This window comes from Paramisgurnus dabryanus, chromosome 11 (genome assembly GCF_030506205.2).
Source record: "Paramisgurnus dabryanus chromosome 11, PD_genome_1.1, whole genome shotgun sequence".
Taxonomy (NCBI): Eukaryota; Metazoa; Chordata; class Actinopteri; order Cypriniformes; family Cobitidae; genus Paramisgurnus; species Paramisgurnus dabryanus.
The window spans coordinates 14,873,390-14,945,478 of NC_133347.1; the positions used below are offsets into that span (position 1 = coordinate 14,873,390).

General features: G+C 38.5%; 2 protein-coding genes across 3 annotated transcripts in view; one reads left to right on the plus strand and one right to left on the minus strand.

Moving 5' to 3' along the window:
• The first annotated feature begins 3,937 nt into the window (after positions 1–3,937).
• On the plus strand, positions 3,938–36,892 carry slc6a17 (solute carrier family 6 member 17). The gene is made up of 12 exons (XM_065247000.1): positions 3,938–4,265; positions 7,956–8,382; positions 11,783–11,940; positions 16,661–16,787; positions 17,742–17,923; positions 18,448–18,558; positions 19,069–19,310; positions 19,445–19,637; positions 19,826–20,018; positions 20,148–20,307; positions 20,412–20,574; positions 30,544–36,892. Exons 2-12 carry the CDS (start codon positions 8,079–8,081, stop codon positions 30,910–30,912), a joined length of 2,202 nt encoding a protein of 733 aa, XP_065103072.1. The 5' UTR covers positions 3,938–4,265; positions 7,956–8,078; the 3' UTR covers positions 30,913–36,892.
• Positions 36,893–49,440: 12,548 nt separating this feature from the next.
• kcnc4 (potassium voltage-gated channel, Shaw-related subfamily, member 4) overlaps positions 49,441–72,089 on the minus strand; it is a 29,776-nt gene continuing 7,127 nt past the window's right edge. Inside the window, exons 2-4 of one of the 2 annotated variants that reach the window (XM_065247003.2) lie at positions 56,765–57,668; positions 56,483–56,666; positions 49,441–52,857 (exon numbers count right to left, since the gene is read on the minus strand). In XM_065247003.2, the coding sequence (XP_065103075.1) occupies positions 56,527–56,666; positions 56,765–57,668 (1,044 nt within the window). In that variant the 3' untranslated portion in view covers positions 49,441–52,857; positions 56,483–56,526. The other variant, XM_065247004.2, reaches the window with a different exon arrangement.

Here is a 72,089-nt window from a genome sequence, read left to right on the forward strand (position 1 = left end):
GCTTAGTTTGATTTTGAGTACATGTGAAATGGTTTTAAAGGAATTGTTTGATTTTGCTAGAAGAGTTGGGGGTTCTGTGAAATTTGGTTAAATTTGGAATTTGTGTTTAAGGTTTAGAGAAAATGAGTGATGGTTTCAAAAAATGTGTTTTAGCAATTCAGAAAAACTGTAAGTGACAGACATTTGTTACAGTTCTGAGATGGCCTACGAAAGCATGTGCATTATTAGACATTCTTAAAGATTTGTTTAATCTTAGTTTATTTAAATGTTTTTAAATAAATACGAATTTTGCACGGCACGTGTGAGGTGTATTGCATCACACTGGTACACGAGCATTCACACGGATGCACCTCAGTCAAGGTCACAGTGACGCATGCAGTTTCTCAATTATTAAAGCATCTCTGTGGGACCGCCGTAGCTGCCTGGAGACAAAGGTTTGTGATGCAGAAGAGCAGAAGTTATACAAATAGCCAAATTCATATCATTGCTACGGTCTGGTACTCATCTATACAGTTTATATTATTATATGAAGTAAACTGTGTATTTAGATGCAAATTAGTAATAGTGTTTTTTCATGCTGTGATGGTTACATATCTGTGCCAGGAGGGATTTGACAGTTATGGGTGAATAAATTAGTGGTGTTGTAGATAATGATCTACAGTTCAGTGTTTATGGAAAAACTACTTGTATGTTAGGTGATGCTATTTACTTAGCAGCTGCGGATTCACTGTGTGTTTAAATGCCAAGCAGACAGGCTTCCCTGTTTTACAATAATCAGTTGTGTGATCTGACATGTGTGTGCCACCATGGTTCATTCATGGCACCAGCACATAATCCCGAGCAGCATACACACGCTCGCTCGGCGAATGAGTCAGAATCATATGATCTGCTGTTGCCATAGCAACAGATCCCAGCAGTGAGCCCTGGCGAGGTGAGTCACATGAGATGGGTGAAGAACACCATCAGAAAGAGCTGAAGCCTCGTGATTCACGGACACAAACACATACACGCTTCAGGGCAGAGGATGCTCCTGTGTGCCTAGGGCTACAGGCTTGAACGCAGGGAGGGAATAGGTACTTCAGACCTATTTTTAGCTGCATTTGTGCACGACTACATGCAGCACCCCAGTTTTTTAGATATATGTGAGTAGGAAGTTGATAATGTACAGTATCATCGTTGTGCTGTTACACAAGTTTATCTTTAGATATTTCTTAAGAAATATGGCTTTGACCTTCAATCAAGATCAAGAAAAAAAACTTTAAAACAATATTAAAATTACATTTTCTCCACAAATATTATTTGCCCAGATTTTTTCTTATCTTTATAATTTTTTGCCAAATCAGCTGAAAAAATACAGTATTGTTCAAAAGACTTAGGCCATCACCACCATCAGACTTGTTTTAGAAGTTTTAATGTCCATCCATATTTATTTTTCAATCTATTTTATTAAGATATAAACAGAAAAAAACTGAAAATATGTAGAAAGAAAAATTCTTTTCAGGACTAAATGTCTTCTTTAGGCATCGTCGGTGTTTAGTGTGACCTTGGCACTAAACACATCTTGAGCGTTTTTGAGCAGAATTAAGTAAAAAGACAAATTTCTTTCAAATTAGAAATTAGGATTTAATTTGATTTAGGTTTAAAGGAACAGTGTGTAGGATTGTGGCCAAAACTGGTACTGCAATCACACAACTGGTGGCCAATACACAAAATGACAACATAAACATCAGTTGAGGGCTGCAACTCCACTTTTTAAATGACAATATCCTGGCTGGACCACTGTTGTCATTGATATAAGTATTTGAAATTAAAATAATTTCTTAATGTCTAGTGACATATCAGGGCCATTTTATGATTAATTGATATACATTTCTTACATACTGTTTCTTTAAGAGATCCTGCAGTTTCCTGCTATTGCTCAAAAGTGGAATGGGAGTTTAAACTTTACACATCAGTTTACATTTTTATACAGTTTTTAATATACAGATTTGCTGTATATTTTCTGGATGTATTTTATTAAAGAGACTGAGAAACAATTATATATGATCACTATAACATTGCAAAAACAACAAATAATTGTGGCATGGTACGTGGCCTAAGACTTTTGCACAGTAATGTATGTTAAAAGTATTTTAATGCAAAAAACATAATACCACAAGTTTGAATAATGCAAACAATTCATTTTAATTCATACACACTACAAAACTTACGAAACGCATTTGTAAGTCGCTTTGGATAAAACTGAACAAATTTTTTTCAGATAGCATACGACTCCAGGTCGTACGACTGCAGATCCGACACGGAGTCGTCTGCTGTCTGCACACTACATTATTCATGTCACTATATTCAATTTTATAACTGTAATAGTTTGCACACAATGAGAATAGGTTCAGGAAGTTTTCCTCATTATCTTATTTTAATAACAAAGAGGCAAAAGGTTATTTTTAATGTTTAACGTTATATATCATCACGGGCATCCAGTCGCTTCCAAACACAAGCTTGCCCTTAAAAATGACACACTTTTGTATTTGGCATCCACATAACTGGGCCACATCTGTTGATGTGAGCCAAGCGCACGCACTTGCACACATACACAAACAAACACATATCCGGCCTATTTGTTACCTGTTTGTTGTTCCAGGGTGCGGACAGTAGCTGCAGATGAACACTTTGTCTGAGCACTCATCCTTTTCCCGGGAGACAAAACATGCAGGGTTTACTCTGTAAACACAGAAATTTGAATCTTTATTAGTGTGAATCTCTCATTACTGCAGTAGTTTACCAAATAAGATAATGCTTTTACATGCAAAAAATCCAAAGCAATTTATAGTGCATTCAATCCATCTAAAGCAAAATATGGGGTGAATTATGAGCAAATACCTTTCAAATATTCTCACAACTATTCACTACATATTTTCTTGTACAGTATAGCTAAATGTGTACAAGTATAGTTTTAAAACTGACATTATGCCGCTCAGTCTTTAGAATGATTAATTGGAAGAACTTTTCTCATTGCTTTGTATAGGGCCACTGAAGTTTCTGAGACCACAGACAAATGTTTCCCTGCATGTAAAACACTTCTTCATCTATTCATTGAAGCCATGCAATATATATCTTATCTTGACAGGACTATGGGCTTGTGAATAATAATACGGTTTTAAAAAACACCTGCTGACAGACATTAATCAGTGATATCCATCTCAATCTACACTGGAAAATTTAAAAGAAACGCAACTGCGCCATCCCTAGAACCAAGGACAGTATAAATCCCATATGTCAAGAAGAAGAATGAGCTGGATTGGATCCGGCCACTCTATAAGTGTGAAGAAATTGCCCTCCTGATAGCAGACGCTGTGTCTTGGAAAGTAAAAAGATCAATAGACTTACATAGCCCCAGATTTTAGACAGTGCCGTCTCACTTCTTGATAGGTGGATACTGGAATGCATTGATTTGCAATATGGGAAACAACGTAATCAGGCATAAACAAGACATAATTTTATAGTCCCATGGAAGTCTAGACAGCATGTGGTAAATTTCAAACACAGAGGAACATTTTATTGTTAACTGGTTGTTCTTTTATATCGTATGAGATTTGATAGAGTTTTTAGCTGTGTTTTATTTAAATACCAACTTAGTCTCAGATGTTTTTTAATAAAATAGCTTAGGAGACGATTGTTTAAATACATTAAGAATATGCAGCTGTAAAATCATGTAAAGCTAAATAATCTAGATTTGGAAACATCTCTTTGAGAAATAAATGAGATATTAAACAGATCATTCCTGATTTTTCTTATGGGAAAGCATTGCATCTGTGCAATAACAAAGGATATTTCATCAGAATTTTGATGGGATGCGCAAGTTACGCATCTGTTGACGTAAGAGCGTGTTCGTGACTCACTCGCACACCTATAGTAATTTGCTTTCTACCAATCGTGTAACGAGAAGTAAGTTGCGCTTTTACCGCTGGAGGACAAATCAAAGAGTGGGTTGGTTTGAAGTCTCTCAGCGGACAACGCCCACCGATGTGTCTGAGTGACCCCAAAGTTGCTATTTTGGGCTGATACAGAAAACACAATAGCGCGCCGTGGGCTTTACGTCAGGCAGCAAGCTCTCTCTCTGCGCATTTCTGCACAGGTTCAGCAGTCGTGAGCGCGGAGACGACACATCAACTGTCTCAACGAGAAAACATTCAACGAGAGATTGTACATTTATGCTGCGAGACATATATGAGCACATTTGATCTTATTATTGGACGCCAACTAAGGTAAGTGGTCATACGCTTTTTGTAACATCATCTTGTAAAGAAGTAAGACAGCGTTTCGCTTCTAAATCTGGATAGCATACTGATTTGTGAACGTATTTTAGTTTTTTAAGGAAATGATGTCTACTGTGCGTATTACATTTGGTTTGTTTTCATTTATCATTTCATTTTGTAATAAAATATGCAAGCATTTTTTTATCGATTGTTGCGTTGTCAACTTATTTCGTATTCCGATCATGTATAGAGGGTTTTATCATCCTGCACGCGGCTCTTGTCAGTACCCGACGACATTTATTTCAGATAAATTGTGGTTTTACTGGTTGTGTCGTTTCATTTGATGCGCGTCAGTGTTTGTATAACGGTGACACAAATATTTGACCTTGAAGATGCTGCACGACGCGTACTACCCTTTATATACTTGAGAACAATTACGCTCCGTGGAGTCCACGTGTTTTTGTTTTCAAACTACAACCTAACATGAGCATCATGCTCATGTCGATCAGTGTTAAAATCTAAGTAAAGAGGATCAGTTGAAGGATACTCTTCTTCAAGACTGCAGTAAAACGCATCCTCAGGTGATGCTGATGCTTGAGCCGGGCAGAGTTACTCCAGACAGAAATTTGATGGATTATTTATTTACATTAGGTCGCTTTCATTATGTGAAAAGTGAAAAAAACTATATTTGAAAGATATATGCATTGGAAAGAGTATGTAAAAAGTATGACACATTAATTTTGCATGCTGGTCCTTACAACCATGGCCCTTTGTGTCTGCCATTAGTTGTATCTGACTTCCTTTCTTGCTGTATCTCTTTGGCTTTGTAGTACCATTGTATCTTTTTAAAGCTGTCAGAGAAATGGTCAAAGAGAAAAAATACCTGTCTATCACTGGGAAGTACCCTTTCAAAAGTACACATCTGCACCTGAAGAGGTCATTTTAATACATTTTGGCACCAAACAGTTAGCCTGGTATAACCAGACTCTCGTACATTCATTTCATTTGTACAGAGAGTCTGGCCACGCTCCATAGCAAAGCGTTACTTCCGTTAAGGGGGGTCCATTGTTGAAGTTTAAAACTATTGGATCTGCCCAGAGTCACTCAGGATCTGCCAAAGCCAATCGCTAACATGTGGTCGTGACGTATATCATGCACCGAAACCGGACGGAAACAACAAGTCAGAATAATCAGACAAACAAAAGTTAGCAAACCTGGTTCTTGCTCCGGCTTTAACTTCTGTATATTCAGCAGTTTTGCAACAACGGACCGAATAGCTTTCCTCACGTCTTTCTCCGCTGCCATTACTGAACTACAACTCAAACTGACGCACGACCTCAACGTCATCTTTCTTAGCCACCCCCATCTGTTCGCTGATTGGTCCTGCAGATTTTTGCAGGAGAAAACGAAACCCTATAGAGAAATCATACGCCCTGTCCCAAATGGCACACTCCGGACTTGTGGTCCTCCTCAGAGTCCACACTTTGATGACATCACGTAGTCCAGACTTTAGGGACCCTTGATGCGAGTCCACGTGGGTGCACCGGAGTCGTATTTTGGGACAGACTTGAGCATCACACCGGAAATAGGTAGAGAAGTTGCCCGTCAGTGTGAACTCCTCCCTTCCGTCGTCTGATTGGTCTGATTGCCCTTTCGCAAGGACTTCTGGGTTGGCAAAGTGTGCGAAGCCTGCTGCAGTGCGGGCTTCGCTGAAGGGGGCAAAGGAGATGCTGATGAGCACACTTCATAGCGTAAAAATGACAGATGGGACACCCTACGGACTCATAGACTAAGCGAGAACGCGCAATTTAAGGCCACGAGACCGAAAGTCCCCATGAAGTGCGCCATTTGGGACAGGGCCCCAGACGTACTGCTGAAGCGAAATGAAAAATAAGCGGAAGCACGTAGGAGGGCGGAGCCAGGCTACCAAACAGTGCCTACCACAAAAGATCATTTTGGTACCAAATGTATACACACATGGTACATGGTCAAATTATACATATTAGGACCTTTTTAAAGGGTACAGCCACAATGACAGATTGGGACAGTCTTTGGAACCATTTCTTTTTGACAGTTATACAACAATCAAAATATGTTCTTTAAGAGGTTAAAAATGTCTTTTGAAGTGAAACAATGGATTTGTGAAAATTTTCAAACTTTTAAGACAATAAACATTGGATTTATGGTAGCAGGTGTATGTGTGTTCACGAAAGGGTCAAGTTTTTGAGACTTTTTGCAAGCGTTTGTAAAGCTAATTTTTTACAAGTTTAATTTTCGTTAACTTCAGCAGTATATACTATGGCTGACAGCGGGAACATACAAATAAAGTGTATATAAAAGATGGACATTGGAGATAGACAGGTCACAGGACTGTGGTTCATCTGCCGTCACAACATTTAGCTTTCATCTTTGTATCATCACAGTTTTCTGAACATAAAGTGGAGATACGAAATTGGTTTTGATCCACTCCTTGTGTTTCCATGAAATGGGTTTTGATCCACTCCTTGTGTATCCTGGATTTAACTAAATGTGATTCACTGAAAGATGTGTCTCACCAAACCAGATCTCTTCTCTGCATTAAGCACTAGAGAGATGAGTTGTCACTCACTGATATAGAGAGCATGCAGGATCACAAGAAGCAGAGATGTGAGAATTTTATCAGGCTCCATTGCCTAGCAACCCAGTCAGATAAAATACTTGCATTTCCTATTATAATGTGTCACTGGACCAACAGGATATTCAGTTCTGTGGACCATTATTGCTAAGAAAAAAACCCTGCTGTGCTCCAATCACCACATTTTATATTCTTGAGGAAAATGTATTTATCAACTGGCAGTGGTGTGGTTATAGGGTGTGTTTTTAATCCTGGCTGCTTAGAATTCCTCAGCATCAGCTGACCATGCATGCTTTTATTTTTTATTTTTTGCATTATTAGTGATCAGCATCCATGTGGTTAATGCATAGCAGTCAGATCCAGTTTTCTCTTCACTGAAATATAATCCCTTCCATAATAATAATGATGTAAAAGTGACTGGCCTGCAGCCCGGACAGGATGCACTTCAACACAACATTTCACGTTGGGTACAAAAGTTCAGTGGTCTGTCGTAACGACTTCATTGACCATGTCACAAAATCAATGCACATGCTAACAATTTGTTGATTTTATGAACAGGCCAAATCTGCAAAAAGTGCCTGAATTTGTTCTTCCCATATGATCCCCCAAGCAGATTTGAGCCATTCAGTGAATGTAGGTTGTCATGGGCTCTGGGTGGGCATTGCCTAGCAACACAGCATCACCGTTTTGTGTCCTCTTGTATTCGAGATAAGCTGTATAGATTTTTAATGCCTCAGGCTGCTTCTCATCACCAAAGATAAACAGAGGTGAGAATAGCAAAGCTGTGTCATTGTCCGTACAATCTCCAATCATTCAGGAGATACAAATCTCAGATCTTTCTGCGAGAGTTTACCAACAGAACGCCCATAACTTTGTTTGGTGTTTTAAACAGGATGATGTTATATGCACTCCAAAAGCAGTTAGGTTAAATTAACCCAGAACATTTTTATTTTTGACCCAACACTGGGTTGAAAATAACCCAGAATTTTTTACATTGTGTATATTGTTATGTATATGTGTCCTGAATTAGAATGATGATAGGTGTCGGTTATGGCTCTAAAAGTAATATTTTATTTTTTCCACAGGAGCACAAATCTTCCTTCTGCACACCTGTTTTTCTCAATCTAAAGGGGTAGCTGTCGCGTCCTCTGTGCCCTGATATTCTTTCACACCTTTAATCGTCAGGACCACCGTGACACAGCACAACCATGCCTAAGAGCAGTAAAGTGCTTTTAACAGTAAAGCATGAGCACATTAATGAACCTGTCACAGAATCTGTGGCCGACCTTCTGGCGCTGGAGGCTCCCATTGACTACAAGAGCAGCCAGATGAGCATGAACATGGCGGGAGGGGGGGCTCAGCCCATTGGCAAACAAGACGCCTCACCCGACCTGGAAGATGGTCGTCCTGCCTGGAACAGTAAGCTGCAGTACATCCTGGCCCAGGTGGGCTTTTCGGTGGGCCTGGGCAATGTTTGGCGTTTCCCTTACCTTTGCCAGAAGAATGGAGGAGGTGAGCATCTAAGTATTCTGGTTTATTTGGGAGGACTGAATTGTAGGTCTTTGGTCTTTTTGAATCAAGTTCATGTAGCCAGATGATCTGGGCTGTTTACTTTATCGTAGTTTAACCGCAAATTATTTGAGTAGTGAGGCTAACGTGTTTTTTTTATTAATTTTTTTAGTGGTGGTGCTTTACTCACTGTGCTGACATTGTGATGATTTGTGGTGCTTGAGAGTTTTGCAGTGCACATATACTTAACTTCATCGTCTCTTGTGTTCAGTAGCGATGTGAGTTTGTACCTATTTCAAAGTAGATTACACTGTTAATTTACACTGTTCTATTATTTTGGGTCAGCTGAGTATCTTGTGCTCTATAGTCCCTCTAAATTTATTGAGCTGACCATATTATTGAGTGTTTTATAGGGCAGTTAGTGCCTAGGCCGTTTAAAACAGTAAAACCAAGGCCAGCATGGTGTTGATTTGTGATTTTACATTTCCTAATAATTTTCCTGCTGCCATGGCTGCCATTTTCACTTGCTCTGGTGACCAGAAACACTGATCAGATTGGATGTCTTCTACATTTGGAAATTTGTGGAGGAACAAAAGTAGAAATTGGAGACCAGATCACGTCCGAGATCAAAAGCTTTACTATCACAATAGGCTTTATGCCCAGCTGCACTACTTCCTGAACTTCAGCCAGCTCCTTGTTTTCTGTCTGCCATTATTGGACAAACTGATTAATCCAGGTGTGCCTGACCTCAGTAGTGACAAACAAACTGATTAATCCAGGTGTACCTGACATCAGTAGACAAAAACAACAATAATCAGACACACCTGGATTAATCAGTTTGCCAATAATGGCAGACAGGAAACAATGAGTTGGCTGAGAATAAACAGAGAATAAAAAAAGAAATTTTTGTGATTTCTACTGTTTTTTTTACATAAAATCATACTGCATAATGTAAAGAACATTTTGTGAAAATATAATCTTAACACTTTCCTCGCCATTGACAAGAATTTCTGTCAATCCGCAATACCGCTATTATCTTCGGCAACTTATAAAACACGGAAGTATCGCCCTAGGGCAAACAGATTTTTGTCCGTGTATGTTTTGAGGATCGCTCTGAATTTGATCCCTATCAAAGTCCTTTACAAAAATGGAATTATTTCAGCTTTTTTCCTCCAAAAATAAACCTGTTTTTGAAGAAACCTACCCATATTTGAGAGGTGATAAAAAGAGAACTAATGAAGGTAGGATGAAACATTTTTTTATTTGAAAGCGAAGGGTCTGTTCTTTTATTTGATATATTGTATGTTTATATATTTAAAGAAGAGCATTTTCTGGGAGTCATTAAACCTTTGTGAAAATCATGAAAAATGCTGGTGGGGGAAGAGTTAATATCTTAAATATAATATCTCATCCTCATGTTGTTAGAAAACCTGTATAAATTTCTTTGTTTTGATGAACATGAAGGAAGATATTTTAAGGAATGTTTTGTAACTAAACCGATCATGAGCCCCATTCACTTCCATAGTTGGAAAATGAATACTATGGAAGTGAATGGGGCTCATGATCGGTTTGGTCATATATATCAATGGGGCTCATGATCGGTTTGGTCATATATATCTTCTTTCGTGTTTATCAGAAAAAAGAAATACTTAGAGGTTTGTTTTAACATGAGAGTGAGAAAATGATAACAGAATATTCATTTTATGGTGAACTATCCCTTTAATTCCTAATAAATTGTCAAATGATCTGAATAATTCAGATTTATTATAAATAAAATATCAATAAACCATAAAGGAAGAACTGTGTGTATCTTATATTGAGAGTTGTTATCTGAAAGCGAAACCTGACACCTTAATAGGACCGGCATATCATGTCCTTGCTTGTTTAGCATTTATGAATGTTTCTCAAGGGGCCTTGTTTTCTTTATGCCCCCCCACAATCTCCATTTACCTCTTTCATCTCTCTGTCCATTTCTTCCTATTCCCCCGGTTTGATCTCTGCTGCAAAATACCTGCTATTTTCTTTTCATTAGTCACATACCCAAAAAAATAGTCTAAAAGCCTCCCAAACATCGAACACAAATTCAATTCTGCATTCAAAATAATAACAAGGAGTTCACTGTCATAACCTGGATCTGTGCTCTGTTCATCTCGGGCTCTGATTACACTTATAACCTCTCAGGAGGATGGGTTTGCGGTCACCCATCTGCACTGTGAGCTTACAGATGCGGTTATTTTCGGAATGTTCTATGACTTTGAAAGGAGGATGGCTTATAGGAATATGAGGGTGTAGCTGGTGTGCACAGACTAAACTCTTCGTCACCATGGAGCTAGCTTGACGTCAAGGCTTAGCATCATGACTTGCGGTTTTATTGTGATGTGCAAGGCCTTTGTCTGTTTATTCATGCTAACTGAGTCTCACTGAATAGCCAATAGCTGGGTATTGGACAATAAGGAAATGCGCAACAAAGCATGAAAATGATTTTATGGTTTTATAGCACATTACATTTTAATTGTTTATTAAAAAGTATATAATAGTTAATTCTGTTTGAACAAACACAGGATATATTTTCAAAATAATTGTATTAAATAAAATTAATAGAAAAGAACATACACAAAAACTAATTTTACTCTGTTATTATTAGGATAAAAAACAATAACCTGTGATCCAAGCATTGTTACAAATGGAAATCATCAGTCAAGTCAACTGGACTACTTTTGTAATATTTTGACCTGAATTCATCTTCTGTTTAATTTTAACTTTCCGCGTGGTTGATGTCGGTTCTGTCCTAATAATTGAAAATCATCTCTCCTACTTAAATTAAAGGATTGAATTGAAAATTAAGAAAATTAATTAAGTTAATGAACAAATAGAGGTATTGTTTTTTACTACTATATTTAAATATTGTGGTATGACTCATTTATTACAGTGTTTCTGCAAAATGCCATATGATGATATGTCTCACAATATTATGCTTCATGGAGTAAGGTCAATCTGTGGTCTTAAAAGTCAGCTAGCATCCTATAACATTTATTTCCACACTGCAACACTGGTTTTAATGTGCCATTAACAGAAAGTTAGTTTTATACACCGTAATTGTTGCATTTAAATAGCATCACACTTTTGACACTGAACTTGTGACATTTAATAAAATCATCATGTTTTCCTGAGTTTTTATTTGTATTAAGACATTTACTAAATCTTAGTATACACTAAAATATTTTGAGACATTTTATTTGTTTTATTTGATATTTGTATAAGAAAAGCAGGACTTTAAAACAAGTCTAAATCAATAAATGTTACACTTAGTCCGTCCAGTAACTTGATAGATGTTGTTGTGCTATTGACTGTTGGTTTAAAAGGCATCACTCTCTTTTTACAAGCATTGCTCTTTCTTTTACAGGTGCCTACCTTGTTCCATACTTCATCCTTCTTATCCTTATTGGTATCCCACTGTTCTTCTTGGAGCTGGCGGTTGGCCAAAGGATCCGTCGCGGGAGCATCGGAGTGTGGAATTATGTCTATCCACGACTCGGTGGTATTGGAGTGTCCAGCCTGATGGTGAGTGAATGACAAAAGTACGTTTAGGCTTTTAGCAATAAACTAGACTGAAACATTAAGCAGCCAGTCAAGCCTGTGTTTTCTTTTTAATTGTTGCGATGAATCTTTTTAATTGAAGGCTAAATAGCATTCAAAATGGCTTCATATATTTCTCACAGGCAAGAAATATTGTGCATTTGCTCTGTTGTACAAACAGCAAATTGCTAGTGTCAATGTAAAATAAATGGTTCAATGAGCAAATTTGTATATCTTAAGCATGAGTACGTTCTGCATTTAAAATTTAATTCGCTTTACAACAGCACTGTACTTTACTTGCCCAATTTTGAAGTGAGAGAATCCTATGAGCTATACATTCACTTCGAAAGCATGATGCTACATTACCATAGAAAGGAAATTAAAATGCTTGCTGCTATTTGCTTAAAAAATTAATTTCCACAAGATCCTTGACTTAAAGGAATATTCCATTTTCTTAAAAGAAAAATCCAGATAATTTACTCACCACCATGTCATCCAAAATGTTTGTCTTTCTTTGTTCAGTCGAGAAGAAATTATGTTTTTTGAGGAAAACATTGCAGGATTTTTTAAATTTTAATGGACCTTAATAGAGCCCAACATTTAATACTTAAATCAACAATTAACAGTTTTTTTCAACAGAGTTTCAAAGGACTCTAAATGATCCCAAACGAGGCATAAGGGTCTTATCTAGCAAAACGATTGTCATTTTCGACAATTAAAATAACAAATATATACTTTTAATGCACAACTTCTCGTTTAAATCCGGTCCAGCGCGACCTAACGTAAATACGTAGTGACGTAGGGAGGTCACGTGTTACATATATAAAACGCACATTTGCGGACCATTGTAAACAATAAACTGACACAAAGACATTAATTAGTATCAGTTGACATACAACAACGTAGGAACGGTCCTCTTTCAACACATTTGTAAACACTGGGGCGGAGTTTCGCGTTCGTCCTCTGTGACCTCTTGACGTCATGACGTATTGCGTGGGGTCACATTGGCGCATCACGACCGGATTTAAACGAGTATATTTAAGTGTATATTTGTTATTTTTATTGTCAAAAATGACAATCGTTTTGCTAGATAAGACCCTTATGCCTCGTTTGGGATCCTTTAGAGTCCTTTGAAACTCTGTTGAAAAAAGCTGTTAAGTGTTGAGTTAAGTATTAAATGTTGGTGTCTATTAAAGTCCATTAAAATGAGAAAAATCCTGCAATGTTTTCCTCAAAAAACATAATTTCATCTGGACTGAACAGAGAAAGACATCAACATTTTGGATGACATGGTGGTGAGTAAATTATCTGGATTTTTCTTTTAAGAAAATTGAATATTCCTTTAAGCACAGAGAATCCTGATTTGGGAAATTGTGCCTTACAGACAATACTCTCATTCTTGAGAATGTAACTTTGTGAAATTGTACAGACTAAGACTTTTATATATTTAGATTTTTATATTGTTTTAAATTACATCATTTGAATAAAACCTAAGAGTGTTAGTTTTTATAAAGTTTATTATGTTACACACTAGTACAGTATATTTAATAATGCATGCTACTATTAAAACCTGTATTAGTTCAAAGAGGACACACACAAGGATGTTTACAGTTTGGAGTGGTATGCCATTGTATGAAGTTACACACTGATCTAATGTTTTTCATGAAGGAATAAAGAATATGTAGGATAAGTGAAACTTCAATTCCTGTAGCAATTGGCAAAGTCTGGTTCACATCCGCACAGACTGGGTGATTGATAGAGTTTGAGATCCTACTTCAGGTGTTAAGGTATTGAATAAAGGGTCACGGCATCATGAGCAGCTGTCAGCTTTAATAATAGTAACTTCATAAAATGCCCTCCAGAACAATTACAATTTTTCACTTTCGTGCTATATTTGTTATAAATGGCTTCATAGAATCGCTCACTTTCGATGAGTCACAGACCTACAAGTGCAAATCCACCAGATATACTGTGCCGAGTCATCCATTACACGTCTAAAGATCAGCCTAAAGCATGCACAGTCACAGACTATTATAGTACAGGGTTTAAACTTCAAAATAACACCCTGGCTAAACATTCAAGCTATTTTTGTTCAGTTTCACATGCCCTGTAACATGCTTAATGTAAAAAAATCTTGATATTGGAAGATCTCAGATGCAAAACCCTCATCTGACATGTTTTCTTGGTATTTCTGAATGGGCTGAGGTTAGTAAGCGGATTTGAAGCGAAAGTATTGTGAACATATAATATACAGTGCAGAGAGCAATCTCGTTTAGCAGCTTTTGCATGAGCTCCTCATTTCTGCCTTTTTTACAGTAACATCCAGTTGTTAACATTTTTCAAAATTCTTCAATTTTCAGAACATTTAAAGAAACAGTATGTAGAATTGCGGCCAAAACTGGTATTGGAATCACAAAACTTGTGGCTAAAACTGGTACTGCAATCACACAACTGGTGGCCAATACACAAAATGACAACATAAACATCAGCTGAGGGCTGCAGCTCCACTTTTTTAAATGACAATATGCTGGCCAGACCACTGTTATCAGTGATAAAAGTATTTGAAATGAAAATGATTTCTTAATGTCTAGTGACATATCAGGGCCATTTTATGATTAATTGATATACATTTCTTACATACTGTTCCTTTAACTGCAGAGCTGTGTCTGAAACCGTTCCATCGTTCACTCATTCACTATTCCTTATATGGGGAATGACAATTGAGTCCACTATATGGGGAGGAAGCAAATGAAAATGAGTGAGCGATTTCGGACACTGACGTAAATATCATGCGTCAGAGAGCTGTCGCAGAGATCCATCATAAACACCTGTGTGGCTTTATTGATTGTACTGTGAAATGGTAAAGTTTATTTGTCATGTTTATGTATTAGTTGATAATAAAGAGAGCAAAACAACTGCTTATAATATTTATTTACTGCTGTTTATTTATTGTTTAATAAAAATGTGTATCAGATTTTAAATAAAAGATATCACAATTATTATTTTTTTGTTTAATGTAAATGTTTGGTGTTTACTGTCAGTATCCTTCAGCTGATTCAAGTTACGCATTTGTCTCCTGTTGCATCATGGGAAACATGAGTGAGCGGGTGTACATCGAATGTACCCTCAAAATCAGAGTGCATTGTGGGTAAAAATTAGTGAATGAATGTAGGGAATGAAGTTGTTCACTCAGGTTTCGGACACCACTATAAAATGGCCGACACCCGATATAGTGCACTATATAGTGGATAGGGAGCGGTTTCAGACACAGCTCATGCCTTTTATTTTGGCCTTTTATCACACCTGTGCAATAATCATGCCGTCTAATCAGCATCTTGAAATGCCACACCTGTGAGGTGGCTAGAATATATCGCAAAAGGAGAAGTGCACACTAACACAGATTTAGACAGATGTGTGAACAATATGAGAGAAATAGGCCTTTTGTGTACATAGAAAAAGTCTTGTGATGGCAAAATGAGGGCAAAAACAAAAGTGTTGCATTTATAATTTTCTTGAGTGTATTTTCAGTCTTAAAAATCCCTGGTTTGTAATGTGATCTTAGACTTTTGGACCCTCTTTATGTAGGCTATGACATCCTGCATGAAATATCTAAACAAATTTAAAGATTGCACTACTGCTCATTGCTTTTTATAATGTTAATGTTCAATTAAAAACTTTTAAGGAAGCTGTTTTGCTTTCATGTCTGAATTAGGACTAAGTGGAGAAACATTCAGGCACTATATGCAGTTCTTCTGCTGCAACTCCAGCTATTTATACCCATGAAGCCAGAGCTGTGTAGGTCACAGGAAGAATGTGCTTCAATTATTCACTAACTTAATGTGCTGTGGACCTGTGACGTAGTCGAGAACCATTACTGCCCTGTTACACAGACTGCAGGGATAAAGTGAGGAACAGATTTGCTGCTATCAGGCACATTGTAAAACCCTGATCGTTCAATAGCATTTCTGCTGTTTACACGTAAGGCACATTTGTTTTATTTCTGTTCTGTTTCTATTTATAGACGGGACGAACGTGCTAGGAATACTATTGAGTTTTAGTCATTAAAGGAGATCGTATGGGTATCACATGAGCCTTAATGGAGCCAGACGTTTGACTATCAGCACAAAGTCTGATGCAAAGAGGTCTTATTGCTGGAAGTGCATGTCCAGAATACTGCCATCTTTGCCAGCTCTCAGTTGTGGAAAGTTTTTTTAACCAACTACCCCATGTATGTCATTTGACTGATCACTCTATAAGTCTGTTTTACAACATTTACTGACATTTTACTGATTTGCTACTTTAAAGAGTTTCATTTTATGAAAAATACACATATACTTATAAATTATTAATAAAGCTGGTTGTCCAAAGGAGGCTTGTTGGTTCGGCTTGTGAAGAAGTCCTGATAGGGACATCAGCATCCCATGCTGCGCACCATAACACAACATATGCTAATATCAGCAATAAGGTATTTTCTCCAAGAAGGCACACTATTTCATACTGATAAATCTGCCAGCAAAGCTAAATACCTGCAGTGCCTGATGATATCTTATTTACTCAAAAAACGTTTGTAGCAGATATCAAATGGTGGTCCTACACTGCATTAGGAGGTTTTTCCTTAATAATGCATTAAACTAATTCAATTGTTTTTAACTTATGCTACTCGTGCTTAAATTATCTCACATTGACTCTTTTTGTCATTTTGCAGGTGTGTGGCTTTGTGGGTCTGTACTATAATGTGATTATCGGCTGGAGCATCTTCTACTTTTTTCAGTCGTTTCAGTACCCACTGCCCTGGAGTGAATGTCCCATCAGGAGAAATGGCAGCCTAGCCAGTGAGCATTCTGCAATTACCTTGTCACATTTTCTGTATTGCTCTTAAAGGGGTCATAGCATAAATTTTTCCATATTTAAGTGCTATAATTGGGTCCCCAGTGCTTGTATCAACCTAAAAAATATGATAAATATCAACCCAGTAACCTAGTTTAGGTAAGCCATTTTCTGCAAGCATGTGAAAAATTAGGTCGTTCAGATTGCGCCTGTTTTGTGATGTAGGTACCATGCCGAATTACAATAATACCGCCCTCTTTTATCTGCACTATCCAACCACAGCACATTTAGTGCAGAGAGAGAGAGAGAGAGAGAGAGAGAGAGAGAGAGAGAGAGAGATGGAGAACAAAAGGAATTGACAGCACAATTAAGTTTTGTGATTGTGATCAGTGTTTGCATTTCATCGGCTCATTGCATTTTAAAGGACACACTTTTGCTATAGGCCTACAAAGTGGCAATTTTAACATGTTATAATAAATTATCTGTGGAGTATATTGAGCTAAAACTTCACATACACACTCTGGGGACACCAAAGATTTATTTAACATCTTAAAAAAATATCATAATATGACCCCTTTAAAAAGCCAGGCTGTCAAGCACATGTAGTGTTTGAGGCATCCCAGCATGCCTTGCAGTAGTGTTCTCTAGTGCACGATAAGAAGGATGTTGAGACAGGCAGTCAGTCTGACTCACTAAGGCTATAACACATCTAGACACACAGGTTAAGTGGACACACAGATATTAGACTAATGCTGTTGACACCAACTTCCAAAAAAAAAAAAAACTGTTCTTCTTAAATAGGAAAGGAAACATTTAGCACAAATTTTAAATAATTGTTCTACATGAATAATTACAATAACTGCATTTCTGCAGTTTCAAATAGCTGTACTTTGTCTAAAGACACAGTAAAAATAAAAACGAAGAGATAAACATTTACCAAATTGTATGTTTCCTGTTAGTTGTGGAACCCGAGTGTGAGAAGAGCTCTGCGACCACGTACTTCTGGTACCGTGAGACCCTGAACATCACCAGCACAATTGCAGATAGTGGGGGTCTGAACTGGAAGATGACTCTGTCTCTGTTTGCTGCCTGGCTAATTGTCTGTTTGGCTGTTATAAGGGGCATTCAGTCTTCTGGGAAGGTAAGGCACCCCTGAAAATGCATGAGTAATGTTATGAGAAACACTTCCATGCTTACATCCTTGCTTTTAACAAATACACAATACTGTGCAATTTTAATTTTTTTTGTACAGAAAGTAAAAGCAACAGTCCCTGACGCTAATTGAAATATGATTGATATGTTTTGTCATTGTTTAAAATGTTAACATACATAAAAGAAACCAAGCTAATATAAAAAATATGTAATAAGTAAATATTACAATTGAGGCGGGCACCTCGCAGACTCTGTGCGGGCACTCTGATGCCCATGGGCACCATGTTGGAAACCACAGCTGTATACTGTATCTAGACATACTATATGATGAGGAACATGAAAAAGGACTGCTCTTGTAGGAATGACACAAACATAGATTTTAACCATTTAAAATTGACCACTTTTACTCAGATGTCTGAACCACAGGGTCATGATCTGTAAAATGAACATGTTAACTCTTTACTTCCTGTTCAGATGACATTAGAAAAAAGGTTTCCTCCTTTGTTTCTGCAGGTGATGTACTTCAGCTCTCTGTTCCCTTATGTGGTACTCTTCTGTTTTCTGGTGAGAGGGCTGTTTCTCAAAGGAGCAGTAGATGGTATAGCTCACATGTTCACTCCCAAGGTATGTAGAGCGCTCACACACACTCTTAAAGACATATGCATGCTGTCCGGACGTTTTTTGGGGAGATATTTTCTGCAGTGCAACCAAAGCTTTGATACTTCAGAGTCAGCTGAAAATTTCTGCAGGTCATTGCAGCGCATTGTTATATTTTTGACATGGTTGGTAGACTCCCCCTGGTGGTATACAGGGGATATGCATTTAAGTTTTATAAATAATATTAAATAATATTTTTAGATTTTTTTCAAATTATATTATATTATTATTTAAATAGTAAACAATTCAATTTACTTATTTGATTAATTAATAGTGTTTATTATAGTATTTATAGAATAGTATTTGTATATATATATATATATATATAATGTAATACAAAATATACATTATTTTATTACATATTTATTCAAAATTGAAGCCCACTAGCTGTGCTGAAACTCATTTGGGACCAGTCCTTTATTTGAAATTCTTTTTTTTAACTTGACGCCAGTTAATAAATCTTTACTGTTTCACTAGCTGGAGATCATGTTGGAGCCACAGGTATGGCGGGAGGCTGCCACTCAAGTCTTTTTCGCATTGGGTTTGGGCTTTGGAGGAGTCATCGCTTTCTCCAGCTACAACAAGAGAGACAACAACTGTCATTTCGATGCCGTTCTGGTCTCCATCATCAACTTCCTGACCTCCATATTGGCCACACTAGTGGTGTTCGCTGTGCTGGGCTTCAAAGCCAACATCATGAATGAGAAATGTGTGGTGGAGTACGTATGACCTCTGAACATGTGTAAACATTTTAATCTTGTGGAAGGAACTATTTTTATGAGGGAAAAGGTTTAATTTGATTAATTTTAAGAGCTGACATGTTAAATCTTACTTCTGTGTTTGTGGCCTGTAGGAATGCTGAAAAGATTCTGGGCTACCTGAACTCAAATGTGCTGACTCCGGATCTCATCCCTCCTCATGTCAACTTCTCCCATCTCTCCTCGTCTGATTATGCCGAGATGTATGGCGTGATAAAGATCGTGAAAGAAGACAGTTTCGCACAGCTGGGGCTGGAACCTTGTTTGCTGGAGGATGAACTCAATAAGGCAGGTGTTTGGCATCCTAGTATATGTGTCCATTGTCCATTATCATGTTATCTAGGAGAAATTAAAAGAAATTTAAAAATAAAATAATGATTGTTCCTTACTAAATACTCTAAACGTAAGCATGTTCTCTTTTTTCATATTTTCAAAATGTATTAGTAATTGATAGTCTCTCTTTCTCTCTCTTTCAGGCTGTTCAAGGCACTGGATTGGCCTTTATTGCTTTCACAGAGGCCATGACCCATTTCCCAGCTTCTCCCCTCTGGTCTGTCATGTTTTTCTTCATGTTAATTAACCTGGGCCTGGGCAGCATGATTGGTACCATGACTGGCATCACCACACCTATTCTGGATACCTTCAAAATTCGCAAAGAGGTCCTCACAGGTGAGAGATTCTGGTGTTTAAGACCCCTCAACAATCGCATCTATCAGTTAATGTATTTTGGGATAATACCATGTGATAGCTAAGAAGTTAGAACACACTGAATAATCAGTTTGATCTGAATTTTCTCAGTGGGCTGCTGCATTGTGGCATTTTTCTGTGGTTTGCTGTTCGTCCAGCGTTCAGGGAACTACTTTGTAACCATGTTCGATGACTACTCGGCTGGTTTGCCTCTCACCATCGTGGTAATCCTGGAGAATGTATCTGTAGCCTGGATCTATGGTACCAAGAGGTGTGCAAAACATTTTAAACTCATATTCTATGCGAGTTACTAATATGTGCTGATCAGGAATCAAAGTTAAATCATGTTTCTGTATGCTTTGTCTTGTTGTTCAGGTTCATGCAGGATCTGGAGGACATGCTGGGTTTCAGACCTTACTCTATATACTTCTACCTATGGAAGTATGTGTCTCCAGTGTGTCTGATCATACTGATTTCTGCCACTGTTGTAGAGATGGCCATCAGCCCCCCGGGATACAATGCATGGGTGCAGGACCTGGTCAGTTGAATTCACTTAGCTTGTGTCGTCATGTTATCTGTTCACTTTCATTTGGCCTTATCATGACTCATGATATCCAGCTAAGGTTTATCTTTATTCATAAAGGCTCTAAAGCACGTGAATCATGAAGAAGGGACACATTATTTAAAAACATAATTGACAAGAACAGAAAATAACTGTTATCTATATGGATGGATAGAAAAGAAAGTTACTGTAATCTGGATGGATGGATGGATAGAAAAGAAAGTTACTGTAATCTTGATGGATGAATGGATAGAAAATAAATTTAGTGTAATCTTGATGGATGGATGGATAAAAAAGAAAGTTACTGTAAACTGGATGGATGGATGGATGGATGGATAGAAAAGAAAGTTACTGTAATCTGGGTGGATAGAAAAGAAAGTTACTGTAATCTGGATGGATGGATGGATGGATAGAAAAGAAAGTTACTGTAATCTGGATTGATGGATAGAAAAGAAAGTTACTGTAATCTGGATGGATAGAAAATAAAGTTACTGTAATCTGGATGGATGGATGGATAGATGATAGAAAAGAAAGTCACTGTAATCTGGATGGATGGATGGATGATAGAAAAGAAAGTTACTGTAATCTGGATGGATGGATGGATGGATGATAGAAAAGAAAGTTACTGTAATCTGGATGGATGGATGGATGATAGAAAAGAAAGTTACTGTAATCTGGATGGATGGATGGATAGATGATAGAAAAGAAAGTCACTGTAATCTGGATGGATGGATGGATGGATGATAGAAAAGAAAGTTACTGTAATCTGGATGGATGGATGGATGATAGAAAAGAAAGTTACTGTAATCTGGATGGATGGATGGATGGATAGATGATAGAAAAGAAAGTCACTGTAATCTGGATGGATGGATGGATGATAGAAAAGAAAGTTACTGTAATCTGGATGGATGGATGGATGATAGAAAAGAAAGTTACTGTAATCTGGATGGATGGATGGATAGATGATAGAAAAGAAAGTCACTGTAATCTGGATGGATGGATGGATGATAGAAAAGAAAGTTACTGTAATCTGGATGGATGGATGGATGATAGAAAAGAAAGTTACTGTAATCTGGATGGATGGATAATAGACAAAAAAGTTATGGTAATCAAGTTGGATGGATGCATGGATTGATGGATAGAAAAGAAAGTTACTGTAATCTTGATGGATGAATGGATAGAAAAGAAAGTTACTGTAATCTGGATGGATGGATGGAAAAGAAAGTTACTGTAATCTGGATGGATGGATGGATGATAGAAAAGAAAGTTACTGTAATCTGGATGGATGGATGACAGAAAAGAATGTTACTGTAATCTGGATGGATGGATGATAGAAAAGAAAGTTATGGTAATCAAGATGGATGGATGCATGGATTGATGGATAGAAAGAAAGTTACTGTAATCTTGATGGATGAATGGATAGAAAAGAAAGTTACTGTAATCTGGATGGATAAATAGAAAAGAAAGTTACTGTAATCTGGATGGATAGAAAAGAAAGTTACTGTAATCTGGATGGATAGAAAAGAAAGTTACTGTAATCTGGATGGATGGATAGAAATGAAAGTTACTGTAATCTGGATGGATGGATGGATGGATGATAGAAAAGAAAGTCACTGTAATCTGGATGGATGGATGGATAGATGATAGAAAAGAAAGTCACTGTAATCTGGATGGATGGATGGATGATAGAAAAGAAAGTTACTGTAATCTGGATGGATGGATGGATGATAGAAAAGAAAGTTACTGTAATCTGGATGGATGGATGGATGATAGAAAAGAAAGTTACTGTAATCTGGATGGATGGATGGATGGATGGATGGATGGATAGAAAAGAAAGTTACTGTAATCTGGGTGGATAGAAAAGAAAGTTACTGTAATCTGGATGGATGGATGGATGGATGGATAGAAAAGAAAGTTACTGTAATCTGGATTGATGGATAGAAAAGAAAGTTACTGTAATCTGGATGGATAGAAAATAAAGTTACTGTAATCTGGATGGATGGATGGATAGATGATAGAAAAGAAAGTCACTGTAATCTGGATGGATGGATGGATGATAGAAAAGAAAGTTACTGTAATCTGGATGGATGGATGGATGGATGATAGAAAAGAAAGTTACTGTAATCTGGATGGATGGATGGATGATAGAAAAGAAAGTTACTGTAATCTGGATGGATGGATGGATAGATGATAGAAAAGAAAGTCACTGTAATCTGGATGGATGGATGGATGATAGAAAAGAAAGTTACTGTAATCTGGATGGATGGATGGATGATAGAAAAGAAAGTTACTGTAATCTGGATGGATGGATGGATGGATAGATGATAGAAAAGAAAGTCACTGTAATCTGGATGGATGGATGGATGATAGAAAAGAAAGTTACTGTAATCTGGATGGATGGATGGATGATAGAAAAGAAAGTTACTGTAATCTGGATGGATGGATAATAGACAAAAAAGTTATGGTAATCAAGATGGATGGATGCATGGATTGATGGATAGAAAAGAAAGTTACTGTAATCTGGATGGATGGATGGAAAAGAAAGTTACTGTAATCTGGATGGATGGATGGATGATAGAAAAGAAAGTTACTGTAATCTGGATGGATGGATGACAGAAAAGAATGTTACTGTAATCTGGATGGATGGATGATAGAAAAGAAAGTTACTGTAATCTGGATGGATGAATGGATAGAAAAGAAAGTTACTGTAATCAAGATGGATGGATGCATGGATTGATGGATAGAAAGAAAGTTACTGTAATCTTGATGGATGAATGGATAGAAAAGAAAGTTACTGTAATCTGGATGGATGGATAGAAAAGAAAGTTACTGTAATCTGGATGGATAGAAAAGAAAGTTACTGTAATCTGGATGGATGGATAGAAATGAAAGTTACTGTAATCTGGATGGATGGATGGATGATAGAAAAGAAAGTTACTGTAATCTGGATGGATGGATGGATAGATGATAGAAAAGAAAGTCACTGTAATCTGGATGATAGAAAAGAAAGTTACTGTAATCTGGATGGATGGATGGATAGATGATAGAAAAGAAAGTTACTGTAATCTGGATGGATGGATGGATGGATGGATAGAAAAGAAAGTTACTGTAATCTGGATTGATGGATAGAAAAGAAAGTTACTGTAATCTGGATGGATAGAAAATAAAGTTACTGTAATCTGGATGGATGGATGGATAGATGATAGAAAAGAAAGTCACTGTAATCTGGATGGATGGATGGATGATAGAAAAGAAAGTTACTGTAATCTGGATGGATGGATGGATGGATGATAGAAAAGAAAGTTACTGTAATCTGGATGGATGGATGGATGATAGAAAAGAAAGTTACTGTAATCTGGATGGATGGATGGATAGATGATAGAAAAGAAAGTCACTGTAATCTGGATGGATGGATGGATGATAGAAAAGAAAGTTACTGTAATCTGGATGGATGGATGGATGATAGAAAAGAAAGTTACTGTAATCTGGATGGATGGATGGATGGATAGATGATAGAAAAGAAAGTCACTGTAATCTGGATGGATGGATGGATGATAGAAAAGAAAGTTACTGTAATCTGGATGGATGGATGGATGATAGAAAAGAAAGTTACTGTAATCTGGATGGATGGATAATAGACAAAAAAGTTATGGTAATCAAGATGGATGGATGCATGGATTGATGGATAGAAAAGAAAGTTACTGTAATCTGGATGGATGGATGGAAAAGAAAGTTACTGTAATCTGGATGGATGGATGGATGATAGAAAAGAAAGTTACTGTAATCTGGATGGATGGATGACAGAAAAGAATGTTACTGTAATCTGGATGGATGGATGATAGAAAAGAAAGTTACTGTAATCTGGATGGATGAATGGATAGAAAAGAAAGTTACTGTAATCAAGATGGATGGATGCATGGATTGATGGATAGAAAGAAAGTTACTGTAATCTTGATGGATGAATGGATAGAAAAGAAAGTTACTGTAATCTGGATGGATGGATAGAAAAGAAAGTTACTGTAATCTGGATGGATAGAAAAGAAAGTTACTGTAATCTGGATGGATGGATAGAAATGAAAGTTACTGTAATCTGGATGGATGGATGGATGATAGAAAAGAAAGTTACTGTAATCTGGATGGATGGATGGATAGATGATAGAAAAGAGAGTCACTGTAATCTGGATGATAGAAAAGAAAGTTACTGTAATCTGGATGGATGGATGGATAGATGATAGAAAAGAAAGTTACTGTAATCTGGATGGATGGATGGATGATAGAAAAGAAAGTTACTGTACAAAAAGAAAAGAAAGAAAAGAAAGTTACTGTAATCTGGATGGATGGATGGATGATAGAAAAGAAAGTTACTGTAATCTGGATGGATGGATGGATGATAGAAAAGAAAGTTACTGTAATCTGGATGGATGGATGGATGGATGGATGGATAGAAAAGAAAGTTACTGTAATCTGGGTGGATAGAAAAGAAAGTTACTGTAATCTGGATGGATGGATGGATGGATGGATAGAAAAGAAAGTTACTGTAATCTGGATTGATGGATAGAAAAGAAAGTTACTGTAATCTGGATGGATAGAAAATAAAGTTACTGTAATCTGGATGGATGGATGGATAGATGATAGAAAAGAAAGTCACTGTAATCTGGATGGATGGATGGATGATAGAAAAGAAAGTTACTGTAATCTGGATGGATGGATGGATGGATGATAGAAAAGAAAGTTACTGTAATCTGGATGGATGGATGGATGATAGAAAAGAAAGTTACTGTAATCTGGATGGATGGATGGATAGATGATAGAAAAGAAAGTCACTGTAATCTGGATGGATGGATGGATGATAGAAAAGAAAGTTACTGTAATCTGGATGGATGGATGGATGATAGAAAAGAAAGTTACTGTAATCTGGATGGATGGATGGATGGATAGATGATAGAAAAGAAAGTCACTGTAATCTGGATGGATGGATGGATGATAGAAAAGAAAGTTACTGTAATCTGGATGGATGGATGGATGATAGAAAAGAAAGTTACTGTAATCTGGATAGATGGATAATAGACAAAAAAGTTATGGTAATCAAGATGGATGGATGCATGGATTGATGGATAGAAAAGAAAGTTACTGTAATCTGGATGGATGGATGGAAAAGAAAGTTACTGTAATCTGGATGGATGGATGGATGATAGAAAAGAAAGTTACTGTAATCTGGATGGATGGATGACAGAAAAGAATGTTACTGTAATCTGGATGGATGGATGATAGAAAAGAAAGTTACTGTAATCTGGATGGATGAATGGATAGAAAAGAAAGTTACTGTAATCAAGATGGATGGATGCATGGATTGATGGATAGAAAGAAAGTTACTGTAATCTTGATGGATGAATGGATAGAAAAGAAAGTTACTGTAATCTGGATGGATGGATAGAAAAGAAAGTTACTGTAATCTGGATGGATAGAAAAGAAAGTTACTGTAATCTGGATGGATGGATAGAAATGAAAGTTACTGTAATCTGGATGGATGGATGGATGATAGAAAAGAAAGTTACTGTAATCTGGATGGATGGATGGATGGATAGATGATAGAAAAGAAAGTCACTGTAATCTGGATGATAGAAAAGAAAGTTACTGTAATCTGGATGGATGGATGGATAGATGATAGAAAAGAAAGTTACTGTAATCTGGATGGATGGATGGATGATAGAAAAGAAAGTTACTGTACAAAAAGAAAAGAAAGAAAAGAAAGTTACTGTAATCTGGATGGATGGATGGATGATAGAAAAGAAAGTTACTGTAATCTGGATGGATGGCTGGATGGATAGATGATAGAAAAGAAAGTCACTGTAATCTGGATGGATGGATGGATGATAGAAAAGAAAGTTACTGTAATCTGGATGGATGGATGATAGAAAAGAAAGTTACTGTAATCTGGATGGATGGATGGATGATAGAAAAGAAAGTTACTGTAATCTGGATGGATGGATGGATAGATGATAGAAAAGAAAGTCACTGTAATCTGGATGGATGGATGGATGGATGATAGAAAAGAAAGTTACTGTAATCTGGATGGATGGATGGATGATAGAAAAGAAAGTTACTGTAATCTGGATGGATGGATGGATGGATAGATGATAGAAAAGAAAGTCACTGTAATCTGGATGGATGGATGGATGATAGAAAAGAAAGTTACTGTAATCTGGATGGATGGATGGATGATAGAAAAGAAAGTTACTGTAATCTGGATGGATGGGTGGATAGATGATAGAAAAGAAAGTCACTGTGATCTGGATGGATGGATGGATGATAGAAAAGAAAGTTACTGTAATCTGGATGGATGGATGGATGATAGAAAAGAAAGTTACTGTAATCTGGATGGATGGATGGATAGATGATAGAAAAGAAAGTCACTGTAATCTGGATGGATGGATGGATGATAGAAAAGAAAGTTACTGTAATCTGGATGGATGGATGGATGATAGAAAAGAAAGTTACTGTAATCTGGATGGATGGATAATAGACAAAAAAGTTATGGTAATCAAGATGGATGGATGCATGGATTGATGGATAGAAAAGAAAGTTACTGTAATCTTGATGGATGAATGGATAGAAAAGAAAGTTACTGTAATCTGGATGGATGGATGGAAAAGAAAGTTACTGTAATCTGGATGGATGGATGGATGATAGAAAAGAAAGTTACTGTAATCTGGATGGATGGATGACAGAAAAGAATGTTACTGTAATCTGGATGGATGGATGATAGAAAAGAAAGTTATGGTAATCAAGATGGATGGATGCATGGATTGATGGATAGAAAGAAAGTTACTGTAATCTTGATGGATGAATGGATAGAAAAGAAAGTTACTGTAATCTGGATGGATAGAAAAGAAAGTTACTGTAATCTGGATGGATAGAAAAGAAAGTTACTGTAATCTGGATGGATGGATAGAAATGAAAGTTACTGTAATCTGGATGGATGGATAGAAAAGAAAGTTACTGTAATCTGGATGGATAGAAAAGAAAGTTACTGTAATCTGGATGGATGGATAGAAAAGAAAGTTACTGTAATCTGGATGGATGGATGGATGATAGAAAAGAAAGTTACTGTAATCTGGATGATAGAAAAGAAAGTTACTGTTATCTGGATGGATGGATGATAGAAAAGAAAGTTACGGTAATGGATGGATGCATGAATGGATAGAAAAGAAAGTTACTGTAATCTTGATGGATGAATGGATAGAAAAGAAAGTTACTGTAATCTGGATGGATGGATGGATGGATAGATGATAGAAAAGAAAGTCACTGTAATCTGGATGGATGGATGGATGATAGAAAAGAAAGTTACTGTAATCTGGATGGATGGATGGATGATAGAAAATAAAGTTACTGTAATCTGGATGGATGGATGGATAGATGATAGAAAAGAAAGTCACTGTAATCTGGATGGATGGATGGATGATAGAAAAGAAAGTTACTGTAATCTGGATGGATGGATGGATGATAGAAAAGAAAGTTACTGTAATCTGGATGGATAATAGACAAAAAAGTTATGGTAATCAAGATGGATGGATGCATGGATTGATGGATAGAAAAGAAAGTTACTGTAATCTGGATGGATGGATGGAAAAGAAAGTTACTGTAATCTGGATGGATGGATGGATGATAGAAAAGAAAGTTACTGTAATCTGGATGGATGGATGACAGAAAAGAATGTTACTGTAATCTGGATGGATGGATGATAGAAAAGAAAGTTACTGTAATCTGGATGGATGAATGGATAGAAAAGAAAGTTACTGTAATCAAGATGGATGGATGCATGGATTGATGGATAGAAAGAAAGTTACTGTAATCTTGATGGATGAATGGATAGAAAAGAAAGTTACTGTAATCTGGATGGATGGATAGAAAAGAAAGTTACTGTAATCTGGATGGATAGAAAAGAAAGTTACTGTAATCTGGATGGATGGATAGAAATGAAAGTTACTGTAATCTGGATGGATGGATGGATGATAGAAAAGAAAGTTACTGTAATCTGGATGGATGGATGGATAGATGATAGAAAAGAAAGTCACTGTAATCTGGATGATAGAAAAGAAAGTTACTGTAATCTGGATGGATGGATGGATAGATGATAGAAAAGAAAGTTACTGTAATCTGGATGGATGGATGGATGATAGAAAAGAAAGTTACTGTACAAAAAGAAAAGAAAGAAAAGAAAGTTACTGTAATCTGGATGGATGGATGGATGATAGAAAAGAAAGTTACTGTAATCTGGATGGATGGATGGATGGATGGATAGATGATAGAAAAGAAAGTCACTGTAATCTGGATGGATGGATGGATGATAGAAAAGAAAGTTACTGTAATCTGGATGGATGGATGATAGAAAAGAAAGTTACTGTAATCTGGATGGATGGATGGATGATAGAAAAGAAAGTTACTGTAATCTGGATGGATGGATGGATAGATGATAGAAAAGAAAGTCACTGTAATCTGGATGGATGGATGGATGGATGATAGAAAAGAAAGTTACTGTAATCTGGATGGATGGATGGATGATAGAAAAGAAAGTTACTGTAATCTGGATGGATGGATGGATGGATAGATGATAGAAAAGAAAGTCACTGTAATCTGGATGGATGGATGGATGATAGAAAAGAAAGTTACTGTAATCTGGATGGATGGATGGATGATAGAAAAGAAAGTTACTGTAATCTGGATGGATGGGTGGATAGATGATAGAAAAGAAAGTCACTGTGATCTGGATGGATGGATGGATGATAGAAAAGAAAGTTACTGTAATCTGGATGGATGGATGGATGATAGAAAAGAAAGTTACTGTAATCTGGATGGATGGATGGATAGATGATAGAAAAGAAAGTCACTGTAATCTGGATGGATGGATGGATGATAGAAAAGAAAGTTACTGTAATCTGGATGGATGGATGGATGATAGAAAAGAAAGTTACTGTAATCTGGATGGATGGATAATAGACAAAAAAGTTATGGTAATCAAGATGGATGGATGCATGGATTGATGGATAGAAAAGAAAGTTACTGTAATCTTGATGGATGAATGGATAGAAAAGAAAGTTACTGTAATCTGGATGGATGGATGGAAAAGAAAGTTACTGTAATCTGGATGGATGGATGGATGATAGAAAAGAAAGTTACTGTAATCTGGATGGATGGATGACAGAAAAGAATGTTACTGTAATCTGGATGGATGGATGATAGAAAAGAAAGTTATGGTAATCAAGATGGATGGATGCATGGATTGATGGATAGAAAGAAAGTTACTGTAATCTTGATGGATGAATGGATAGAAAAGAAAGTTACTGTAATCTGGATGGATAGAAAAGAAAGTTACTGTAATCTGGATGGATGGATAGAAATGAAAGTTACTGTAATCTGGATGGATGGATAGAAAAGAAAGTTACTGTAATCTGGATGGATAGAAAAGAAAGTTACTGTAATCTGGATGGATGGATAGAAAAGAAAGTTACTGTAATCTGGATGGATGGATGGATGATAGAAAAGAAAGTTACTGTAATCTGGATGATAGAAAAGAAAGTTACTGTTATCTGGATGGATGGATGATAGAAAAGAAAGTTACGGTAATGGATGGATGCATGAATGGATAGAAAAGAAAGTTACTGTAATCTTGATGGATGAATGGATAGAAAAGAAAGTTAGTGTAATCTGGATGGATGGATGGAAAAGAAAGTTACTGTAATCTAGATTGATGGATGGAAAATACATTTACTATAATCTATATGGATGGATGCATGGATGGATAGAAAAGACATTTTCTGTAATCTAGATGAATGGATGGTTGGATGGATAGATAGAAACGAAGTTATTGTAGTATATATAGATAGATGATTAGACTTTACCTCATTTTTTTCCTCCATGCATCTCTATTTTTCCTCTCTTTCACAGGCTACTGAGAAGTTTCAAAGTTATCCTACTTGGGCACTGGTCATGTGTTTTGCTCTCATTATTGTGGCCATGCTTCCTCTCCCATTGGTTTTCATTGCTCGTCACTTTAACTGGCTCCCTGATGGCTCCAACAAGCTTTCCGTCTCTTACCGCAAAAGCCTAGCGAAGGAGGCCTCCACCCTGGAAGACGAGACAAGGTTTATACTGGGTAAGAATCCCAGCGAAACTCCTTCTCCCATGCCAAGTCACCGGGCTTATCTGGGCCCGGGTAGCTCATCTCCTGTGGAACTCATCACCAACTCTACCTCCATCAGCGGTTATGGCAGCAGTTACCAAACCAACCCCGCCCCTCCCAAATCTGAGTCATGATTCTCCAACCCACAGACTGAGATGGAAAGAGTGAGAGAGAAGAGAGGAACATACTGTTGAGAAGGTCTTAAGTGTTGGTTACACCTTAACCCCGGCCAGATGAGCAGGACGACCAGAAAGTGGAAAGCCCATTTATTTGTACAGACTTAAGATGTCGGTCTGAAGATGAAAAATCCTGGGCTTTCTGTATCAGTCACAAGAGTGAGTGTAAGGTGATGTATTTGGTAAGCTGGTGAGTTAACTTTTTATATACCGAGACATTTTGTTAAACATTCCAGCCACTGGTTAAATGACAGATCTGGTCACCATTCCTATTTTGGTCCCAGTAAATGTCATTGGGGGTTACACACCCATATTTGAGTGTTTTGTGCTGATAGTTTTCACTCAGGTTAAGGTGTTACCAATACTGCACATGAGATGCCATTTTCATTTAAACCCAACCTTAGAAAACTCAGAGGGGGCTCAGAGAAACTAATCTTTCACTTATTAATTATGGATATCATATCACTGTTAAATACAGATAAGTAGAGAGGAACATTAGCTGTGATACTTGTTAGCAGACTGAAGTGTATGTTCAGTGTTGTACAGTTTACAGATTTTGCACAACAACAGTTTGTCATCGTACCACAGGAGGCCGATATGTATTCACACAACGCACATAGTCTCAGTGCAGTATCATATATATATATATATATATATATATATATATATATATATATACAGTATCATTGTCAGGATCGAATTACATTTCAAACTGTAATACCTAGATTAAATAGAGTATATATTATACTTAATTTTAAACTAGATGTTTTTATTTTTATAAATAAAACAAATGTGACAGCCTAATGAGAGGTTATATGTATACAGCACAGGAAATAAGAGTTGCAATAAGGAGACAGTTTGAGCCAACTCCACCAAGCACAACAGCTTACGCATTTAACACCAATTTTCTGCAATACTAGAAATATTTTTAAGGCATTTGTTACTGTTCAGTCTCTGAGTTTGTTATTTGCAGGCTTTCATTTCCTTTGAAAGGAATGATGCTTGGTGGAGCATGCTTTTAGTAGTATGGCAAGACAATATAGTCCTTATCCCAAGTGAAATTTCTAAAGAAGACGTATCATTTTAAACGATATTCAGTTATAGGGTTTACAAATACCATGTGATATTATTTACATTTGAGAAATTTGTTTGCAAAACTAGCAAATTGTTTTTTTTTTTGCAGTTTAAAAAACGAATTAACTTTATTTAAAATGAAAACATGACACAGTGGAACATGCAAATGGTAAAATATGTAAAAAGAAATATAATATGTTAATGTAAATCGAAATGATGTAAAAAAAAAACAGGAACCAAAGTTTAGTCTGTCTCAGTTTGTGTAACGTGTAGTCCCTCCCTTTATGTGTTGTTTAGGGTGAATACAGTGAAGACTAATGTGAATCTGAACTGCTGCTGTTAAAAGCTCACTGCCTAATAATCTGAAAATCTAAACAATACTCTTGTTTTTAGTTTAGCTTATGTGCTCTTGTAAGATACTTTGCTCCCAATGAAAGAGATTAACTTCAGTATTCATTCCAGTCAGAATAGATTGAGGGAGCAGGGCAGGGATGAAGAGGAGAGAAATGTGTGAAGATACGAGCAGGAGGAATTGTAACACAGATGTATAAAACAGCACAGCGTTTGATCAACCAGCTGCATGCGGCTTTTGCGTCTGTCACAAAGACTGTAGAGGTAAAAATAGACACAGACCAGGCTGGTTACCCTGGGGAACCTGTGGCAAAGAGACAGAGCGGCTGCATGGTAATGAGTCCTAGTCTGGGTGCTTATGGGTTGGGAGGAGGCTTTGAGATGGTCCTGTAAGGGCCTTCTGGTATCCTTAGCAACGACTGCATTTTCATGACAAATGGGGGGAAATAATTCACAAGCTGCAGTCTTTTTGGCCCGCACTTGCACTGTGATGGATTGCGGTGCCATTCTTTGAAATAAATGATGGAGGTTAAAAATATAAAGCCATTCTTCCAAATAAGAAAATGGATGTCAAATACAGAATGCTCTTTTAAAAGTAATAGTTTACCCTAATATGAAAATGACTTTCTTTCTTCAGTCTAACACAAATCATTTTATATTGAAATGTTACCGTGTTATCTTCTTATGTGGAGGTCAACACTGCGTTTCAGAAGGCGCATACATCTATTAATAAAAACGTGAGGAAAGTAGCCACAGACATCAATGAGATTCGACGTTATGGGTTTTGGGTAGAAGGGTGACAGCAAAGGTAGAAATCTCGCGAGAGGTAGGATTGGGATTAAAACAGCGGTTGTGGGTGGAGGGGATACAGCTACGACCTCAAATCCCGTGAAATGTTGGGTTAAGGGTCAGGATTAGGATAAAACAAAGCTCAACTAGGGAGATTTTACGAGATTTCTGCGTTTGCTGTATCTCTTCTAGCCGCATTACTGAAGTGCTGGCGTATTTTAAGATACCGCGCTGCTCTGTCTGTTGCTATTGATACACAATATATCATTTGATAAATAGCCTAAAATATTAATTATTTTTCTATTACAAAAGTATAATTTTTGTTTAAAATACATAATTAATCCACTGGCGTAATTTTGTTTACTTTATTAATATATGATCGTGTTTTTAATCATGATGAGCCCCATTTTTATATAAAATTGTGTTGTTGAAGAAAGAAGTCATAGCCTAGGCCTACATCTGAGATGACATGAGAGTTTGGAAATTGAGATAATTATATTTTGGTAAATGATTCTTTATGGTGAATGAATCGGAGAGATTGATCAATCGAGCTCATAGGTTCAGAAATCAGCACAGGCTTTGTTTGCATCAAAATGTGTATTTTTGAAGTGTGTAGTTGTTCGTCAAGTGGTTATATGTCTATGTTTTTCCTGCACTAGCACAAGATTGTCCACAGGGTGGCGCTGTTGGGCGGTGATTAGTGAGTTAAAGGTGTGTCTCTGCATTATCCCTCTCTGAGATAAATATTTCACCCCTCCTCTAAGCACAGCAGGTGCCTCATTTTCGCTTAGACTCGTCTACTGATGAGAATTAAAGAAATATTTAATTTGTTGTTTACTCGTGGCACTTTGAGGTTTGTGCACTTTACCTTGTCCTAAAAAGAGGCCTCCGAGCTGCACATTAAAAGCACAATATAACACTTGGATTGGTTTTAGACTGCACAAATTGTTTTTAGCATGAAAAATGTGTAGTTTCATTCATGCATTTTCATAGCCCCTTTGATCCAAAGTAAAAATGGTATACATGGCCTCCTAAATAGCTGTTAAGACATACACTACTTTAATCTTTCTCTATATAAAAAATGATATTCCAAAAATATTCATTTAATATTCAAGTAAAGGGTTCAGAAGCACCAAGATATTAAACGTACAACTTTCCTATGTGTCTACTACACTAAATCAACAAATATTCAGAAAGAATGACATTTTAATATAGCACAAACAAATGGCACAAATAAAGTCTCAAAGCACATTGAAACAAACTGCTTTCACCAGCAGCGAAACCAAAGCTTTAAGGTGCCAAAGAATGCATTGAAATAATCTGTTAAATTGATATCTACATAGAAGGTATGTGGCTTTATTATTTAAGTAAATAAAAATTATCCAGAGATGGTTTTACATGTGCATTTACAACCCTAGGATTTGCAATTAGAATAAAATTGTCTGTTATTACTTTATTTGAAAGGGTCATTAATAATAATGTTGAGCTCTGCTCTGATTGGCTGTTTCTCAGAGCAGCTCCTTCAGTAGCTCTGTGTGTGTGCGTGTTATATTCTACGGCACCTTTAAGAATGTACTCAATGATTTTACCTACACAGTGGTCTTCGTATTATTGAATGTAGTATCACACCGAGCAAAAACAAATTTGGCAGGTTGATATTATGTGATCTTAAAGTCTACATTAGTTTACCTAACAATGTACTGTAGTATACTGTTTAAGTTTTACTAAACAAAATATACTGTACATAAATTAAGGCCAAGCACAATGATCAGCAGATGATTTACAAGTATGATCTTAAAATGCATTAGGAGCATAAGGTTAAAGTGCTGCTGACCATGACATTTTGTTGTAAGACCGCACACTTTACATTGAGATCCTAAGCACATGTAATGGTCACAAGTAGTAGTAATGGATTAAAACAATAACAATCATACAGTACATCCAGGAAGTGGTAACTTATTAATACATAACCGCAAATGGTCTTTGTTTGAATAGCATGCATTTACTGCAATCTATAGGTTATATATCAGACATTACAGTAACAGAGATTATTAGTTCACAAAGCGTTGTACAATCTAGAATCTATACATGCGTCCAAAAGTGACACATTTTCATCCAATTTATACAAAAATAAAAAAAAAAAATAATCTGATAATGAGATTAGGACCATTAAATTTTTATTTATTTTTATATTGGATGCTTTTATGAAAACAGTAAATCACTAAAAATAACTTAAGCTAGGTTTTCACAAGCAGGGTCACATTTTTCAATTGGCCTAGTTGAGATTTCTTAAATGTATAATTTGTATAACAGTCTGATTCTTACATTTACAATTTTTTTTCCGAAAAATGACTAAGTACTTTTAATTTGCTATGAAAACAATGAAGTGCAGCTCTGAGACCTCTTTTCATTTCAGTTTTTCTAGCATAAATGCTGAGCCATATTTAAGTTGACTGTAACTTTATGAAATGTACAACTAGCATCTCTTCCTTTTCAAGAGGTGCTAGAGGCCATAATGTTTGTAAGGAAAGTGCTTTATTGTATATTTATGTACATGCGATATATGTAAATATTGGTGTACATTTTGTTCAATGAATAATAAGAAATCTATGAAAGGCAACAAGGTGAATTCTTGTAACACTGACGTGTATGATATCGTTGTACAGTTAAAAAGTAAAATACCTGAATATTTTGTAAATTGTGTATTAGTGTACGTGCTGTGTATGGGGTAGTGTCTGTCGTATCAGGTGTGTGCGTGTATGTGTGTATAAAAAAGCTGTTTTATTTTTGCTATTTTGATGTTGTGAGTCCCTAACTTTCCTCTGATTCACCCCAGCTCTTGAGTTTTGGTTCTCATTTGTCGTCCTACTGTATTTGCACTGCAAAGATTGTTGTTAGAGTACTTGAACTGAATTATATTTTGCTATTAATGTAAACGTTGCTTTAAATTTGTTGTAGATGTCGGCTTGTCATACAGCCAGCACCTTCTGTACGCTCCTACGGCCTTGGTATCCGCAATGTTCTTGTTCTTTGCTGCTTATTGGTTTTCGTTAAAAGTTGAAATGTTTATGCACTTTTAAGTTTAGTCTAACAGTGCATTCATTATTGGTAGTGTTAGATTAACATGCACTTAGCTGGGGCATTTCATTCTTTGACTTGAAAGTATACAAGTACAAAGAAGGGAAGTCAAAATAGACTCCTGCACTCTGGAAGTGCTATTGTAATCATTAGAAATATACTTGATGTGAATGTAAACATATTTTTTATCCCCCAAAGTACATTAATTTGCGGGATATTTAGGAAGAAGGGCACTGATGAAACGTGTACTATTACCCTCCATATTAAGTCTACACTTGTGTGCTGTACTAGTCTTAGATTTATAAGCAATATTTCTGCAGGCATTTACTTTGTTGGTTAGATGGTCCATGAGGCTGAATGAACAGCTGCTATTCTGAGAGTTGCAGCATCAGCCCGCTTCACTGTTGGAGAAGAGCAATGCTCTTATACTTTTTGTCAAACCCTATTCTGTTGGGTAAGAGCACATTCAGATCACTAACCACAGTATACTGTTAGCTACTGTGTGTGAGGACTATTCTCTAGTCTCTTAGTCAATGTTATTGATATTGTACAGTATTTCCGATTCACTTGGAAAAAGATAAATTATGAATATTGAATATGGACCATCACACAAACAAATAATAAAAAGTTGGTTCACATGCTAAAACGTCTCTGATTTGTTTTTTGCAGTTCTATTACATATATTTTGTATATAACTAGCTTTAGAATTATACATTATAATATTTATAATTAAATGTAGCTGCAAGCAGCAATACCAGGGTCAAGCCAAAAAGGGCACAGAATGAAGTAAAGTTGAGTCTGGATGAGCAGTTTAAAGAACCACACAGGTCACAAAATGTTACAGTAGTGTTGATAAGTCAAAAGAGGCCACCCCCATGTCTCTACGATGTTCTGATGCAGAGATATAGCTCTTGCCAAACAGTTGATAGGGTATTCTCATTGGTTGCTATAAGTAAATTGGCATCCACCAATGATTATATTCCAAGCCATGAAAGGAAGAATCCATGATCAGTCATGTTTTAAATGAAACTTTGCTTTTGCCCCATCATGTTCATTGCCATGGGTATGTTGCACAGTGAGTGCGTTTACATGCACAGAATAAGCGGATAACTATTAAAAATCTGCTTATTATAGAAAACTGTTTTCATACGTTTACATGCAAATCAATAAGCCGGCTATGCAGTCAACTGCGTTTACATGGGACTTGGAGAATTATCAGTTTTCTCGCAGGCAGTGACGTCACCACCTATAGTACATAATAGTCGATCAAAAAGCCGACGGCATATCTGTCTTAAGCTATATTGTTGTATCTCTTCTCATGTCTGCAGAACGTAAGCTTCTATTTTAACAGTTTCTCTGCCAACTGCTTTAGTCGAGCGGAGACTTTTATGCATTACTTTGCACTTACTTCTGCGTGTGACGTTTATCTGTCATACGCGGAGACATGCGCACATGGACAAAACCGTGAGAAAGCGGGTTAAGGTGTTTACATGCCACGTGAAATCGGCGTAATGAGCAAAAAACTACCAGTGCCAATCGGTTTTTGCTTACGCCGTTTATGGGCTTTCCCCGATTAAAGAAAACCGTTTTACGCGTTTACATGACCCCACGTGTTATCAGTTTATTAAGCATAATCGGCGTAAGACTATCGCAAATTGCATCAAAAAGTCCAAGATGGCGTCATTACCAGAAGCTAGTTATTATGAAGTTTAAAATATGGATTTTCCCCCCTACAAAATCACATCGATTACCCACAAAAGACATTTACTAACCCCTTGGAGCCGTGTGGATTACTTCTGTGAAGGATGAATGCACTTTTGGGCTTCAAAGAAGTTGTTCCTTGATCCCTGATTTCTCCCATTATAAGCCTGGAAAAGCAAGGCCATTAACTAAAATAACTCTGAATGTGTTCGTCTGAAAGATGATAGACATGTGTATCTCTCATTGCTTGAGGGTGAGTACATGGTAATTTTGTTATTTGGCTAAAGTATCGCTTTAAGATTAAGATTCCTGACCAAATTAGTGGCATAAAACAGTACAACAATGAACACAATAAATATGTTATGAACGATCAAATGTGACTAACAGCAACTTAAAACACACCAGTCACAATTTCTGTTTAAAAATATCCTAAAGTTGTTCTGGTAACATATAAAAGCACTTGGGTTTCTGTCCAGCATGTGTCCTAACTTTGGCCTGAGATGCTCAGGTAGACTCCAGCCTTCCCACAACCACACAGAGGACAAGTGGGTTTGGGAAAGAATGGATAAGACAATCAGTTTAGTGTCTTTTATGTGACACTGTGAGTGGTCTGTGTTGAGTAGAAGCTGAATTCAATAACGGTAGGTTTTTCCACAGCTTGGTAAAAAGCTAATAAAGAGAACTACGGATTTCATAAAGCGTAATGCACTTACCAGATGAAAGACACGTAAAAGCTACTCCAGACATCTTACCGACTGAAATTTTCATTTTAGCAAACGTGTTTCAGAGCTCACTAACTCGACTACAGCTGTTTTTGTATGAACAGCAGGTCAGGAATAGGGCACCATGGATAATCCATTTATTCTACAACCAGAAAATCTCGATTTTGTGTCTGCGTAGAATTTTTTCAACAATGTTTTTGACAGGAATATGGACATTATTTTTAAAATTGAACTCATTCTCTTCAGACAGCAGTAATTTGTTTTGTTCTATTTTTGTATAAATGAAATACTTTACTTTTTATATTTTAGAGTAGTCCTAGTTAAAATCCACCTCGCATTGTGAGCACATTACCACCTTGTGTATGTATGGTATTGAGTTATTGAGTTGTGGTTTTGGGGGTATGAGTAAAAGAATAATGTAATCATTATTTAGATGATGAAAGAATGAAATGAAAAGGTACACAGTGCTATAAAATGCAAATGGTACATTCATAAAGTACATTCATCTCTGAAGTCATCATCATCCCTGAATGTAAGAACATAAATGTTGCCATTTGAAATTAATGGGACATTTCGTCCCATATCTCAAGAATCACTGTTGTGTAGAAGTATAAAGCCATATATGTGACCCTGCCTGTAAAAACCAGCGTTTTTGTGATTTACTGTTTTCTGGGTGAATGAGTGAGGCCGTGTCAAAATTTGAAGTTAAAGTGAAACCTATAAAGAAAATCAAACGTTGATGCTCCTTTGAGACTTTAGCTTGGAATTTAAAGGCAGGGTCATCACAGTTTCTCCTCAGCACAGACCTCTGTACAGTCTGACCGCATCCTGTCTCTTAAGTGAATCCCTATCGAGCTAAGTATGTGAAGTCAGGTTTTCCTGTGACAGGAAGTTATGCAAAGATCAAAATGGAATTGACAGGTTATTTACAAGCCAGCATTGGGTCAAAAAGGGACAAATAGCCATTGGATTGTAATTTAATCTATATGCTACCCAGCGTGATATTGACGTCACCCAATACTGGGTTTAAAATAACCCAACATTTCATAGTATCTTAAAAACCTTAAGAGCAGCCAACTTTCCATTCCAACAGTTGACAATTAATGTCTACAAAACAATTGGTCCTGGTGAGTATTGACACTGTATGCATCTGCAAAACAATGTGTGTTTATGAGTACATCCACACAATAACTCCCTTATTATCTGACAAAATAGTTGACAATGACAAATAGCTTTGCTAGGTTGTACTTAATGTTTTTCATTTTGTCTCTGTCTGGATTTTAATTTGCGTTAAGGACCATTTAGCAAATTAAAGCAATTAGCACAAGATTAGCCTCAGTTAAGCAATTCAGTTTAGCCTTAGACTGTTTTACGAAACCCGGCTTTTACTGGGTTAAGTGAACTCAACCCTGACACACATTAGCTTTTGAGTGCTATGGAGTCTGCTAACCAAATTAGCATTATTATCCGCTGTTGACAACCGAGCATCATCACCCATTTAAGCCGCAGGGGCCTCTGTTCTTCTAAGATGTCAAAGTGTGGTTGTTTACACAATATAGGAATTCGGTGCATGGCCTAGAGGACCTCTCACTTTTTTATTTTGATTGTACTGTGTGATATTGATGTTTTTATTCCACCCTGACCAATAGATTGCTCTTTGTATCGAAGGACAGATGTCCAGCTAGGTGATGCCAAGTGAAGACACTCAGATTTAAGCATGTTTTTGCTTTGGTGGTGCGTCACACCCGACCTCTTACACTCTTACACTTTACTCTCTCTTTTGATCTATATCCTGTAAACAGACATATCCTCCGTCACAGGACTACGACGCACCACACTAAACATGCGTCTTTTCGCTCCTTTTCTCACACCCACGAAGTTACGGCTACAAGTGACATCCTTAATTATAGAAGAGGATGTTGAGGTCCTTCGGTAGATGTTTACTTGGCTGAGATGCAGTTTCCGTTTTTCCCATCGCAGTCTACCTGAATAAGCATCAGATTGCACAAATACAAGAACTATAACTGTATAAGCAATGAAAATAAGCTTTTTGTATAGATAAAATAACATCCTCAAATGTGTGGCCCTGCTGTTTCCCCATTCATTGATCTAAGGCAAACAGAACAAATAACAGAAGCAACAGGTGACACAGGAAGACTGAAGTGTCTATTTTGGAGAATACTGCGTGACTTTTTACACATACTGTAAGAAAACTGGAAAGAGTCTGATGACCGCTGGTCCATTGTTTTCTTCAGCCCTGGGGATTATTGCTCTTGGACAGTGTCAATGTAGGAAAAGATGCTAGAGCCAAATACGCATGCTAACAATGTTTCAAACACCTCACACTCTCTTTTCACACTCTCACACTTGTGAGAGACAGACTATTTGGTTGTTGCCATGATGAATTAAATGAAAATAGGAACAACCTCTCTGCCTTTGTTGTTTATACATTGTCATTACAAGTGGATAACCGTGGTAGACAAAGCTTTTGGCAGCAGTATGGTGGAGCACTATTATACAGATTTGACCTAAAGTCTCTCAAAGAGTACATGGGAAAAAGGACCAAACTGTCTTTGCAAACACCAGTTGCAAGTGAAGTTATTTGTAATCTCAGATGATGTTTTTTAGGAGATTCACATATCCTGTTTTTGCACCACATTCAGAAGACCATATCCTGTTTTTGTCTGTTACACTTCTGGAACAAATCCAAATGATTTGTGAAAAGCTATATATACACACACCTGTATAGATATATATAATGTAGGGGAGAGCGGGGGCGAAAGTACAATTTTTCAGAAAAGATAATGTTTTCGACAGAGATATATTTTTGTTGTGGTCAATAACTCACAAGTGTGCTCTATCAATACCAGGTGGAATTTGGTAAAAATGTAAAACGACTTCAGTATAATTTCACTTTAAACATAAGTGGTGAATTTTTACTTTCGACCCCACCTGCAGGGACGAAAGTAACACACAGGTAGGTCAAAAGTAACACAACAAAACAAGGTAGAGTTTTGTGTTACACTTGTTTTTATTATATACATAAATAGGGCGTCGTTAATATGTAACTACAAACATCTTTTGTAATTTATCATTGTAAAAAATAATACAATTACATTTTAATTTTAAATTTAAGTTTTATCAAATGTTTCAAAAGCAACCAACAGTACAATCTTAAATTATTGAAAATAAAACATTTTTTCAACAGTTTGAACACTATAAAATTAAATTAAATCAAATTAGAATAATATAAATTTTCAACATACAACAGTATTAGCAGCGGGACAAAAGTAACAAGTGTTACTTTCGACCCAACAGGAGGTGTTTCTCAATGTCAAGGATACTTCCTTGGCTGCAGTGGCGGTTCTAGTGAGGGGTCAGCTGGGGCCAGTGCCCCTGTGACAACAAGCTTGGACCCCCTTGTGGCCCCCCTAAATGTGGGGTGTGAAATTATTTTTACAATTTTTTTTGTTTTTTACATCCGTAATTAGACATAAACATGGTATTTGGCCTGTTTATGCCTTTAGTGCACAAAATGATATGACAAGAATAAGGTCTAAATGGAACTGGCCCCTCTAACAGTACAACTGGCCCCAGATTGCCCCCCCCCCCCAGTTGAAATGGTCTAGATCCACAACTGCTTGGCTGGACTGGTCACTTCCTTCAGAGGCTAGGCAAAGCTCCTTTTTAGCATTGGGAGAACACGTAAATGGAACCCACGTGCATAGGATTGTGGGTGATTTGAGAGCACGAAGGATACACATATGCAGGGATGTGCACAGACATTTTGAGGGGCAGGGGCTCAAGTGAAATAAAGGGCACTTCTCATAATTATGTATATATTTTTCTTTTTTTTAAACAAAAAGTATATATATTAACGAAATTCTGACTTCCTTTTAAAAAAAAAATATTAAAAAAGTTAATTAATTTTATCTTCCTCAAACTCACGCAATTGTTTAATTTTCAAAATATGTCTACAAAATAATCAGTTCACACAGACACCATGGTCTCCTTAGTAGTCTAGGTTTATAGAGCAGCAAAGGAAGCCATTACACAATGCTGAGTTAGCGCTACATGCCAATAAATGCTATATCATATGCTAGCGTTTAGCTGATTAGTTGTTACTCAAAATGTATTTTGTCTGATAAGGGCTCAAAATATAAGGTCTGTTTACTAATGTGAGCTTCTGGCATGAGCCTCTCAGAGCAGAGCCAATCAGAGCAGAGCTCAACATTATTATTCATGACCCTTTCAAATAGGGCAAAAATAGACCATTTAATTAAAATGACAAATTCTAGGGTTGTAAATAGACATGTAAAACGTTTCTGGATAATTTTTGCACTTAATAAAGCCACATACCTTCTATGTTATTGTCAAAGAACCATTTAACATATTATGACAACACATCCTATTGCACATTTAATCTTAGGTTTCATATTTATTAGGGTTAACTTACACATCAGAAACAACAAATATAGATTAGGCCTATTTTTTGTATTTTATATTTTACTTTTTTGTGATGTCAGTGAAAATTCAGACTGGGCAAGTAAAATACTGAACCATCAGATTTCTTCCCAATCTACTCCAGCACTCCAGTATAACACATTATACTTATTTAACAGCCATTACAAAAAACGCAAACAAAAAAGCTTACTACTGCAGTTAGCAATTATTTTATTGTTTGTGCTTTATTATTTTCTGAGCTGTCTGTTTAAACTACATACACTATACGGTAACAAGTTTGCAACTCTTCAGGTTAATATGGGATTGCCATGGAAAACAATGTCCCTGAATCGTTATGTGTAACAACGTGTCCCATATTTTGTGCATAAACTGTTAATATAAGAATGCTTTCTTCCTCACACACTTACCGGTACAGTAGCTGCCTGCATAATCATGCACATGATCGTGTCTGGTTCGGGCTGCTGAGCTTTGGCGCTTGAAGTGCGAATGATGCAGCACGAGTGTAGACAAACCAATCATAAAGCGCAGTAAGTTAGAGAGGCGGGACTAAGGAAAGGTAAAGCCAATCATATTAGCGAATATGTGAATTTTGGAGGCGGGACTCATCTGTTAACCGTTTGTGTGCCACAAATAGCGCTATTTTTCTATATAAGAGTTTAAATCTCATTTAAATGATTCCTGAATAAATTAATGTTAAATTAAATAAGCAACAAGTAAAAAACACAAGAAACAGACAGACATCAGTTGTTATATTAATAAAGCTCATATTATTATTATTTTTTTTAAATAAGCACCCCAGAAAAAAGGGCACTTTCTCTCCAGGAATAAAAAGGGCAGGTGCTCAAGCCCCCTTTGATGTCTATGTGTGCACGTGCATGCACATATGCATCCTTTCCTGAATATGGAATATTTTTCGAACGAAGGACTCAGTCCTAGGTTGAAATTCCGAGTATCCTCGACACTGGAACAGTCCATCGACGGCTGTCAATGAGGTAGCATCCTCGAAATTCTGGCTTCCGAGGATCCTTCCTTGACATTGAGAAACACCTAGGATCTTCTCACATTTCAAACTGATTTACTTTTATTATGAAAAACTCAGAGAGGTCAAACTTCAGGATGTGTTGGAGCACTATATAACCTGACGATTGATCAGTACTTGAAACCAAAAACACAACACGTTATAAGAACAAAATGACTGCTTTAGGAATTTATTTATCATGGTTGAAAACACTGAAAGTAGGAACAAAACCTATAAAATCAGCTTTATGCAACTGAAAAGGAAAATAAATGGTAATGGTAAATGTTATTAAAAGAACCTGGACACCTCGTGTTCTTTTACTGTCCTTCAAAACTGCTCATGAAACATTTAATTAAAGGTGAAGAGACCGTAGGTCACCATATTCCAGAGCGACTGAAGTACTGTAACCAATTTACAAGCTTGAATGAAGGCTTATATAAAAGGAAAATGCTTAAAGAAACAGTCTAGTCACAGTGTAGTCTTAATAAGAATGTCTGCTAATTAACTCTTTAAACCCCTCTCAAAAATCAATAGGAGGGGTAAAGTGAGTGAATTCCGGCACATAATCACACTCTTTAATCTTATGATAAGTGTTAACCACTTTTGTAAACCAAGCAATTTTATATTAAGACCTTGTATTTTTTATGTTCCTGTTCTTTCAATGTCTCAATAACGTTGAGGTGATGGGCTCTTTTACATGAAAGATGGGTTTTGGGGGCACAACCCTATTTTGCCAAAGGTTTTTGGACACCTCCAAATCATTGAATTCAAGTGTTCCAATCACATCCAGTGAAAGGAACTCTTATTGCTTTATCATACCAAGACATTTTGGACAATTTTATGCTCCCAACTTTGTGTGAGCAGTTTGGAATGGCCCCTTCCTGTTCCAACATGACTGTGCAGCGGTGCACAAAGCAAGGCCCATAAAGACATGGATGAGCGAGTTTGGTGTGGAAAAACTTAAATGGCCTTCACAGAGTCTTCACCTCAACCCAATATAACATCTTTGGAATTAAGTGAGCCCAGTCTTCTCATCCAACATCAGTATCTGTTCCCATATCCAAATTCCCATAAACACACTCCTAAACCTTGTAGAAAGTCTTCCAAGAAGAGTTGAAGTTGTTGCAAATGGTGGGCGAACTCTATATGCAACCGTATGGATAAAGAATGGATGTCATTCAAGTTAATGTGCCTATAAAGGCGGGTGTCCCAAAACTTTTGGCAATATAGTGTATGGTTGGTTGTGTATTTCAGTGTGTTACTGGAAATGTGCGGATTTGTGTCTGAGAGCACATTATCACTTCAGCAGTTTAACCTACAGTATGTGTGCTAATAAGTTCTGTATTGGAACGCCTTATTGATTGGATAATTATGGTAATCATAACCACTGTTACAATGATTTTAAAGCAGGCTAATTTTACTGTATCTCCGCTCTTAAAGAGAATTCATTTTAGGGAAGACTAAACCCTTAGAATTAAACTTTTAAAAGTAATCAGTCTCACCTATTAAGTTCAACACTCATTACAATAAACTCATACAAGGATAGGACCAGAGGGCTAATGTGTGCCATTACTGTAAACAAGATTAATATTAATGCTTTGAGACCTACATTTATAAAAGTGGAATTTATACTAATGTCTTCTTTGTTTCTATTGGTTCAATCCCATTAAAACTCAGTTTAGGCATGTGTAAGTGAGGTTGAATGTCACAATTTGACATACTAATGGCTTCATGCCTGTTCACTCACTGGTGATAAAAGCCTCTAAAGTGAAAAGGCTTTCAACAGATAAATGCTCACTTTTCTTACTGCATGTATCTGTCAGTTCATTGGAGATATGAGGCCCTCAGTGCTTTTACACTACATTTCTGATGGCAGGAATGCAGATGAACAATGCAATATCAAAGTCGCCGTGAAACGGAAGTAGCGACTGTCTTCTTTTCTGTTTCGTGACGTTTATCCGAGTGAAACGGCTTCTAAAAATTTAGTGAGGGACTTTTAAATTTCATCCATCGAGAACTGATTAGATCATTGGAAAAACCAATCTACGATAGCCCCGCCGTTCTTTGTGACAGGAAGTGAAGTGAGGTCGTTTTGAGGAGGGAAGAAGGTTAATGTTCCTGATTAAAGATTAATAAAAAATGTATGAAGTAAACAGAAAAGTCGTTAATCAGAAAAAAGTTTTATGTGTAATATGTTTTTTAATGTATTTTTAAAATATATTAAAACATTAATTTTTCTTTTCTCTATAGATGATGTCGATTATGATTTGATATTATGTTTGATTGTCTTGTACCTTCTCATGATATTAGTGTAAACATGTCTGAATGCATTATGCTACACAACATACATACACAATACTGTAAAACGAAAAATTAATTGGCCCTGTCCATCAAAGAGGAAACCTTAAAGATACGAGTGAACAGGAAGTACACTATGTTCTCCAGGAAAAGTTTATACTCTTCAAAAAAAATTTTTTAGAACAGTACTTGCGTACATTTATGAAATAGGGTCATTCAAATTACTGAATATTATCTATGATGTTAAAACTCTAGAAGGGGTGGTGAGGATTTTATATACAAAAGGAAACACTTTCAGAGATAACAATGGGGTCTGAAACGTGTAAAGATTAAGTTAAGAACATCCCTGTCATCAGTCTGATCATAACAACCATCACAATGGACAATTACAAACATTATCATTTCCTTGCTGCTCAAAGTCTGTACGTCTCAATTGGCTGACATGTGGACCTACTGAAGGATGAAAATCAGTAAACATTCAGATGCTACTAACGCAAAAAAACTTGGAAGTAACTAAAAGTTAAAGCACAAACAGTTACAGGCACAGTCAGAGTTGGCAGTACCAACAGACAGAAAAGGGGAATGGGCCATTAGTCAGACCTTTCTAGGCAGCTTGGCTTTAAGGCATAATGACCCAAAAAGTCTCGCCATTTCCAGCATTGAAAAGATGATGAATGGGGAAAGGAATAGAAGATGCCCAAGAGCACTGTAACCATGACAACCTCATCATAGCACCTTTTTAATCACCGTGGTAAAAGTGGGTAAGCATAAATCAGTGTGTGAGTGTGCAATATCTGTGTGGCCATATCCAAAAAAAATTTGCTATTGTGTGTGGTGCTGCAGAAATACACTTTACTTTATTTACAATTTAATATTAGATCAAAACTCTAGGCATGCATTTAGGAGAACTGGCACAACAGCAGTAATTTAAATGGAAAGTCACTGCATTACTCTATTAGTAAATAGTTCTCTCTAAATGTATTTCATGCATTGAAGACAATTTAGAAAAGAAACTGTCTCCTGTTAATGTCACCTCCCCTGCTAGAAGCAATAATGTGAAGGTCTTTCATATAAACTAAAACATTGCTTCCATAGATGTGTTTATGTAGAAGTTGAACATCTCTGTGGGTCTCAGAACAGAAAGTCTATCTGTTAGCCTCAATAATAAACATCTGTTACCAGGGAACCAAATGCTCGATCAAGCTTAGTCAAAAAGATAGTGGTTTTCCAAAGCCAGAAACCAAATGGCCGCTTATGCGTTCTCCCTTTCTGTTTTATCATTTACCAACTGGCCACTTCTACGACCCGGCTGAAGTGGCAGATGAGCAGCTCTCCATGGTAACTGTGCTCGTCATTGCCATGACAACCCATTTTATGGGGTAAGAAAAGACAACAAAGAGACGGAAATACAATTGAACTAATTGAACTAAGAATGAATGACAGCAAATCTAAAATGCGCTATCCCCTCTTATAATGCTTCAAAGTCATTCTCTCAAGACTTAAGAGCCATATAACCATGCAAAAGTGTTTTTTGCACACTATAATATTAAATCAATCACATCCAGACACACTTCCTGTGCTGCTGGTGCTTCTTTTAGTTAATGGATTATCCAAGATGGAGAAGAATGAAATATCATAGCACTCTGCAAATGTGAATATGACAGCTGAGCTGTGTAAGTCACCAAATTCAACCTTATATCATTTTATAATTATATCATTGTCTTGTTACCTAAAAAATAACAACACCATTTGAAACATGTCAGCAACTCCTACACTGTAAAAAATACTTTGCTGCCTTAAAATTTTTTGTTGAATCAACTCAGATTTACAAGTCATTTCAACTAACTATTATTTATCTTGACTAGAGATGAGTTGTTATAACTACAGGTGAGTTGTTATAACTTATAAATTTAAGTTGACTTTTCTTAACTATATTTTATAAGTTGTGACAACTAATTTCTGTTGACATGACTCATAAATCTGAGTTGATTTAACAAAAAATTTAAAGGCAGCAAAGTTTTTTTACAGTGTAGTAACTGATAGCTGGGATTGAAAACATTTTTACAGAGCGGGGTTTAGTTATCTATTATAGGCAGATACATAAACAATATCCACCTTTAGTATATAGACAGAATTTTATTGAATTAAAACAAATTTTTTAGCAGGTTTTACAACAAATCCTCTGTTTGTGACAATTAACCCCACCTATGGGGTAAGTTGTAACGTTTGCACTCCTGTCACTTTCGGTGTAATTGTACGATAACGGTAGGTCCCACAAACAAACTTTAAGTGTTCATTTGTAGCAGAGATGTGTGTGTTAATTGTGTAAAAAAAGATGATTTATCTAACTTAAATATTTTTTTGAATGATAAAGCCAAAGTCAAAAAGCGTTAGGTTGTGCCCCGCTCTCCCCTACAACGTTATAACACAATTTGCAACTGTTTACTTTACTATAATATACACTAAAAATCCTACATAGTTTTTTCATGTGTGAGTGTGGTTGGGATACGTTTTCATCCACAGCGACTCATGCATTTGATCTGTTTAAACCGGTTAAACCCACAACCTTAGCAATACAAGCACAATGCTCTGCCAGCTGAGACACAAACATTTTTAAGATGTAAAAATGTAAAGGCTATATCACAAAATAACTTTTTAGCAGTAAGATCTGGCAGCAAATTTACTTTGTAGCAGTGTATTTTGTGTAACTATGTTACGATAGATTGTGGAAAAGATAAAGTGGAGAGAGAGAGAGAGAGAGAGAGAGAGAGAGAGAGAGAGAGAGAGAGAAACAATAATTAATGGGGCTTATCTCTCACTGCCGCCATGGAAATGGTTGTGTATTCAGCTCTAGTGGATGAGGCACAAGCTCAGGTTTGCTACAGAGTACAGCTTTGCCGCTCATTTGTTCAATCCAATAAACAGCGACTGTGTTCTCAGCATACAACACTTCTTTGCCTTACTGATGAAATAAAACAGTGTAAGCTTCAGTTAAATATTTAGATTTTATTTGTACTCCTGCAGAAATGCATAGACACACATACTTAATACAGGATATGAACTGCTTTTCTTTAGACATTTAACACGATTTCATTTAAAAGAGTTACAGTGCTGTACCATATAATCTATTAATAAAAGTCTCTTTCTAATGTTACATCATCCCTGAAATGCACAAACATACTGGCTAAAGGCAGATACTGAACCATTATGAAAACTCTATAAAAAATGAATAAGTAGACATGAAATAAATCTTCTTGCTTGATTGTGATACTCTGCTACATACAGTATAGTAAAATTGTTATTTATATGGTGTCATTTTCTGTATATTTTCCATATAAGATATCTTGCACTTTCTGAAACATGAGGCAAACACCGGCAAACAAAAAAAGCCTCACAAACATTATTGTCCATGTGTGCAAAAATGATTGACACCTCACCAATATACAGTAAGCCTATTTTTGTATTGTTAGAAAACATTTTTTTTTACAATTATTAGTATTACAAGACAGTAGGCACAACTTGGACAGGGTTTACAGTGTGTACTCACAAAAATAAAAGTTAGTACGGTCAACAAACAGAGCAGTACATAAAAAACAAACTTTCGGAATTTGGTCCAATCTCAACCAGCGTCGCTATGAAAATCAATGGCTGATGATTTCAAATGAAGTAGGACTTCATGTAAATTAGATTTGAGAAAATTGCAGTTCAGACAGCATGCAGCTGCCGCTCCTCTCTTTGATAAAGCTGCTTTGTGAAATATTTTATTCCTGTTCAGAAATTCTTTTCTTTGCCTTGGTCTTTGACATTTAAATAAATGCAACTTTAACTCTAGTTCTTCAAAGATTTTATCTCAAGTGTTCGTTCCACAAAGACAAATGGGTCTTTCTTACAGGTCTGTGGCCTCTAGTATAACACTGCACAGACACAGGCCGGTTTCTACCTTTCTCCAAATAAAGTCAGGCCTCTACAGGTAGTTATCATGAAGGGAGATGTTATTTATAGATGATAATTTATCTAGCACAGGAACATGAAAGGAAACTCCTTCATTTCATTTTGTCACAAAGGTTGTAAAGACAAAACAGGGTTCAGTCTTGACACATGTATGAACAGAAATATTGCTCATTGAGATAAAGACAAATAACAGCAGTGACAACACAGTTCTTCACATTGTCAAATATCCCATTGTAACAGTAAGTTGTGGAGAGACATTTGAAAGGTTTGTCCTTTCATTTCAACAACAGCAAATAGTCTTTAGTTTACATCACAGTCATGAACCATGATTTGCTACTTCTTCTTGGTGACAGGTGGTACTGTGAAGGGAGCATTTTTTTTATTAGACCAAAACGTTGTTTGAGGAAATGCTTCTGTCTGCATTTTTTCTGATTAGCATTTTTGGTTATTTTCCCAAAAACAGAAAGACTTTATATTTTAACATTTACCACAGTGGTATACATTATTTTACCAGTATGTGGGTTCAAACCTATAACTTTTTGTTCAGCTAATGTAATGCTCTACCACTGTATTTTAAAGGGGCCATGTCACAAGAATTTTTCAAGATGTCAAATAAATCGTTGGTGTCCCCAGAGCACATTTGTGAAGATTTAGCTCAAAATACCATATAGATAATTTATTGTAGCATGTTAAAATTGCCACTTTGTAGGTGTTTGCAAAAATGTGCCGTTTTGGGTGTGTCCTTTAAAATGCAAATGAGGGGATAAAGTGCAAACACTGATCATATTGATGGTGGTTTGACGCAATTCAAACTCAGTTGGGCTGTGAATTATTTTCTCTCTCTCTCTCTCTCTCTCTCTCTTTCTCTCTGCACTAAATGGCAGTGGTTGTGTAGTGCAGATTAAGGCGCAGTATTATTATAATAAGAGCTCCTTATGACATCATAAGGAGAGCCAAATTTTTTCACATGCTTGCAGAGAATGGTTTACCAAAACTAAGTTACCGGGTTGATCTTTTTCACATTTTCTAGGTTGATAGAAGCACTGGGAACTAGGGATGTCCCGATCCCACTTTTTCATTTTCGATCCGTTTCCGATAGCAGAATTCCGTATATCAGCCGATACCGATTTCTGCCCGGTACTGTTGTAATTAAATGTGTATAGTGCTTTCTGCTACATCTAGTGTCATTTTAAATTTTAAAAATCAATAATTTAAAATGATTTACAAGTTACAGGAAACATTAGTAAATATTAATCATGACAGTGTTTAGGAGAACATATAATAGGTACGTTTGATCAATTAAGTATGCTAAATAATTTTTCTTAATTGCGTAAAACTGTCATAGTAAAAAAGCTTTAGTGTGCAGATGGTTATTTTGGGAATTATGCACTTTACTGGACTTTTTATGCACATTATAGGTGCAGAATTGATGCGCCTAAGTCATATACTGGGCTTTCTGGTCGTTTATGGGCTTTCTGGGTGCAGAAATGATGCCCTTGAAGCATCCTCTCATGGGAATCCTCGCACCGCAATGGAAAGTTTATAACTGTTAAAACACAAAGAGAATAGATGCATCGTGTGCTCAAGACAAAGTGAATTGCATCCATCCGATGGCTTACAGAGACTTTATAAAATCAGATCTTTAATAAAGCCTGCAGTTATCTTGTGTTTGCGTGTGTGAATGACGCGTTTCATCCGTCCTCTTCACCAGTGGATTATTAACTCAGTTTGCAAGTAAGTTACAATGTTTCTGTAAACTTAAAGATCTTTAAATGTGCGTTTGTTCCTTCACATGAAGCTATTGAGTGTATTAAAAGACTTTAAATATAGTGCATAAACGTTTATGGTGCTTTTATAATACGTTGTCCTTTTAATAGCTTGTCAGTAACAACCACGGCTAACGCACATATCGGAATTGGATCTGTCATGTTGTCGGTCCTCGATCCGATGTCCAATCCAGCCAAAAAGCCCGGATCGGACCCGATACCGATCCAGCATTTCGGATCGGGACATCCCTACTGGGAACCTAATTATAGCACTTAAACATGGAAAAAGATTTTCATGCCATGGCCCCTTTAAAAGTATAAATCAGCAAAAGTTGAATATTTTCAGGTTTAAGGATGCAAACTAGCCTTGGAGATAATGGGCATAGGATGGTAAACTTTCAACAATGGTGTCAACATTGATCTTTCAGGTAATACTCAACAAAATTGAAATAAATCAGATTTAAAGTGCATTAATGTTACATTTGACCGAATGTATTACAAGCTCTGTCATACAAACAGACTTGAAAATTAACAGATGTGCATGGTGATGACTACTGTAATAGCCAACAGGGGTGTCACCACTTTACAGACATGAAAGTTATCACCCACTTTGCGTCTTCAGGTCAGTGTGGCGACTTCTGCTTGTGTGTAGTTTAGTTTGCAGGGGATGTGATTGCATCTCTGCAGCTCTCTGAAACAAAAACATAAAGAGTTGAAATATACTCAAAATGCTCAGTTGTATGATTAAGAACTGCAGATGCATTTTGCCCATTTATTAACTGAGAAAAAAAATCATGCATGATTAAAACAAGAACCCGTCTGGCCTTTAGAGGCACTAAAATGAACCCAGAGACTCTGGGGAAGCTGTGGGTCTGCACATGTTGCTAATGGAAACCTATTAGCAGCAATTCAGTTGAGTTGCCATGTGGGACCAGAAGCAGATCTATAACTCATATCAGGGCTGCTGCTGCTGCTGCTGCTGTTGATGATGTGTTTCAGTGATGCCTGATTTTGCTTGCCACATGATTACACACGAACCAAGAACTCGCCATGAAAGTGATAAAATAAATTGTTTAAGAAAGTCAGATCAGGATGGGCAATGGAGCAAAGAAACTGATATCAGTGACCAAGAATGACACAGATATAAAAAGTTCATTCACCGTCTTTATTTGTGAGGCAACAGGGAAATGAGACTCGCTGTACCAGCTTAAGGAAAGTAAGTTTCATTTCCCTGTTCCCTCCTTGTGCTGGGTTAACAGTTTCATTTCCTTTTATGTATATAAATGAACGCCTCACAAATAAAGACTGTGAGAGAACTTTTGTGTCTGTGGAATTCTCGGTCACTTATATTTGAAAAAATAAAATAAAACAATGAATTTGGATAGTCATAAAAGTAAACAAGACAAAAATACATATTTTTACAATGATTGTGTTATTTTAATTTATTTCATTTTGAGAGATTTTGTTGTTGCTGTTTTTTGTAGTTTTGCTGATTAGTGTCAGTCTTCAGTCTTAATTTGTTAATCAAGTGTTGACATCAGCGATAATGAAATAAACTTGGGGCAATGCACTTTACTAATCTGTTTACAGCTGACCACTACAGAACTGATTGGATTAAATAAAACAGGGCTTCCTTTCAGATCCTGTCTTCTGGTTCGCTTCCTTTCGTCTTTTGTGCTGGAAAGGCACTGCATCATTTTCTACAGCAAATAAACAGAAGAAATGCCATGACTCTTCGGGTAATAGATCATTCTCACATCTTTATTTTTAACATCAGCCATGACATTTCCAGAGATGGAGCATCTTTGCTGTATCTCGTGAGGAAATTATGGCCCGTAATCACTGCTCATTTTCTGACGGGATCGCAGCTGCAGTTGTCATTGTCGCTCTGCCCCGCGTTGATTCCTGGAGTGCATCTGTCTCCACATCAGTGTGGAAAATTGCACGGCTTTCCACACAAATGAGAAATCAACCGTCACAGAATGTCTGAAGGGCTTACGTGACCTTTGTTTGAATCTTCCAAAATTAGAGGGAAATCAAAACAAACATGTGCTTCTGGTGTAATTAGAATGCATAATTCCTTAAATTGCCTCTTTTTCAGCCTGATCTCACAGCAATTCATAACTATTTTACAAGAATTAATTCGTATGACTCCGTACAATGTTAATTGTACAAAATCATATACACTGTCAGAAAAATATCCCAAGTGGTCACAGGGGCAGTACCCTTTAAATAAGGTCCTGATATGTACTATTAGGTACAGATGAAGAGTTTGGTTCCAAACACAATAAACGCCATTTTAAAAAAAAATTACCAACAAAATAAGCATTGTATCAGGTCAGTATTAAAAAAAAATTCTTAATTTTACACAAAATCCAATATCCGCCATGATATTCTGTCATCTTTTCTCCCTTTTTTCCCAAAACCCAATAAACGGCAGTCTTCCTTCTCTGCAGAATGCAATAAATCCGCTCAACCAATCACAGCGCACCATTCCATGCATTGTAAACAACAATGGCGGAGAATTGAATACACACAGAATCCTAGTTTTCCTCATCTACTTTGTACTTCGTGATCAACAAACAATACAAAAACAAATTAATACTTTTGATTGCATGGATAAACCTGTGGTGGTTTTCTGTGATGGGAAAGTAATGTAAAGCCATCAAAATCGAATAATTTTCTTGAGAAGCACTCTGGCAAAGGAAAAATGCCGGCTGTTGTTTCCTCTCACACAAGAGCATCAAGCTTCTGTCATGCTAACACATTGACCCCAGCGGATCTTATGAAAAACTTTACATTATTTTACCCGAAGTCAACAAAAATAGAGCAGGACCAAAACATTTTACAGCTGGTCGCTGTCAAAAAAGTTCAGTGAGGACGTCCCAAGAATGATGCAGCAATGACAATGATCTTAATATGACAAAGTAGTGTTTTGATTAATACCATTAATGTTTATTTTTTTAATCAATGTATACCACTAGTCAACTAAATGATTATAACATGGCAAAAATGAATGCACACTTATATATTGATTCAATAGATTTATAGCATTTAGAAAAAAAATCTTGTCATGGATTTATTGCATTTTGTGGAAAAAAGAATCAGTTTTTATAATAAATCTTTAAAAATCAAATTATGGATTAGATTTTTTAATGATATTATAACCTAAATATGCTATTTGAACGTTTGTAAAAGAAAATAGTGGTTTTCATGTTGTGACTTTCTTGGTATAGAAAACAACTTTTTGCCGAAATTATTCAAAAATGGATTTATTGCGTATTGGAGCCAAACTCTTCAGATATGAACCCTATATATGTGGTACCAATATGTACCTTTGAGGTACTAATATGAACTCTTGAGGTCCAAGGGTGTACTTTTTAAAAGGGTGCCGCCTGTGATAGCCACAGTAGGCTAATATAGAAGCAGAATAAAACACAATTCACCTTGGGTGTGCATTATTTTCTTATAATTCAATGGCCCGTCATCAATTATTCCTTACATGATAAAGACTTTCTTTTGTATACTGTTAATGATCCCAGGTAATGAATTCTAACCAATCATCCATCTCCCTTCAGCAACATATGCTAAGCTCTTGTTTAACAGAAGCACCATTGATTTAAAGCTTCCTCTTGTCATCCATATCTGGAGGTGAAGTCTTCGTCGAATGTTAAAGGTGGAACGTTTGCGCAAACAGCCGGCGATCAAGCGATTATCTCTAGAAATAGACTGCCATGCAACCTGTCAGAGCTTTGGGGAATTTGGGGGCTGAGGTGCAAGTCAGTCAGGCAAAAAAGGATGCCTGACTTGACAGCATCCAGTAATGAAAGCGGTTGGGCTTGTTGAATGCTTTGTCTAATGTCATGCTCCGCTTGTTCTGCTTTTCACCGTTTTAAAATGTCAGCTGATATTGCCAAAACTTCCACATAGCTCTCTAGAATACTTCTCAATCTTCAATTAGAATTGAGATAAAGATTGTAATTTAAATTGTGGATTGTCATGGTAATGTAGTCAAACGTGTTTGTGTAATGACCTTTAAATTTGACAAATGACTGTCCCATGGCTTCAATTATAGACAGGCAAAAGTTACAGATTGCAAAATCAATATTACAGATCCATTTATTTATTTATTTATTTTGTAAGTGTCCCTATAATAAGCAGAACTGTGGAAAGTCAACTGGTCATTATCATAAAATAATAATAATAATAATAATAATAATGTAATATAGCCGGATTACATCAGTGCTATTTATGTTTGTAGATATGCATATATGTTTCTTATTAATGTATGAAGGTAGCCAGCAGTTTCTCTTTACCTGTGTGAATGGTGGGTTCGGCTATGCAGGAAAGTCTCCAGAAGTCAGCAAGAAGCCTCTTTAATGGTCTTGTCTCTGCGTGAGCATCGTAGGGTCCACTTCTCACCCGGAGAGAGGGGCTGGTTCGGGTTGCAGCCCTCTTCTTCTGAGAGAGTTACATTAGCATCGCCATTCTGCTTTGAATCTGATAAAAGGCAAGAATGACAAAAGAAGTGTCAATGTAGATGACAGACATCAGGGGTGGATGCAAACCATAAAATTTTTATGATAGTGACATTGTACCTGAACGGTTTCTTCCGATGATCTCCTCGGCGGCGAGGGGGAACGTGTCACTCTGTGTGCTGTTCCTTGGCGAGTTGCTTTCGGACTTCCCGTATGACACAGAGTCAATCACCGTATCTGGGTTTGGGTTGTGCTTCTTTTTCTTCTTGGGCAACTTCTGTTTGGCCATAGCCAGCGAGTAGTACATCCCAAAGTTGTTAACAATGACAGGCACTGGCATGGCGATGGTTAGCACGCCCGCTATCGCGCACAACGCACCAACCATCATGCCCAGCCACGTCTGAGGGTACATATCTCCATAACCCAGTGTTGTCATGGTGACCACTGCCCACCAGAAGCTGATGGGAATGTTCTTGAAATGCGTGTGGCTGTTACCAATAGGGTCATCGGGTTCTGCACTGATACGTTCGGCATAGTAGATCATGGTGGCAAATATAAGGACCCCTAGGGCGAGAAAGATGATGAGAAGGCAAAACTCGTTGACGCTCGCCCGCAAAGTGTGGCCGAGAACCCTGAGACCTACGAAGTGTCTGGTTAGCTTAAAAATCCGTAGAATTCGCACGAAACGGACCACGCGGAGAAAGCCTAGAACATCCTTGGCAGCTTTGGATGTGAGGCCACTCAAACTCATCTCCAGGTAAAATGGCAAAATGGCAACAAAGTCGATGATGTTCAGCAGATTCTTGATGAAAAGAATTTTATTCGGACAACATATGATACGGACCAGGAACTCGAAGGTAAACCACACCACACAGATTCCCTCCACTACTGTCAGTGCTGGTATGGTCTTCACCTCTATGGTGCCGTCAGTGCAGTTGTGAAGGTAATTAAAGGCCTCGTGGGTCTCCAGGCAAAAGTTAGTGATGGACACCAAGATGAAAAAGAGAGAGACAAAGGCGATTATCTGAAAGAGAAAATGACATGAGACTTTTTATAAGATCACTGAGCATCACTTGTAGCATAATGCATATTTAATGAATATTGCACAGCATGCTTTCTAGCAATTTACAGAAAGATAATTTTGCAAACCACACAATTAGTATTTATACCTTAATTTCAGAAAAATTTGCATAAATGCATGTAACTGCTGTATATATAAACCATATACAAAGTATTCTACAATAATTGTTTTAAGTGCATGTGAATCATCGAAACAAAAAGCTAGACGCACAGCCCCCATAGTTATCTAAACGAAACACATCAAAGTTGCAGCACACGTATTGATTCCTGCTGCGTGCAAACATATTTCCATTATCTCCAAAAATTCAAAGCGGATATGAAGTTCAATGGAAACCAGCAGGTGAGCTTTCATCTCAAGGCAACAGCATCACAGATGACTAAGTCAACAGATTGACTGACAAAGAAGTGAAAAAAGTTTCATACACTTTTATACACAAAAGATTATGACACTGGGACACCTTTATGTCACTGGGACGGTACCTTTTAAAAAGGTCCTAGGTATATGTACTTTTGAGGTACCAGTAAGTGCCTAAGAGGAACCAATGTGTTCCTTTTAGGTAGAGAAGTGTTCTCTTTGAAAAGGTACTGCCCCTGTGACAACTTTTGTACCTTCATGTACCCTTTCTCTGATAGTATATGAAGGTGACTTGGTGAACACAACCACTCTACGACCACCCGCTCTTTCCCCATTAAACCAAAGCAGTCTCAATAGACAGGCCGTTTTGATTCAGATCAATGTGAGATCACATTAATAAAGCCCCGCCCACTAACAGTCCTGCATTACCATAGTTTCCATCCTCAGCGAGTTGTACTTTGTCCACTTGATACTATTGTCTCAGCTTGTATAAATCAGATCTATTTTAACGGAAAGCGCTCAATGTCTGTTTGTAAGGAAATGTAAGATTTGCATTGAAAGGTACAGACATTAAAGGACAAGTTCGGTATTTTAGACTTAAAGCCCTGTTTTCAGATTGTTTATGGTGAAATAGAATGGTTTTGACTGAAATTTCGACATTTTCGGCTGCCCTGAGAATTTTCGCGTGTTTGTGTTTCAGCTCAGACCTCTACAATGGGTTTAATGGTGCACTGGAACAATCCTTCCTAAAATGCATTAAACTTTCGTTTACAAAGACGTGAAACTCACCGAGTGGTCAGGGGTGTTCACTAGTATGCTCACACAAAATCGCTCCAAAAGACGCATTCCAACAGGTTTTATCGTAGTTTTTACCAACTCCATTGACACGTATTAGATGTGCTGTGAGGTACGGTATTACTCCGCGCCGGGAACTTTGTTTCTATTCTTGCAATTGGCAAAGGCGGATTAGCGCCACCACCTGGGCTGGAGTGTTTATTATTCAAGCTCTAAGCGGAAGAATGTACGGGTGTGAGGCGTTTGGGAAAATAGGTCCACAAGTTAACAACGAATGCTAAAACAGCTGTTGGAAAGCATCTTTTGCAGCGATTTTTGTGTGAGCATATCAGTGAACACCCCTGACCACTCGGTGAGTTTCACGTCTTTGTAAACAAAAGTTTAATGCATTTTAGGAAGGATTGTTCCAGTGCACCATTAAACCCATTGTAGAGGTCTGAGCTGAAACACAAACACGCGAAAATTCTCAGGACAGCCGCAAATGTCGAAATTTCAGTCAAAATCATTCTATTTCACCATAAACAATCTGAAAACAGGGCTTTAAGTCTAAAATACCGAACTTGTCCTTTAAACAATGCGTTTTGCTCCCACCCAAATAGGGGCATTTTGAACATGCTATCCATCGCATAGTACCCCACAGTTTGGTTTAGGTCAGGTCGGGTCAGCTCACCTCACTTTGGCTTGGTTAGCTTTTCCATCGAGTTTAGTAACACTTCAGAGTGGGAGGGATTATAGGCGTGTCGTTATATTTACGCTGCCTACTGCTGTGACATCATACAAGTAAGAGCGTCATTGTACATTCCCATACATTTATTTATTTCTCATACATTTATTTATTTCTCGGTCCTCCACAAAATTAAAATTGACCACCACAAATAGATGTTTGCACATCGCGTTTATCACTACCTCTGTCTCACATGACAGTTTCTGTACAAACACCCGTGGGGTCCATCGATGCACTCCGCCGATCCTCATTTAAGTTGCATTTAAGCATATATGCAAACGTGCGCGTCGCGAATGTCCTGCAACAAACTGCAAGTCTGGAAAAAAATTGGTATGGTGTTGCTGATTCTCAACCTGTGGATGTTTTTCATCCCTAAAAGGGAGTTTGGGAACTTATAGCAGAGCACAGATGACAACATGTTTGCTCAAGACAGCGCAAGCTAGCACGAAGGTAAAGCAAATATTTTAACTTAAAGCAATGACGCTGGTAGTGACGATTCTCTCAGACCAATCAGTTATCTACAGTGTTCTCGTGTCAAGTTTTGGTATCAGCTCGGGTCCCTTGGTGGTACTAAAAAAGTATTGGCTATTACGTACTGCACCCAGTGGAAAAGCTCACAAAGGTAGGCTGACCCAAACCATGGGGTACTATGCAATGAAAAAGCACCATTATATTACATCTTGTAAAAAGGCCATAATAGGTGCCCTTTAAAAAGTAACTAAAAGAGAAGGAGTATGGGGAAGATGAAGGAAAAATACGGGCAGAACGGCAGGCAGAGGAGACGAGAGGTTACCATGACAACCATGTCACGCCAGCTCTGCACTATGGGAGACATGTTGTCACACTGAGGGGGATAGAAGCACCGGCAACAGAACAGAGCTCCCAGAGCGCTACAATCTATTTTATTTGTGTTTACGTGAAACCTCAAAGGAGTAGTAAACTGTAAATGAAGACTACTGTGACAGAAACACTTAGACAATGTAAGAATTCATTGATCTTTTACAGGCTTATTTAAAACGATTTTAAAGGGATGGTTCACCCTTAAAAAACAATTCTGATAAACAGTCCTAATGAAGTGTTGCAATACGATTGAAAAGTTCTGTCAAGTGATATAATGTTCCTGAGAAGAAGAGTCTGATGGAGAAATGTTTATAGCGACCCATCTGTTCAGCAACTCTGCTTAAACTGTATTCAATACTGAAAGACTTTTAGTAATGTTAACAGTAGTAATCTGTGAAGTAAAAGAGCAGATTGACTCAGTTTGCGAGGACACAAAGCCGGGATGATTTAAGGCTCCTAATAGAGTTTACAATGTAATTCCATTGAATGAGTTGAGTTGATGTGCTTTGTTTATTGTTAATCAATTCATCAATATACTGTGGTGGGTGGTTCACATCAAAGCAAGTAAGGGAGCTGCAACAATTTCCGCTCCATGCTCAAAGTATTTACATTTACATTCACTCACAAACCAACCTGATCTTACAAATTTCCATCTTATAGTCACAGAATATTTTGCTCATTTATCCGTGTCATTGTCATGGATCTCCCAGTTTTCTGTGTCCGTACCACAGACTTTCTTTTAAGTGTCAGTTTCATGTATTGATTACTCAATTGTTTTTCCTATAGACCATTTCAAAAGATTGGTCCAGAAACACTTCCTGTTTCAGTTTGTGACTGTTTTTTTATTTTATTTTACATATATCATTATCTTTAAGGTGTTTCTTTGACTTTTTGATTCAGTTCTATATGTTCTGTTGGTTGTATCGTTTATCTAGTGTTAAAAAACTGAAACAGGAAGTGCTCCTGAACCAGTGTTGTTTACATCTTTTGAAATGGTCTATGGCTATGTTTACATTAATGCGTTTATCCTTTAAAACGCGTTACTTTTGCTACGTTTACGCCTTTCATCTACACTACATCACCGTTTTCGACCCTCATAAACGGATTCGTTCGCAAACGCTGAAGACCCTGTTTTAGTTTGAGAACTCAGACGTTGCTCTGAGTGTAAATGAACGTAGACGGAGTCTTATGTAAACGAACAGCTGATGTTAACGTGACAGCGCATCATTTTCAAAGTAAAAATTATTTTATTCATGTAAATGTTGGTTTGCAACGGAGGTTTTGCCAAAAAATAGTAAACATCTACCAACCAGCTATTATAAACGCTATATCGGATTGTTTTAACATGTATCCTTATAGATAATGTCTGTTTTATATGAATGTTTGAGTATTTTTGGGTTTAATGTGTTTATGTTTTGTTTAAATTTAGTTAGCTTACGAAAGATAGACTGTAATTTTAAACACCATATAGGCGTTGCAAAGGCCAATATGAAGAATTGTAATGGGTCAGACATTATTTTCCAGTTTAATGTAAGTTTTGTTTGCTACTTTAAAATGAATTTCGTTTCAGATAATATGTCTCTTTATTTTAATCGATGTTTTGTTGATAAGTTTTGTGAATATAAATTAATAAAAACAATAAACTCAACGTCATTAATATAATGCTCGTTTAGGCGCTTGCGCTTTTAGCTATTCTGTGTTGCTAGCGGAGGACGTGCACGGACCTCTCACACTTTTAAAAATTAATGCAATAAGCATTTCTGGAAGGCTAAAGCAATACTTCACCTCTTACTATGTTTGATTGAAGTTTGAATTTGCTGAAATTTATTTTTGCTTCAAGTTCGCTACTGTTCAGTACTGTTCACTTGAATGCTTTCTTTTTAAATCATAAAGACCTTTCTGTTTAGTTATAAAATCAAAATAAACCTATTAATCATATTAATATGTTGTAGGGGGAGCTAGAACAGTATAAGACTTTCCCAAACACATCTTTATAGGTTAAAAAATAGTGTCTGTTATAGTTGCCAGCAAAGGACCCATGTATGACTTTTTGTCAATATCGCACACCCCTAGGCTGCGTAAACGCGCAAAGGTAAGCTATTATTAGAGTAATAAGTTATTTTACACTTTTATGCGCATGCCCAGTTATGTGATTGGTCATGTTTCATGCGTTTATGGTGGTGCATAGTGTGGATGAAGATTCTTTTTAAAATGCCAGTATAAACGAGGATCGTTTTCATTTTAAAATGCCGTTTTAAAACGCAAATGCTCTAATGTAAACATGGCCTATATTTAAACCATTTTCGCTTTGGTTTGGTGTTAGATTTGGGGTTTGGATTAGGATGTCACTTTAACTATTGGTTCCCTTTCAGTCGGTCACTACGACGTCACGTCGTGACCGACGAATTGGGAACCGCTCCGCGGGTGACCTATCTACTTCGAGAACTATAAGAAACGCCAATGAACTTGGCATGCAGGTATTTGCATAATGCCGGCGCCGCCCCGCCAGGTGCGTATATAAGCCGCAGGTGCACAATACCAAATTAGCTTTTTGCTTCGAAGCCGGCAGACATCTGCTCTCGAGAAGCGTATACTGATCTTCGTAGATCCCTGTTCTTGGAGGAAAAAGATCTCAGCTTGCTGAAGTTGGTTGGGCAAAGACACCTCAGCGGAGGCTCGCAGTGTTTTCTCCACCCTTTCTCTCTCTCTCTCTCTCTCTGTCTCTTTTAAGACTTGAGTTGAGTGAGTGCGTTTGCCTCTCCCTGTGTGTTTCACCAGCTCGCACAAAAAGAGTGATTTCCCTAAAAGAGCAGCACGTTTGAGCTTTGTGTCTTTTTAAAGACAGTCACTCATTCGTGTCACGGTCGGGTGCGTCTTTTTAAAGATGGCATTCCGCCCGTGTTCCGTTTCTGGATGCGGTGTGTTCATCGCTCCCCGGGATGGCCACGAGCGATGTGTTTCGTGTCTGGGGCTCCAGCACGCAGAGGCAGCGTTGCGTGATAGTTCATGCTCCACTTGTGAGGGCATGACTATGGCGGATTTGCGGAGACGGGTGTCGTTTCTCCGGGAACGGCACCCGCCTTCCAAGTCTGGTGCTGCTAAGGGCGCAGCTACCAAACTTGCGAAGGATGATCTCCGTATAACGGTGCTGGGTCGGTCTGCTGGTTCGTCCAGCAGCTCCCAGCGCCCTGATCCGTTGCCAGCGGAGGTCCCGATGGAGACGAGCGGCCCGTGTTCTACGGTGTCCTCGCGCTCTGTCGAGCCTCCACCGGACGCGATGTCCACCGTAACGTCGGAGGGGGGGTTGTCAGCCTCGGACGTCGATCCAGATCCGCTCCCGCCTTCGGGTCGGGTTGCGGGTCCTGCGTTCGACCCCGAGATGGCAGCCATGCTCGCTCGGGCGGCGGCGGCGGTCGGCTTGGAGTGGACTGAACCTCCCCCACCTGAACCGTCCCGCCTCGATGATTGGTACTTCGGGGGTGCCAGGGCTTCTCAGTCCTCGCCCCCGGTGCCCTTCTTCCCCGAGGTGCATGAAGAGCTGACGCGGTCGTGGAAAACCCCGTTTTCCGCCCGGAACCGGCCGTTTCAGCCTTCACCCCTCACCTCTCTCGAGGGTGGAGATGCCAGGGGGTATACTGGTATCCCGTCAGTGGAGCGGCCGGTCGCGATGCAGTTGTGTCCGGCCGGTGTCGCTTCCTCCTGGCGGGACCAGCCTACTCTCCCCTCACGGGCTTGTAAGCAGTCTTCGGCGCTGACCGGTGCTGCTTACAAAGCTTGTGGGGAGGCAGCTTCAGCCCTGCATGCCATGGCATTGCTGCAGGTTCATCAGGCTAAGGCTCTGAGGGACCTGCACGCGGGAGGTCACGACTCGGCGGAGTTCTCTGAACTGCGTGCGGCCACTGATCTGGCGCTTCGTGCGACCAAGGTCACCGCACACGCCGTCGGGCGTGCGATGTCTACCCTGGTAGTCCAGGAACGCCATCTCTGGCTGTGTCTGGCGGACATGAAGGATGCTGATAAAACCCGGCTCCTGAATGCTCCGGTTTCCCAGACCGGCCTGTTCGGCGAGACGGTCGAGGAGTTTGCCCAGCAATTCTCCGCGGCCAAGAAGCAGACTGAGGCCATAGCTCAAATCATGCCGCGTCGGAAGCGTCCTGCGCCTGCCCCGTCCACGTCGGCGCCTCAGCCTGCTCCTCGCCGAGGGCGTCCTGCGGCGGCCGCCTCCGTTCCTCCCCGGGGCTCTTCTAAGAAGCGAGGAACCGGTCGCCAGCAGCCCGCCCCGCCCGCTCAGCCCGCTCCGAAGGGTGGAAAGAGGAGATCGAAGCGGCCCTGAGACGGGCGACCTAGAGATGGAGGGGATCGCTCTTCGGGAGATGGTGAAGGCACCACTCCCCCCACCGGAGGAGGGCCGGTTGGGGAATCTTTTGTTTCATTTTTCTGTTCCGCCGACTTTTCAGTCGGCACCCACAATTCCACAAAAAGAGCGAATTCCACTTCCATCTCTAGGTCTTCAGATGAGCGCCGGAGACACGAGCGGGCTCATAACCCCCCCTCGTTCTCCGACTCATCAGAGGAGTACGAGAGCAACGCACGGGCTCATAACCCCATCGCGCTCTCTGACTTCTCAGGGGAAAGAAGACAATCACGGGCTCATAACCCATCGTCTTCCTCCCCCTTCGCCAGAGGGTGCATCGAGTGGCGTGAGGTGTCTTCAGCAGAGCCTCCCTTACTCACCCACCCAGCAGCGGACTCAGGTGAGTGTTATCATGCACAACACTGCTGTCGGTGCGGCCAATACGCACACACCGGCGATCACCTCCGTTGCGCCCGCCGTGGGTACACCGATCGTGCCTTTAGTCCCTCTCGCACGGTGTCTGGGGGCGTGGGAACAGCTTCCCAGCCCGTCGCGTTGGCTTTACGCACGATTCGTCTCGGCTACGCGATCCAATTTGCCCGGCGTCCCCCCAAATTCTCCGGCGTTCGTTTCACTGCGGTGAGAGCTGCCGATGCGCACGTCCTCCGTGCGGAGATCGCTGTCCTACTGGCGAAGGACGCGATCGAGCCGGTCCCTCCAGCCGAGATGAGGTCGGGGTTTTACAGCCCTTACTTTATTGTACCCAAGAAAAGTGGCGGCTTGCGACCGATCCTGGACCTGCGTTCGCTGAACCGTGCACTTCACAGAATGCCGTTCAAGATGCTGACGCCCAAGCGCATATTTCCATGCATTCGTCCAAACGATTGGTTCGCATCCATCGACCTGAAGGACGCGTACTTCCACGTATCGATTCTCCCCCGGCACAGGCCGTTTCTCCGCTTTGCGTTCGAGGGGCGAGCATACCAGTACAAAGTCCTCCCATTCGGGCTCTCTCTGTCTCCCCGTGTATTCACCAAAGTAGTGGAGGGGGCTTTAAAACCCCTGAGAGAGAAAGGTGTGCGCATTCTCGCGTATTTAGACGATTGGCTCATAATAGCTCAAACACGTCAGACGCTGTGCGATCACAGAGATTTAACTCTAAAACACCTCGCTCGTTTGGGTTTTCGGGTCAACTGGGAAAAGAGCAAGCTTTGCCCCGTGCAGAGAATCTCTTTTCTCGGGATGGAACTGGACTCGATCAATTTGACAGCTCGTCTAACAGAAGCGCGTGTACAGTCGATTCTGACTTGCCTGAATACATTCAAGAGCAAGAGCGCGGTCCCGCTGAAACAATTTCAGAAGCTCCTGGGGCATATGGCAGCAGCCGCAGCTGTAACTCCGCTCGGACTGCTTCATATGCGACCGCTTCAGCATTGGCTTCACGATCGAGTCCCGACGAGAGCGTGGCTGCGCGGCATTCACCGTGTTATCATTACACCTGCGTGTCGTCGCACTTTCACTCCGTGGTCAGACCGTGCGTTTCTCCGAGCCGGTGTGCCTCTGAGACAGGTCTCCAGGCATGCAATAGTATGCACAGATGCTTCGGACACGGGGTGGGGGGCCACGTACGATGGGCTTGCGGCTTCGGGGGTCTGGACGGCACCCCAGCTGCATTGGCACATAAATTGCCGAGAAATGTGGGCTGTATATCTTGCGCTCGTCCGTTTCAGCAACGAGTTACAGGGCAAAGATGTATTAGTACGCACAGACAACACTGCGACCGTGGCGTACATCAATCGTCAAGGCGGTTTACGCTCGCGTCACCTGTCGCATCTCGCCCGTCATCTCCTCACTTGGAGTCAGAAGAATTTGAGGTCTCTTCGTGCCATTTACATCCCGGGCACGCTCAATGTAGAGGCGGATGCGCTCTCTCGGGCTGCGCGTCCCGGCGAATGGCGACTCCACCCCATTGCGGTTCAGCAGATTTGGAGACGTTTCGGCAAAGCGCAGATAGATCTGTTTGCTTCCCCAGAGACGACCCATTGTCGCCTGTTCTATTCACTAGCCGACGACTCGCTCGGCGTGGATGCATTGGCACACAGCTGGCCGCGAAACATGCGCAAATACGCGTTCCCTCCGGTGAGCCTCATTGCGCAAACCCTATGCAAAATCCGGGAGGACGAGGAGAGCGTGCTGTTGGTGGCACCGTATTGGACAACCAGGAGTTGGTTTCCAGAACTCTCTCTCCTCGCGACAGCCCCTCCTTGGAAGATTCCCCTGAGGAAGGACCTTCTTTCTCAACAAGAGGGCACATTATGGCACCCGCGCCCCGACCTGTGGAACCTCCATGTGTGGTCTCTGGACGGGGCACGGAGGATTTGAGTGATTTACCGCAAGAGGTATCTAACACTATTGCTGCAGCGCGAGCGCCGTCTACGAGACAGGCTTACGCGCTTAAATGGAACCTGTTTGTCGACTGGTGTTCTTCCCAAAGTGAAAACCCCCGAGAATGCCCGATTAGTGTTGTGCTTTTATATCTCCAGCGCCGTTTGGAGAATAGGCTGTCACCATCCACTATTAAGGTCGATATAGCTGCGATATCAGCTCACCATTCACCCGTAAACGGTAGGACAGTGGGTCAGCACGACCTGGTCATTAGATTTCTTAGAGGCGCTCGAAGACTGAATCCTTCGCGTCCTCCCTCTATTCCTCCATGGGACCTGTCCTTGGTGCTGAAATCACTCCAGGAAGCCCCATTTGAGCCTCTGCATAGTGTGAGTGTTAAATTTCTTACTAGGAAAACATTAACTCTCCTTGCTTTGGCTTCTGTTAAGAGGATAGGGGATATTCATGCATTTTCGGTCGATGAATCGTGCCTTCAGTTCGGGCCGGCTGCATCCAGCGTAACACTGAGACCCCGGCCCGGCTTTGTGCCCAAAGTTCCCACCACTCCTTTCAGAGATCAAGTGGTGAACCTCCAAGCGCTGCCTTTGGAGGAGGCAGACCCAGCCACGGCTTTGTTATGCCCTGTTCGTGCACTACGTGTGTATATAGACAGGACGCAAAGTTTTAGGACCTCAGATCAGCTCTTTGTTTGTTACGGTGGTCAGCAGAAAGGAAAAGCTGTCACCAAGCAGAGGATGTCCCATTGGATTGTGGATACTATAGCCCTTGCATATCAAAAGCAGAATGTGCCTTGTCCATTTAATTTACGTGCTCACTCTACACGCAGTGTGGCATCATCTTGGGCACTGGCTCGCGGTTCCTCGCTAACAGATATTTGTAGAGCTGCAGGCTGGGCGACACCTAATACGTTCACAAGATTCTATAGTGTTCGTGTCGAACCGGTTTCCACTCGGGTTCTTTCTACTAACTAGTTAAGAGTGCCGAGGGTCGGCTCGTGTGTCGGCTTGGAGCCTCTATTTTGGTGCTGCACATCTGCACCAATATGGAAGGCCATCGAAGCAAAAACGTCAAAAAAACTGTTTTTGCCTCTCCTCCACCGCCCTGATAGCTGGTGTTGCGGAGCATCCGCTGTCAACCTATCTCTGATGTATTCTCTGTAAACCTGTGTAGGCTAGGCGTCCACATTTGTCCCCTACGTGGGGTTCATTTGTGTGTATACTCCGTGGGGTACTAATCCTCCACGTTTTCCTTAGCAGAGCCTGCTCTGCATCTCTCTGCATACTATGTTTTGTTTATGTCATCCATTCAACCTTCTTAGGGGATGGCTTCCGCAGTGTTCTAGCTCCGCTCAGTTTAGACGCTTCCCCAGTTCGCTGCTTCACTATCGTGGGTTAAGGAACAGGTAGTGACCGGCCTTCTGCATTCGCCTTAGGTTCCGCCCCCTATGTGGAGGGCGGAGGGCTTTTACAGACACTGGAAGGGTTCAGCTGCAGTGGCGTTTTGGTAGGGATTCCCAATTCGTCGGTCACGACGTGACGTCGTAGTGACCGACTGAAAGGGAACGTCTCGGTTACGTATGTAACCCTCGTTCCCTGAAGGAAGGGAACGGAGACGTCACGTCCCGTCGCCACAGTTTGCTGTTCCATTGCTGTTTTCAGGCCGGGCACTGCTGCTCGGCTTCTCAGCAATAATATAGCTAATTTGGTATTGTGCACCTGCGGCTTATATACGCACCTGGCGGGGCGGCGCCGGCATTATGCAAATACCTGCATGCCAAGTTCATTGGCGTTTCTTATAGTTCTCGAAGTAGATAGGTCACCCGCGGAGCGGTTCCCAATTCGTCGGTCACGACGTGACGTCTCCGTTCCCTTCCTTCAGGGAACGAGGGTTACATACGTAACCGAGACGTTTTTACTATTTTTTCCGGATTTTTAAACTATGGTCGCCTGACGTTAGGGTTAGAGTTGGGTTTGGGTTAGGATGTCATTTTATGTAACAGAAAGTCGTTCTAACCCCTAACCCAATCAACAAAGGTGAGAAAATAGGAAAAACAATTAAGTAACAAATACGTGATACTGACACAGAAAAGAAAGTCCGTGGTACGGACACGGAAAAGTGGAGATCCGTGACAATGAGACGGATAAGTGAGCAAAATATTCTGTGACCATAACACGGAAATGCGTGAGATCAGGCTGATAAAACACTATGGGGCTAGACAGGGTTTAGATTAATCCAGGAGGACTAGACATTATAATAGGATATTTTAGTAGTTTTTACAAACAAACCTTACAAGAAACAATACTTGTGTGCATCTTGGGACAAAAAAATGGCACTGATATATGTTAAGATATGTCAGTGCAAGGTGTTTTTAAATTCAAGCAGCTCAAACGTGCATTTTAGTCTGGGGCTAGGATAAGCCCTGTCCAGGAAACCACCTCAATATACATTATAGCCTTGTTTTAAAAACTAATTTAAAATGTAGCTTGTGGTTCACTGATGAAAGTAAATCCAACAAAAGTCAGATTAAAGCGTTTACTTTTATGCAAACTAACCTCAATCTTTCATGCCTGCTAATTCTAAAAATAGGCAGTACAACAGTTAAAAAACTTTCACAATTTGCCAAATAAACCTTGAAGTCATTATAGCTTTGACTGAAGAGCATAATATTCCCTACAAACTTTCTACTGTTGCTAATATAATGCCAAGCTGATTAAGCAGGCTGTAAGAAAGGAAAACAACAGCATAGACCAGGGATAAGTCACCATCATTTTGTCTGTGAAATAATTCAGTTTTAAGCCAGATGCACATGACCTGCCAAGTATTTCTCTAGAGAGACTGCCTGTTCCAAACATGAATAATGTTTGTACATTTGAAGGTTTCAACTAAAGTGGTCGAGTTTTTATATGCCTGTTTGTGAATGCTCATTTCTGAGACTAAGACAACATTTGCAATCAAACCTAGCACACTGCATCGCTGCAGAAGTAAATAAGAGGAGATTGCACTTGGGTCAGGGTCAAACTGTCCTGTTTTTTGCTGACCACACCAGTGCAGAATTTACAAACTTCTGCTTTAACTTTTCTGGAAAGGTTCTGCTTTTCCTATTCTCTATATTAGATAAAAATAAACATAATAATTGTATTGCATAGTTCATTTCCATAATTCCCAAGCAGTACTGCAGTAAACATCACACGAGTCACAGCAGTAACCATGCAGTGAGGAATCCACAGCTTGGCTTATCTAAACACCAAATGGTTTATATCACATTTAAACATAGGCGGACAACCTGTTTATACACTGTTACACAGTCATATTTTGTTAAATTTTGAATTTAGCCTATTGGACATGTAACATTGTGCACTACTTAAACAGGTAAATTTTACTTTTATTACAAAGAGGTGTACCACATTGTGTGTGCGCCTGTTTATCTTTTCATATTTGCAACTTCTGTAAATGCAGTGACTACAGTAAACTTTCCACTGTTTATTTCAATTTCAGAAGTTTGTTTAAGTCCCATTCCCCTTAATATGCACAAACATTACAGAGGCTTCCAGTAAAATGCTTTGATTTCTTTAAATACCTTAATATAAGTATGACTGAACAATATATACAATAAGTTTTGTATATTTTAGTTCAGTTCATTACATAATTGTCAAATTTAGCTAATGTAGGTGTTTAATAAACAGAACATAGTAAGTTTCTAAGGCTTTGTGTTCATTAAATGTTATACAGTAAAATGTTCTTATCTTGATGAATCTTACTGGAATTCACAGTACAATTTTCAATAATACATCATTTTAGGACACGTCACTCTCCACCCACAGATGTGGGCAAAAGCTGTGGGTTTGAGAGGCACTCCATCTACAATAGTCATTATAGAGGCGACACCTTTTCACTTTTGAGATTTTATAGATCTAAATAGGGGTTAGCGGGGCACAAACTAACGCGGGGTTAATTGTAATGCAGCTACTTTACATATTTATACAGGGCCGAGCAATCTGTGCATTTGGTCTTTTTCTTTTAATGTCAGAAGATGATCGCCTGTGAATCTGTAAAAGGTTTTGATGTGTTTTGGTTAAGATATTGAACAAAGGTGTTTTGGAGGCATAAAAGTTAATTTCTTCATCCTCATAAGTTTTTTCGATTTCTGAGTTGGGTGTGTAAGTCACCAAATCCAACCTTGTATTATTTTAACCACTGTCTTGTTACCTTAAACATGACACCATTTTGAAACATGTCAGCAAATCCTAGTAAATGGATATGTAATACTTGACCTTTCGACGTCATTATGCAATTACGTTGCACTGGCGCATCACAGGACAGGAGGAAGACGAGAAGTTGTGGCTTAAAAATGCATATTTTTATATTTATTGCCAAAATGACAATTGTTTAGAAAAAGACCCTTATGCCTCGGTTGGGATCATTTAAAGTCCTTTAAAACTGCAATTTTAAACTGCATTAAAACTGTTAACTGTTGGGGTCCATTAAAGTCCATTAAAATGAGAAAAATCTTGGAATATTTTCCTCAAAAAAACATAATTTCTTCTCGACTGAACAAAGAAGGACATCAATATTTTGGATGAATGGTAAATTATCTGTTTGTTTGTTTTTTTTTTTAAGAAAATTGACTAATCCTTTAAATATTTTTTGAATGATAAAGCCAAAGTCAAGAAGTGTTAGGCTGTGCCCCGCTCTCCCCTACTTTAAGTGATTTGTCATAAGTATTCAGAACCATTTAGCACTTCATTTTAGTATTGTTATACACTTAATCTCTAATGTTGTTGTACAGTAAGTGACAGGAAATGGACTTATGGTATTTAGACTTTTACATTAGCTGATCTTACACTTGCTCTGCAGAGATACTGTCCACACATGCCACAAAGGAAATACATCC

Excerpts from the sequence above, each read along its gene's own strand:
- slc6a17 (XM_065247000.1), top strand. The coding sequence starts at position 8,079 with ATGCCTAAGAGCAGTAAAGTGCTTTTAACAGTAAAGCATGAGCACATT. Across the intron at positions 16,788-17,741 it reads GAGAAATGGCAGCCTAGCCA|TTGTGGAACCCGAGTGTGAG; the intron begins GTGAGCATTCTG and ends GTTTCCTGTTAG. Across the intron at positions 17,924-18,447 it reads GCATTCAGTCTTCTGGGAAG|GTGATGTACTTCAGCTCTCT; the intron begins GTAAGGCACCCC and ends TTGTTTCTGCAG.